Source organism: Panthera pardus, unplaced genomic scaffold, assembly GCF_024362965.1.
Source record: "Panthera pardus isolate Hobbes unplaced genomic scaffold, ASM2436296v1 HiC_scaffold_21, whole genome shotgun sequence".
Classification (NCBI taxonomy): domain Eukaryota; kingdom Metazoa; phylum Chordata; class Mammalia; order Carnivora; family Felidae; genus Panthera; species Panthera pardus.
Genome location: NW_026526777.1, coordinates 27,290 through 88,237, shown reverse-complemented (window position 1 = coordinate 88,237; position 60,948 = coordinate 27,290). Strand labels below are relative to the sequence as shown.

The window sequence follows — 60,948 nt, the reverse complement described above, 5'->3', positions numbered from 1 at the left end:
GGAGTGATCCCTGAGGCCCTGCCTTGCTGGTGGTGGTGATGGGGCTGGGGGAATGGTGATCTCCCAGTCTCTTCTCCACGGACAGGACCCAGTGGACTCCGTTTGAGTCATCCTTACTGTGCTGCCGGCCCAGATGGGATGGCCCTTCTCTCTCCTCCAACTACCCTGACCTGGAGCTTGGCTAGGATTAAAAGTCCCACTCCATGCGCTCTGGTGCGGGGGAAGCACCTCAATGAGGCGATATGTGGTCCTGGCTGGCTTTGTCTGTGTCACCGCACTTCAGGGAGGACCGACTTCTCCTACTGCGGACTGGGAGCCACCCTCGCCACGAGCCCCTGGGGTGGTGGACATGGGCAGACTTTGTCTTTTCCCACAGCACTCCAGGGAAATGGCCACCTTGTCCTCCTGCAGACTGCGCCCTTGGCCCAGTCGCTGCACCCAGGGGTGGTGGACAAAGGCAGGTTCTGTACTATCACACAGCCCTCCAGGGAGGGAACCACTTTCTTCAACTGTGGACTGAGCCCCTGACCTGCCACCGCACCCAGGGCTGTCTCCCATCCTCCCCAGGTGCGTAAACAGGGAGCGGGCTCCAGTCCGAAGAAAGCCCCGCAGTTAGAGATTGGATCCCTCTCAGTCTCAGTCCGAGGTCTTTCTCCTGTCCAGATATGGTCCTACACTTCCCTAGCCACTCTTTCTTTTCCCTTTGTCTCTCTGCAGAAGGGGGTCCTTCCCCTCTCTGCCCAGGAAGCCTTTTTTTTTTTTTAATCTCCCCCAGTTCACAGTTACCCACCTATCTTTTTTCCAGCTTTCCCATTTTCTTCCTAGTAGATTCAGTCTCTTTTCCTCCCAGGCTCTGGCTTTCAAAGTCCGTTGGCTTCTACACTTCTTTGTTTGAGAGATGCAGGAAGTATGGATTCCCCCTACTTCTCTGCCATGTTGGCCCTCACCCTCAAAGACTTTAAACAGCGAGGTCTTGGGTGGGGTCGACTGATTCTTCCCAAATGGCCTCAGCTCTTCTAACTGATTAAAAGGAGACACAGCTTAGGTATCACAATAGAGAAAATAATCCCCCAAACCCTCTTCATGGTGTGAAGCTTCATCTGGCAGTCATGATATGGGGAACAAAGGCAGAGAGAAATGTAGATAAAATTAAATTTCCCTATAACCTGCAGCCCATTGACATATACTTGAGGCATACAGAATAGAACATTTCTCCTATCTTCATGTTAATGTTTTGCTAGAGGGAAAAGTAACCTTAGCTTGACAGTAGCTAGGCCTCCAGGATACTGTGTCTTCTTCAACATAAGAAAATCCTTGGGAAACTTCTCTTGTCTTTACCTCCCCCAACTCCCAAGTATATGATCAGTCTCTCCTCACAATCCTGGGGTAGCTCTTTCTGCCCACGGGTCCTGTCCCCGTGCTTTAATAAAACCACCTTTTTACACTGAGGATATCTCAAGAATTCTTTCTTGGCTGTTTGTTCTGAACCCCAACACTTCAAATCACATCATTTGGAGACCATGAAGGGACTCATTCTTCTCATCTGGACTCTGAGCCTCGGTGCAAACTTGGTAAGTATTTTCTCTTTCTTTACTTTCATTCCAGAGGATTTTGACAAATACAGGTTTTTTTTTTTTGATAACTTTAAAATTGATAAGAATTTCCAGAACTAACTAAAAAGCTGCATTCAAACTGAACAAAAATTAGTAACATGGAACTAAATACATTAAGGAGGAGGATTATAGTTTCTATGACTCTTGTTTGAAACATTGCTGGTTCTCTAATGTTTGCTCTTCCAGATTAAGGATTTTTCTCTTAAGATACCCATGATATACAGTAATAGAATGAAGAATTCCTCTGTGAGAAAATTGGAACATTTAACTTTTCTCTCTACCTGAACCCTCTGAAATTCAGAAACCCTCAGTGAGTGTTCTTTCTTCCATGGCAATCATAGTTATTTGCATGAGTTCAATAAGAATCTGTTCTCCTTGTAACAGGACACTGATGAGGGAGCATAAGGCCAGTTGAGGGCAAAGTACCCCCCCCCCCCCCCCACCCAGGTGTGGTTGTGTGATATTCCTCAGGCACTCCTGAATGCCCAAGAACAAAGGAAAGGAAAACAAACAAATGGTTGATTGATAGAGATCATAGTCATGCAGGACATGACCCTCCATCAGTTTACAAATATCTTAGTAAATTACAAGAAAAAGGCAATCTTATTGATAGCCTAATCTCCACAAACCTATAGACTCAGTTTCCTGAAGCCCCAACATCACCTTCCTCTCCATAGTGATATGGGGAACAAAGGCAAGAAGGAAATGTCAGGTGAAATTAAATTTCCTTATTACCTGCTACCCATTGACAAATACTTGTGGCAAATACAGAGTATAACTTTTCTCTAGAACCCCCTCTGGTCTTAATGTTAATGCCTTACTAGAGGGAAAACAACCTTAGCCTGACCATAGCAAGGCTCCTGGCATCCTATGAGTCCTCTTTAGCATATAAAAGTCCTTCTGGAAGCCTCCCTTTTGGCCTTTCCCTCCCCAACTCCATAGTACAAAACCAGTCACTCTTCACAACCCCAGTGCAGCTCTTCATGCCCAGGGGTCCTGTCCCTGTACTTTAATAAAATCACCTTTTTGGACCAAAGATGTCTTCAAGAATTCTTTCTTGGCTGTTGGCTCTGGACCATCCCACCGTCACCCCAAAACGTCATTACTATATATAAGCTCCCCATCTGACCAATGGGGATATCTCTATGCTCTTATTCAGCAGGAAGCAGTTACAGAAGAGAAGACCTTCTACCTTCAGCAACCTTAGAGATTTCAGGGTCAAAATTGTTCAGAGGGGAGTGATGAGGGGAACAAAGGCAAAAAGAAATGTAGATAAAATTAAATTTCCTTATACCTTGCAGCTCACTGACAAATACTTGAAATAGGCAGAGTGTTATATTCCTCCAGGAAGTCCCTAACATCCTACTGTTAATGCTTTGCTAGAGGGAAAAACATTCTTTGCTAGAGAGAGCCCCATGGCTCCCAAAGTCCACTTTAAACCACATGAATTTGAAGTGGAGTTTGAGAGCAAATGACCAAGAAAGAATTTTTGAGACATTTTGGGTGCAAAAGGGTGTTTTTAAAAAATGTTTACTTAGTTACTTTTGAAAGAGAGGGAGAGAGAGAGAGAGAGAGAGAGAGAGAGAGAGAGAGAGAATCGTTTCAAGTAGGCTCCAGGCCTCAGCATCCTCTTCTGGGCACTGAGCGGCTGGGCCAGATGATCTCCCATGTTGTTTTTTCCCTGACTTCTGGTGGCTCTGTGACATCCAGGGAGATTCATGGAACTTCTGGGGAGAATGTCCTCATAGGCAACTGAGGACAGACCCAAGTGTGGGATTTCCAGAATCTTCTCTATCCCTCGTAGCCCTTAATCCTACTTAATCCGTAGCTTATTCCATACCCTGGCTTTCTGGACTTTGGTATCTTCAAGATGCTCAGAGGGGCACCAGGAGGGATCAGTCAATCCCTGCATGTGTGTGATAGCCCCCTTGTCCCAGCCCTGGGTCCCCCATTCGTCACTGTTCTGGTCTCACCGTGTCTAGACAGTTTGGCCCACAAGTCCCAAGGGCAAATGCCTCATTATCTTCTGGCTTCCCTTGCATCCGTGATCTTAATGACAACCAGGCTTGACTCCAGTGGGCTCTGGAGGACTCCTCTGGCTGTGCCTCAAAAGGTGTTCAGAATAATGGGGATCCTGAGGCTGGGAGCCAGGGAATATTGCAAACATGCAGGATTGACTGAGCTCTTTGGTGCCTTCCTGGGAGCCCATGGCAGACCTGAGCCCAGAGACCTGGGAGTCTCACAGAACAGGGTGGGTGAAGGCTTCCCATTGGGAGGTGACTGTTGGTCTATAGCAACTCCACACTGATGGGGCTCTGCTCTCTGTTTTATATTATACTCAGGAACACAGAGCTCTGGGAAAACTAGGGCATTTTTGTGTCTCTTTTTGGCAGTGTTTTGATGGGGAGTGTTAGTCCTGGTCTAAGTGCTGACAGATGTAAGGGCTGACTGCAATCTTGCCCAGCACCTTGAACTCAGGGTCCATCAGACTCTACTCCGCACAGTCCTCTGCCCACACGTCCCATCTCAGGCTTCCTAATCCCCAGAACTCCCCCCTCTCCTCAAAACTGCATTTCCTTCTCTGAACTCTACCTGGACCAAAGGAATACCCATTCTACTCAGCTCCACTCAGTCCTACCCTCAGACTATCCTGGCCTGTATCAGTCCCCACACTCTCACACATTGGAGGGTAAAGCTGGGTGATCATCTTCCTTCCTGTAGTTTGTTGCAAAACAAAGAAGAGAAACAGTGACGCAAGAAGATGTTGAGGGTCATTCAACCTACCTCACAAGCACCTGAAATTCAGATGTCATGGACAAATACAGCTTGGAGAAGATGGTGAAAAAGGATTTTTCCACCTTCCCATCAGCCTGTGTGAGGAGGCGTCTAATGTGGGCTGGCTGGGAATTGGGCTGGAGTGGGCAGGACCCACGACCCTGTTTGTCTCAGGACCCCGGCTCACCAACAGAGTCAGGTTGCTAAGCATCCCCACCTACCCCAGTATCCAGTAGGGCCTTCTCCTCCACTCCAACAGGTGTTAGCATTCAAGATGGGAGTCAGATGACCGGTTTCCCGTGCAGCAATGACATTTACTTATTATTGATTATTTCCCACTTATCCATGGGGGATATGGCCCAAGACCCATGGTGGATGCCTGAAAACGTAGATATACTATAATACCCTATATGTGACTATGATTTTCCCCTATACATACCTATGATAAAGCTTAGTTTATAAACTAGGCATTATACTACTAATTTATAAACTAGTAAGAGATTAACAACAATAACATTGAAATAGAACAATTATAACAATATGCTGTAATAAAAGTTATGTGAATGTGGTTGACGGCAGGTAATTAAAAACAGGGAAAGTGAAACCACAGATAAAGCAGTTTGTACATTGTTACAAATATGCTCTCATCACCTACTTATTGGGCCTCAGTTACCTTAGATGTAAAATGGGGACAATAGTACTTACTTCCCAGGGTCGCTATGAGCGTTACATGAGGTCAGGTAGGTGACCTTACGTACCTGCAAATTGGAAAGAGGAATGGAGATGTTAAAGATCATTATTACATAGTCGCTGGTCTATGGTGATTTGTGGATCAGGGAAAGTTTTCTTGGCCTGAAGTGTCTCTTCTGTCTGCAACAAAATTTTTTCCCTTTAGACTCGCCTCTTTGGGCTCAGCTGCTGCTTCTGGTAGCTTCTTTTCATGTACCTCTAAGAGTAGAAGCAACACAATGGAAATCATAATACCATGTGAGATTTACCCCTAAAACTCTAAAGAGCTTTTGATTTTCCTGGCATTCCTTCTCAGGTGAGCTGAACTGGTAAAACCCACAGTCCTCCCTCCTGAGTAGGAAACCCTAGTTCTTCCCTACTGTGGGTTCCTTTGGTGCACATCTTTACCCTCTCATGTCTACCACACTCACACAGAACACTTCACTTCTGACTTCTGGTCACCAAATGTGTGGAGTTTTTACCCCACACCAAGCAAATTTCTGTGACGCCAGCTGGTGTCTTACACTTTAACTCAATTCTGACACTACCAACCTGGAGACAGCATCAGATCCCATGGGCAAAGGGCTCAGTCCCACCGGACTGGCCCCACCTCCACTTCAGATGCCAATACAAGAAGTAGGCACCCAGGTTACTCACAACTTCTGTCCAACAAATTGGACTTTCCCCTGAGCTCTTACACCTTTGGATTTGAATAATTTGCTACAGGAGCTCACAAAACTCAGGGAAACACCTACCCTTGCCAGTTTATTAAGGAAATGGTAAGGAATACAGATGAACAACCAGATGGAGAGATGTGTAGGGCGAGGTATGTGGGAAGGGGCATGGAGCTCCCATGCTTTGTCCAGGCACACCCCTCTGTTTACTCACCTGGAAGCTTATGAACCCCATATTGTTTTGGATTTTATGGAGGCTTTCTCACATAGGCATGGTGGATTATTAACTCAATTTCCAGACCCTCTCTGGAGGATGGGGATGGGGGGTGAAAATTTCAAGCTTCTAATCAGGGCTTGGTCTTTCTGGTGACCAGTCCCCACCTGGGAGTCCTCCAAGCACCCACCCAGAATTGCCTCATTAGAACAATAGACACTCCTGTCACCCAGGAAATTACAAGGGTTTCAGGAGCTTTGTGCCAAGCACTGGGGGAGGGGGGGCAGAAACCAATGATATATTTTCTATTATCTCCCAGCTCCAAAGAACACAGACCTCTGAATTATTCACTCTGGTGGATGGGTGTGGGGTGTCAATGGGATAGAGTAAAAATTGATTTGTTCCCTTTTTATGTGTGTTTTTTTATTTAGTTTTTAAAAATTTTTATTTTTTAAAGTTTTTTTTTAAAATGTCCATTCTGAGTGAGAGAGACAGAGAGCAAGTGGAGGAGGGGCAGAGAGAGAGGGAGACACAGAATTCAAAGCAGGATCCAGGTTCTGAGCTGTCAGCACAGAGCCTGACACCGGGCTCGAACCCATGAACCGTGAGATCATGACCTGAGCTGAAGTTGGATGCTTAACTGATTGAGCCACCCAGGAGCCCCTAACATTTTTTATTTTTAAAAAAGTTTTATATATTAAATAATCTCTACCCTCACGTGGGGCTTGTCCCCGGGATCAAAAGTCACATGCTTTTCTGAGCTAGCCAGTCACCCCTGAAATTTTAATTTAATTTGAATTCTCATATAGCTGACATACAATGTTATACTAGTTTCAGGTGTACAATATAGTGATCCAATACTCCCACATCACCTGCTGCTCATCATGACAAGTGCATCCTTAACCCTCATCACTTATTTCCCCTGTCTCCCTACCTCTGTTCCTCCCTGGTAACCATCAGTGTATTCTCTATAGTTGAAAGTCTGTTTCTTGGTTTGCCTCTCTCTTTTTTTCCCCTTTGCCCATTTGTTTTGTTTCTTAAATTCCACATATGGATGAAATCATATAGTATTTATCTTTTTCTGACTGATTTATTTCATTTAGCATTATGATCTCTGGCTCCATCCATGTCATTGCAGATGGCAAAATTTCATTCTTTGTTATGGCTGAATAATACTCCTTACATGTATATACTACATCTTCTTTATCCATTCATCAACTGATGGACACTTGGACTGCTTCCATAACTTGGCTACTGTAAATAATGCTGCTACAAACTTAGGGATGCATGTGTCCCTTTGAATTAGTGTTTTCGTATACTTTGGGTAAATACCCATTAGAAAGTTTACTGGATCATATTGTTGTTCTATTTGTAACTTTTTGAGGAACCTACATACTGTTTTCCACAGTGGCTGCACCAGTTTGCATTCCCACCAACAGTGCTTGAGGGTTTTTTTCTCTCCAAATCCTTGCCAACACGTTGTTTCTTGTGTTTTTGATTTTGTAGTTTTGATTTGTATTTTCCTGATGAGTGATGTTTAACCTTTTTTCATGTGTCTGTTGGCCATCTGTATGTCTTCCTTGGAGAAATGTCTATTTATTTCTTCTGCCCATTTTAAAATTGGATTATTTGTTTTTTTGGGCGTTGAGTTGTGTAAGTTCATTATATATTTCAGATAATAACCCTTTATCAGATATGTCATTTGCAAATACCTCCTCCAATTCAGTAGTTGCCTTTTAAATTCTGTTTGTCTGTTTATTTATTTATTTTTAATGTTTATTTACTTTTGGGAGAGAGAGAGAGAGAGAGACAGAGCTTGAGCAGGGGAGGGGCAGAGAGAGAGGGAGACATAGAATCCAAAGCAGGCTCCAGGCTCCGGGCACTTAACCAACTGAGCCACCCAGGCGCCCCTGGTTTTTGATTTAAGTCCCCAAACTGAAGGCCAGCTGCCTTGTCCTTCAAGTGCTTTTGCTCAGGCTGACAATAAAATTCTGTGCCACAGCCCCTTTGCTTTTAGCTCATCTACTGACAGAGTCCAGATGCAAATGCCGTCTAACCAATCATTCTTCTCTTTCTCTCTTCCATCTTGAAACTTTGTACCCAGGGATAGTAAGAGAAAGGTAGCACTGCCTGCTGCTTTCTGTTAAAACCATTACAGTTCAGTGACTTTTTCATACGGAGGTCTAGGCAGATCAGGTCCCTGATGTTATGTCCCTTTCATTATGGAGGCTTGGACACAATCCCACCCTTGATATCAGCCCCTGAGTGCAGACCTGAGGTCTCCCAAGATTCTGGTTCTGCTCTGACTGGAGCTCGGTCCATCTGTTGTGGACCAGAGACTTGAGCATCTCGTTTAGTGGGTGGCGGGATGCCAAGCTGGGTGGGACTGGCAGGTGTGTTGCTCTTGTTTCTGTGCCCTCTGTGCCCCCCCCCTCCCCCATGGTAGCTGTTGTTATAAACCTCAACATCTAGTACTGTGACTTCTCCAACTCTTGTTCTTCGTAATTGTGATATTCTGAGCCTTTTGTATCCCCTATACTTTTTAGAATTACCTTGTCAATTTCTCCAAAATCCTGACTAGGATTTTGACAGAGATTGTGCTGAATCTATGGAAAGTTTTGAGAGAACTGACAGCTTTGCAATAACAGAGTCTTCTGGTCCATGAACATGGAGTATCTTTTAACAGCTCCTCATCCCATTTAGAGTAAACTCCAAATTTGTGAAGTCTTCCTTGGTCTGGCCTCTGCTTCCCTCACAGAGTTAAGCTAATCTCCTATCTCTCTCTCTCTGCTCTTCATTTACATTATTCTGGCTGTCTTCTTTCTGTCTCTTGAACATATCTGGCTGGCTATCATGTGTGGGTGCCTTTGTATCAGCAATATTCTCTAACTGCAGGACTTTTCACCCAGCTGGATTCTGTTATTCAGAGACAAGATAATGTGGTTAATGTACCACATGGTGATGATCGTTAACAAAACTGTATTGTAGACTTGCCATCTGCTGGGAGGATAAATCTTAAATCTTCCCAAACACACACACACACACACACACACACACACACACACACATGCGCACGCGCGCGCACACACACACACACACACAGTGGTAGTAATGTGAGGTGACAGATATGTTAATTAGCTCAATTATGTGATCATTTTACAATGTATGCATATATCAAACCTTCAAATTGTATACCTTAAATATATGCAATTTTTATATGTTAATGATATCTCAATAGAGCTGTTTAAAAAAGAGAAGAGAACAGGTGCTGTGGAGCTAGACAGTCTAGGTTTGAATTATGCCTCTGCATTTAGTATCTAAGTCACTTTGAGCTTGTTCCTTAACTTGTTCCTTGGGCTCCTTATCAGCAATTGTTATTCAGGTAAGATGAATGGGTAGGTGTGAAGTCTTTGCTAAGCACAGAGGAAGCTTATCTTCTCAGTTTCCAGAAGGCTCCCCATCCTACAGAAGCAGCCCCGGCACTCCCCATACTATGATACTATTCTAATTTTTTATATGGCAAAAAATTAAGTTGTCCAGAAAATGCAATAATACCACACTTTGTTTCTTTTTCATTTTAAACATTCTCCCTAAAGATTCTAAAGCATCTAGTAACCAGTCTTCAAGCATAGACCATCACTACTGGTTCCAGATATCAATCAGTGAGGCCATTGACTATGATATCAGTTGGCTCTAATCATAAAGATAAAACACATCTGTAAAATAGGAAGGAGAACTGGTAAAAATCCCAGATGGAGCCTCAACATTTAACTATTATAACCTGATTCTTCATCTTCGGTGTCAAAGTGGCCATGTTTCTTTACTTTTTAAAGTAATTGTTTGAATCCTGCTCCCCCCCACCCCAACCTAATGTTCTCTTGAGGTCTTGGGCTGCAGAGCCACTTTCCAGTGAGTCTTTCTCAAGCTAACTAGAGTCCTTTGCTGCAGTAGCTTGTGGCTGCTACAAGGTGTCGCTTTCAATGGCTGGTCTTCACAATGGGACCGAGGTGAGGGCTAGGACTGTGCTCTGGTTACCGTAGGGATGTGGCTTTGGCACTAAACTTGTGGTTCTTTTCTAGATACGTTACCTTTACATTTTGTGTAGGTGTCTGCTTCTACCTCCAGACTATAATCTTCTATAAGGCAGGGCATCATTCTTTCATTAGATTGAAAAGTATTTGACAGTTAATAACTGTATATACTTAAGGTGTATAATTTGATGATTATACTTAATACATTGTGTATTATGATCAAGCTAATTAACATATTAGTCACCTCATATAATTATATTTTTTTATGTAGTGAGAATGCTTATGATCTACTCTCATCAAATTACAAGTATACAATAAATTATTAACCTTAGCCACTTTGTTTTACATTAGATCTTCAGTATTTATTCATTTTGCATAACCAAAACTCTGTATCCCTTGACCAACATTTCCCCATTTCACCCTACCGCTAGCCCTTGGTAACCACCTTTCTACTGTTTTTCTGAGCTCAATGTCACTACATCTAGTGAGATCATGCAGCATCGCTTTGTCTTTATCTGTCTTGTTTCACTTAGCATAATGTCTACCAGGTTTACTCATATTGAAAATGGCAGGCTTTCCTTTTTATGGCTAAATAATACTCCATTGTACATACATGCCACAATTTCTTTATCCATTTATCCTTAAGTGGAAAGTTAGGTTGTTTCCATATCTTGGCTATTATTAAATAACATTGAAAAGAATATGGGAGTACAGATTATCTCCTTGAGGTCTTGATTTCATTAAAAAAATTTTTTTTAATGTTTATTTATCTTTGAGAGAGAGACACACACACAGAGCACAAGCAGGGGAGGGGCAGAGAGACAGAGGGAGATACAGAATCCGAAGCAGGCTCCAGGGTCTGAGCTGTCAACACAGAGCCCAACACGGGGCTTGAACCCACAAGCTGTGAGATCATGACCTGAGGTGAAGTCGGACACTCAACTGACTGAGCCACCCAGGCGCTTCTGATTTCATTTCTTTTGGATGTATACTCAGAAGTGAGATTGCTGGATCATAAGGTAATTCTATTGCCAATTTTCTTTTTGTTCTTGAAAGGTATTTTATATTAGTATTATTTTTTAAATATTCCTTTTTTTAGGGGCGCCTGGGTGGCTCAGTGAGTTAAGCGACTGACTCTTGGTTTCAGTTTTATTTTTAACTTTTTGAGGAACCTCCATACTGTTTTCCAGAGTGGCTGCACCAGTTTGCATTCCCACCAGCAGTGCAAGAGGGCTCCCCTTTCTCCACATCCTCGCCAACATCTGTTGTTTCCTGTGTTGTTAATTTTAGCCATTCTGACAGGTGTGAGGTGGTAACTCAGTGTGATTTTGATTTGTATTTCCCTGATGGTGAGAGATGTTGAGCATCTTTTCATGTATCTGTTAGCCATCTGGAAGTCTTCTTTGGAAAAATGTCTGCTCATGTCTTCTGCCCATTTCTTAACTGGATTATTTGTTTTTTGGTGTTGAGTTTGATAAATTCTTTACAGATTTTGGATATTAACCCTTTATCAGATATGTCATTTGAAATTATCTTCTCCCATTCTGTAGGCTGCCTTTTAGTTTTGTTGATTGTTTCCTTCACTGTGCAGAAGCTTTTTACCTTAATGAGGTCCCCATAGTTCATGTTTGCTTTTGCTTCCCTAGCCTTTGGCAATGTGTCTAGTAAGAAGTTGTTACAGTTGAGGTCAAAGAGGTTGCTGCTTGTGTTCTTCTCCAGGATTTTGATGGTTTTCTGGCTCACATTTAGGTCTTTCATCCATTTTAAGTTTATTTTTGAGTATGGTGTAAGAAAGTGGTCCAGGTTTGTTTTTCTGCATGTCGCTGTCCAGTTTCCCCAACACCATTTGTTGAAGAGACTATCTTTTTTCCATTGGATATTCTTTCCTGCTTTGTCAAAGATTAGTTGACCATACAGTTGTGGGTCCATTTCTGGGTTTTCTATTCTGTTCCATTGATCTGTGTGTCTGTTTTTGTGCCAGTACCATACTGTCTTGATGACTACAGTTTTATAATATAGCTTGAAGTCTAGAATCATGATGTCTCCATCTTTGCTTTTCTTTTTCAGGATTGCTTTGGCTATTCAGTTTATTTTGTGTTCCATACAAATTTTAGGACTGTTCTAGCTCTGTGAAAAATGCTGGTGGTATTTTGATAGAGATTGCATTAAATGTGTAGATTGCTTTGGGTGGTATTGACATTTTAACAATGTTTGTTCTACCAATCCATGAACATGGAATGTTTTCCCATTTCTTTGTTCCCTCTTCAGTTTCTTTCATAAGTGTTCTATAGTTTTCAGACTATAGATCTTTTACCTCTTTAGTTATGTTTATTCCTAGATATCTTATTGTTTTTGGTGCAACTGTAAATGGGATTGATTCCTTGATTTCTTTTTCTGGTGCTTCATTATTGGTGTATAGAAATGCAACAGATTTCCGTAGATTGATTTTATATCCTGTGACTTTGCTGAATTCATGTATTAGTTCTGGCAATTTTTTGTGGAGTCTTTGGGTTATCGACATAGAATATCATGTCGTCTGCAAATAGTGAAAGCTTGACTTCTTCCTTGCTGATTTGGATGCTTTTTTTTTTCTTTTCGCTGTTTGATTTCTGAGGCTAAGACTTCCAGTGAGATTTTAAATAGAAATGGTGAGAGTGGACATTCCTGTCTTGTTCATGACCATAGAGGAAAAGCTCTCAGTTTTCCTCTTGAGGATGATACTAGCTGTGGGTCTTTCATATATGGATTTTATGATGTTCAGGTATGTTCCATCTATACCTACTTTGTTGAGGATTTTTATCAAGAGTTGATGCTGTATTTTGTCAAATGCTTTTTCTACATCTATTGAGAGAATCATATGGTTCTTATCCTTTCTTTTATTAATGTGGTGTATCATGTTGATGGATTTGCAACTATCAAACCACCCCTGGAGGCCGGGAATAAATCCCACTGGATTGTGGTGAATAGTTCTTTTAAAGTACTGTTGGTTTCAATTTGTTAGTATCTTGTTGAAAATTTTTGCATCCATGTTCATCAGGGATATTGGCCTATAAATTTTTTTTAGTGGGGTCTTTGGTTTTGGAATCAAGGTAATGCTGGCCTCGTAGAAGGAGTTTGGAAGTTTCTATTTTTTCTATTTTTTGGAACATTTTATTATTTTTTTGGGAACATTTCTATTTTTTCTATTTATTTGGAACATTCTATTTTTTGGAACATTTCTATTTTTTGGAACACTTTGAGAAAAGTAGGTATTAACTTTTCTTAAATATCTGGTAGAATTCCCTGGGGAAGCCATCTGGTCCTGGGCTTTTGTTTGCTGGGAGATTTTTAATTACTGATTCAATTTCTTTGCTGTTTAGGGTCTGTTCAAATTTTCTATTTTTTCCTGCTTCAGTTTTTAGTAGTTTGTATGTTTCTAGGAATTTATCCATTTCTTCCAGATTGCCTACTTTGTTGACATGTAATTTTTCATAATATTCTCTTATAATTGATTGTATTTCCGTGGTGTTGGTTGTGATCTCTTCTCTTTGATTCATGATTTTATTTATTGGGTCCTTTCTCTTTTCTTTTTGATGAGTCTGGCTAGGGGCTTATCAATTTTATGAATTATTTCAAAGAACCAGCTCTTAGTTTTGTTGATCTGTTTTACTGTGTTTTTTTTGTTTGTTTATTTCTATATCATTTATTTCTGCTCTAATCTTTATTCTTTTCCTTCTTCTGCTGGCTTTAGGCTTTATTTGCTCTTCCTTTTCTAGCTCCTTAAGGTGTAAGGTTAGGTTGTGTATTTGAGACTTTTTTTTTGCTTCTTGAGATAGACCTGTATTGCAATATACTTCCCTCTTAGGACTGCCTTTGTTGCATCTCAAGTGTTTTGGACTGTCGTGTTTTCATTTTCATTTGCTTCCATGCATGTTTAAAAGTTCTTTAATTTCCTGGTTAACCCATTCATTTTTTAGTAGGGTATTCTTTAATCTCTATGTATTTGTGGTATTTCCAATTTTTTTCTTGGGGTTGACTTCAACTTTCATAGTGTTGCGGTCTGAAAATATGCATGGAATGATCTCCATCTTTTTGTACTTGTTGAAGGCTGATTTGTGACCCAATATGATCCATTCTGGAGAATGTTCCATGTGCAGTTGAAAAGAATGTGTGCTTTAGGATGAAATGTTCTGAATATATCTGTTAAGTCCATCTGGCACAGTGTGTCATTCAAAGCCATCGTTACCTTTTTGATTTTCTGCTTAGATGATCTGTCCATTGCTATTAAGTGTGGTGTTAAAGCCCTCTACCATTATTGTATTATTATCAATGGGTTTCTTTATGTTTGTTATTAATTGATATATATTTGGGTGCTTTCAAGTTGTGGGCATAAATATTTATAATTGTTAGGTCCTGATGGATAGATCCTTTAATTATACAATGCCCTTCTTCATCTCTTGTTTCAGTCTTTGTTTTAAAATATAGTTTGTCTGATTTAACTATGGCTACTCTGGATTTCTTTTGGAGTTCGTTAGCATGATAGATGGTTTTCCATCCCCTCACTTTCTTTAAAAAAATTTTTTTTAAATGTTTTTATTTATTTTTGAGACAGAGAGAAACAGAGCATGAGCAGGGGAGGGGCAGAGAGAGGGAGACACAGAATCTGAAGCAGGCTCCAGGCTCTGAGCTGTCAGCACAGAGCCTGACATGGGGCTCGAACCCACAGACCATGAGATCATGTGAGATCATGACCTGAGCTGAAGTCGGACGCCTAACCAACTGAGCCACCCAGGTGCCCCTAAAATTTTTTTTTTAACATTTATTCATTTTTGAGAGACAGAGACAGAATGCGAGTGGGGGAGGGGCAGAGAGAGAGGGAGACACAGAATCTGAAGCAGGCTCCAAGATATGGGCTCCGGGCCGTCAGTACAGAGCCCGATGTGGGGCTTGAACCCATAAACCACGAGATCATGACCTAAGCCAAAGTTGGGCGCCACCCAGGCGCCCCCCCCATCCTCTCATTTTCAATCTGCAGGTGTCTTTAGGTCAAAAATATGTATCTTGTAGGCAGCATATAGATGAGTTTTGTTTTTTCTTTTTTAAATCCATTCTGATGCCCTAAGTCTTTTGACTGGAGCTAAATGATTGGACTAAATAGTCCATTTACATTCACAGTGATTATTGATAGATATGAATTTACTGCTATTGTGTTACCTATAAAGTTGGTATTTCTGGTGATGTTCTCTGTTACTTTCTAGTCTTTGTTGCTTTTTGGTCCCCTCCCCTCCCCCCTCCCCGAAGAGTTCCTTTTAATATTTCTTGCAGGGCTGGTTTAGTGGTCATGAACTGCTTTAGTTTTTGTTTTTCCTGGAAACTCTTTATTTCTATCTCTCCTTCTATTCTGATGATAGCCTTGCTGGATAAAGTATTCTTGGCTGCATATATTCCCCATTCATCATGAATATATCATGCCACTCCCTTCTGGCCTGCTAAGTTTCAGTGCATAGATCTGCTGCAAACCTTATCTCTTTTCTCTTATAGGTTAAGGACTTTTTTTCCCTTGCTGCTTTCAGATTATTTTGTTTTACCTTTTTAACGTTTATTTATTTGAGGGAGAGAGAGAGAGAGAGAGAGAGAGAGAGAGAGAGAGAGAGAGATGCAGAGAGATGCAGAGAAAGAGAGGGAAACACAGAATCCAAAACAGGCTCCAGGCTCTGAGCTGCCAGCACAGAGCCTGATATGCGGCTTGAACCAAAGAACCATGAGATCATGACCTGAGCCAAAGTCGGACAACTAACCGACTGAGCCACCCAGGTGGCCCGCAGATTCTTTCCCTGTCTGTGTATATTGTGAATTTGACTATGATATGTCTTGGTGATGGCCGGCTTTTGCTGAATTTGATGGGAGTTCTCTGTGCTTCTTGGATTTTGATGTCTGTTTCCTTCCCCAGATTAAGGAAGTTTTCAGCTACAATTTGCTTAAATAAACCTGCTCCTTTTCCTTTCTCTTCTTCTGGGACTCCTATTATATGAATGGTATTATGCTTTAAGAAGTCACTGAGTTCCTTAAGACTACATTCTCAATCCTATACCTCTATCCCTCCCCCTTTTCATTATTTTTTCATAATTTTATCTTCTATATCACTGATTTGTTCCTCTGCTTTCTCCATCCTCATTGTCATTGCATCCACTTGGTTTTAGGGTTTTTTATTTCTGCCTGACTTGTTTTTAGTTCTTTTATCTGCAGTAAGGGATTCTCTGGTGTCTTCTATGCTTTTCTCAAGCCCAGTAATATCCTTATGATTATTGTTGTAAATTCCGGTTCAGACATCTTACTTGATTAATGCATCTGTATTGATTAAATCCCTAGCTGTAACTTGTTCCTGTTCTTTCTTTTGGGTTAAATTCCTCTATCTTGTCATTTTGTATGGGTCACTATTTTTTTGGGTGTGTGACTGTTAGGAGAGTCTGTCGTAATCTTGCTCCTGAGAGTAATGGCTTTATTAAGAAGAGGTACACTATATGTATATATGTATATATATACATATATACATATATATATACACACACATATATGTATATAAATAAATAAAAAATTTAAAAATGAAAAATGAAAAACAAATAAAAAAATTAGCTTTTTCTGTATCCCATAAGACAAAGCCAAAGGGGGGGGGGACAAAGGAAGCTATATCTTATTTCCTCTAGAGCTGAAGCTTTGTAACCCTCTATGATCAGCAGACTTGGTGCAGGTGAGAGTTTTGTGCTGGTCTTCTGGGGTGGAGCCTCCTGTGCTGATTCTCAGGCAGACTTGCCCTAGTGGAGATGCACCCTGCAGGGTGCAGGGAGGTGGGATTGGTGTAAGTGGTCTTGCCTCCACTGGCCGGTGCTATTTTGGTCACTGAAGTTGGTTAGTGTTGATGGTCCAAGGGTGGGGGTGGAAATGGTATCACCCTTCTCTCTCATCCCTGGAGCAGGGAACTGACGCCTGCCACTCCTCAGGAAGCCCTCAGAGAAGAGCAAACAATCACCCCTCCTGTGTCCCCAGCTTCTGTCACATTCCTGCCTTCACCCTGCCTGCATCTGAGCCATCCACCTGCCAGGCAGCACAGCACTCCTGTGTTTTATCTTAGGCTCATGACTGGGTTTCAAAACTCCAAATCCTAGAAATCCATGTGGCATGAGCCTGCGTTGATCCTCTGTGGAAGGTGTCCCTGTGCTGTGACTGGTGCTTGTCCCAGAAAACAGTAGTGGAACCATGCAGTGGGTTGGAATTTATGGTGAAGTGCAGCAAAACGCTGGCACTAAGGCTCATCACCCTTAGCTGGTGTCCCCATTCCTATGTTAATGAATGGGGCAGTTCAGTGGTGCCAAACAGGTCTTTTGTCCCTAGAGAGGCCATGACAACTCTCCCAAATGTACTCCAAGAAGGAAAACTCTTTCTCCCTGTGTGACCCAGAGGATCCTTAGAACTTGCTGCCCACCCCCTGAATCTTCGCTCTCCTTCCCCACCAGAGCACCGCTAAGCCCACCAGGGGTGACCCTGGCCATGGCGAACCTCTAAAACTTCAGACTTTGTGCTCTCTTGCTTCTACAATTGTGCAGTTTAGCTAAAAGATTCAGCTCCTCGCTCTTTCCCAGTCAATGGTTTTGGGGAAGAGTTTTCCTTATGCAATCTCCTGCACATGTTTTCACTGTCTGTATTTCTTTCTCTCTCCATGATCAGGGCTCCCTCTCCTCTGAAGCACCCACAGCTCTTCTGTCCCCCAAATCAACTCTCTGCAGCTCCTACCTTACATGATGTGTCATTTTTTTTTTAACTTTAGCTGTGTGCAGTTTGTTTTCTCAGACTTCAGATACATTTCTTGGGTGCTCAGAATGATTTGTCATTTATCTAGCTGTGTTCAAGGGATGAGGCAAATGTAGTGTCTCCCTATTCCTCCACCATTTTAACCTCCTATTTCTAATTTTTTGAGGAACCTCCATACTTTTTTCCCTAATGCGTGTACCAATTTACATTCCCACCAACAGTATACAAGGATTCACTTTTCTCCACATCCTTGCTAACATTTGCTATTTATTGTCTTTCTGAATATACTCATTGTAACAAGTATGAAATTGTATATCATTTTGTCTTTTAATTTTTTTAAAAAAAGTTTATTTAGGGGCGCCTGGGTGGCTCAGTCAGTTAAGTGGCTGACTTCGGCTCAGGTCATGATCTTGCGGTCCGTGAGTTCGAGCCCCGCGTCGGGCTCTGTGCTGGTAGCTTGGAGCCTGGAGCCTGCTCCTGTTTCTGTGTCTCCCTCTCTCTCTCTGCCCCTTCCCCATTCGCACTCTGTCTCTGTCTACCTTTCAAAAATGTATAAATGTTAAAAAAAAGTTAAAAAAAAAGTTTATTTATTTTGAGAGAGTGCAGAAGGGGCAGAGAGAGGGAGAGAGAGAGAATCTCGAGCAGGCTCTGCACTGTCAGTTCAGAGCCTGATGCGGGGCTTGAACTCATGAACCGTGAGATCACGACCTGAGCTGAAATCGAGTCAGACGCTCAACCAACTGAGCCACCCAGGCTCCCTATCATTGTGGTTTTGATTTACATTTCCCTGATGATTAGTGAAGCTGAACACTTTTTCATATATCTGTTGGTTATTTGTATGTCTTCCTTTGAGAAATGTCTATTCAGATTCTTTGCCCATTAAAAATATTTTTTGTTATTGAGTTGTATGACTTCCTTATATATTCTGGATATCAAATATATAGTTTGCAAATATTTTCTCCCATTCTGTTGGTTGCCTTTTAACTTGTTGATTGCTTTCTTTGCTGTGCAGAGCTTTTAATTTAATGTAATCTCATTTGTCTATTTTTGTTTTTGTTGGCTGTGCTTTTGGTCTCCACATCCAAAAAATTATTGCCCAGACCAATGTCAAGAAACTTTTCTTCTATGTTTTTCTTTAGTAGTTTTATGGTTTCAGGTCTTCTATTCAAGTCTTTACTCCATTTTGAGTTGATTTTTGTGTATGGTATGAGACCAGGGGCCACCTTCATTCTTCTGCATCCAGTTTTCCCAGCACCATTTCTTGAAGAGACTATCCTTTACTTATTTCAGCACTCTTAGCAAAGATCAATTGATCTTATATGTGTGGATTTATTCCGGGTTCTCTATTCTGTTCTACTGGTCTATATTTTTGTTTTATGTCAATACCATACTGTTTTGATTACCATAGTTTTGTAATGAATTGTGAAATCAGCAAGTGTGATGCCCCTAGCTTTGTTTTTTTTGCCCAAGATTTCTTTGGCTATTCAGTCTTTTGTAGTTCCATATGAATTTTAGGATTATTTTCTATTTCTGTAAAAAATGCCATAGGGATTTTGATAAGGATTTCATTGAATTTATGGATAACTGCAGATAGTATGGACACTTTAACATTAATTATCCCAACATATGGACATAGGATGTCTTTCCACTTATCTGTGTCCTTTTAAATTTGCTTCATCAATATTTTCATAATTTTCAACTCTTTGAGTAAGTTATTTCCTAAGCATTTTATTCTTTTTCTTGCTATTGTAAATGAGATTGTTTTCTTAATTTCTCTTTTGGATAGTTTGTTGTTGTGTACATAACACATTGATTTTTGTATGTTTATTCTGTATTCTGCAACCTTATTGAATTTATTATTTATAACAGGTTTATTGTTGTTTAGTTTTTAGAGTTTTCTATGTATGATCATGTCATCTGCAAACAGAGATAATTTTCTTTCTTTCTTTCTTTCTTTCTTTCTTTCTTTCTTTCTTTCTTTTTTTGTCTAGTTTCTTTACTAGGACTTCCAGCACCAGCAAGAGTATGTGTCTTTGTCTTGTGCTATATCCTGGAGGGAAATCTCAGTTTTTCTCCCCCACTGATGATGAAGTTAACTGTAAGCTTTTCATATATGGTGTTAAGATCCTTTTGCACCTGTTTTGTTGAGCTTTAATCATGAAGTGGTGCTGAACTTTGTCAGTTTCCTTTTCTGCATCTATCCAGATAATTATGCATTTTTTCTTTCATTTTGTTAACGTGTTATAACACCTTGATTGATTTGCGTATGTTGAACTATCCTCACATCCTTGGGATAAATCCCACTTAGTCATGGTGCATGATCCTTTTAATGTGCTGTTGAATTCAGTTTGCTAGGATTTTATTAAGGATTTTTACATGTATGTTCATTAAGAATATTTGCCTATAGTTTTTCTTTAGTGTCTTTGCCTAGTTTTGGTATCAGGTGATGTTGGCTTCATTAAATGAGTTTGGAAGTGTTCCTTCCTCTTCTATTTTTTTTGAAAGAGTTTAAGAAGCATTGGTATGAATTTGAATGTTTGGTATAATTCACTCATGAAGCCATAGGTCCTGGGTTTTTCTTCTTTGTTTTCCTAGTCAAAATAGGGAGCTCATCACTAAATTTGCAAAAAATGCTTAAGACAGTTCTTCAAATTGAAATGAAAACTCACTAAACAGAAATATGATAGCATTGGAAAGCATAAATCTCACAGGTAAAGGTAAATATATGGACAGATATAGGTTAATGTAATACTGTGAAAGTGTCTAGTGACTTTTATATTAGGGTGGGGAAGGTTGTTGGGGTACTCCTGTTCTCCTTCCCTCCCCCCCACAACAGAAGGAAGTCATGGGTCTCCATATGGGTGTACTTGGTGCAGGAGTGACACCTGTGTCTAGGCATGGGTGTGGGGAGGCAGCTACGGAGCTGGGAACTTGGGGCTTGTATTTGGGAGGTGAGTGGCAGCTCTGGTCTGTAGGAGGTGGGGTACAGTGCAGAGCAGCAACTCTGGCAGGGGAAGGGAGTATAAATTCATTTCTGTCCCCCTTCTCCCCAGCACCTAACACACATGGCAAAATTCTGAAGAAATATCATTATTAAGGAAGAGTTGATTGAAATGTATAAATCTAAAGTAATTTAAACGTCTACTAATAATGGATTAAAAAAACGAATTTTGATACATGCAAACAAATGATCACTATATACTCATTAAAAATCAGTCCAGTATTGATTAAGTGGGTGAGAAGATGCCCTCAGTCTAGCATTGAGTGAAAAGACTAGTTATAGCACAGTTGTGGAAGGAGGTCATCACTGTGCATTGGGATGGTCTGGGGAGTCATTGTGTCCCAGCTTGAGTGAAAGGCAAGGTGAAGAGGGGTGCAATATGACCCCTCCCTCCAAACAAGCTATGGGTTAAAAATGGAATCCCTTTTGATACAGGTATGCTGTTTCAAAGGGACATATGCACCCCAATGTTTATAGCAGCACTATCAACAATAACCAAAGTATGGAAAGAGCCCAAATGTCTACTGATGCATGAATGGATAAAGAAGATGTGGTATATATACACAATGGAGTATTACTTGGCAATCAAAAAGAATGAAATCTTGCCATTTGCAACTATATAGATGGAACTAGAGGATATTATGCTAAGCAAAATTAGTCAGTCAGAGAAAGACAAATATCATATGACTTCACTCATATGAGGACTTTAAGAAACAAAACAGATGAACATAAGTGAAGGGAAACAAAAATAATATAAAAACAGGGAGGGGGACAAAACAGAAGAGACTCATAAATATGGAGAACAAACTGAGGGTTGATGGAGGGGTTGTGGGAGGGCGGATGGGCTAAATGGGTAAGGAGCATTAAGGAATCTACTCCTGAAATCATTGTTGCACTATATGCTAACTAACTTGGATGTAAATTTAAAAAAGAAATTAAATTAAAAAAACGATAAAAATGGAATCCTTTTTGAGTGACAAATCATTATCCAGTGAATGTCCAAGGATATATTGGCATGCCAAATTTGTTAGTTAGGTGGTTTCAAGGTTTTTATTTTTATTTTGTTTCTTGGTTGCAGATAATGCAGTGGTAAACCTTTTACTATCTATTGCTTTTTAATATCTGTTTAATTACTTTCTTGGGATAAATTCTCAGGACAGTGATGGCTAAAATATATATTTTTAACATTTATTCATTTTTGAGAGTGAGAGAGACAGAGCATGAGTAGGAGAGGGGCAGAGAGAGAGGGAGACACGGAATCTGAAACAGGCTCCAGGCTCTGAGCTGTCAGAACAGGGCCCAGCGCGGGGCTTGAACTCACAGACTGCAAGATCATGACCTGAGCTGAAGTTGGACGCTCAACCGACTAAGCCACCCAGGCACCCCAGTGATGGCTAAAATAAAAGTATTCAATAAAAGCTCTATGATTCTAGGTTGACATTTCCATATCATTTTACATTTTAGAAATTTGAGCCCTGTTTTTACTTTGGAAACATGAAAGTGTTTTGGTGAACCACTATTTACTGGAGAAATCACTATGTTGTATAGATGAAGTCTCACCCTGCAATCTGAAAAAGATTTTGGCTTACATCTTTCCCTATCCTCTCTCAAACCTTCTGTGATGTGGGGCTTAATCTCTGGTTCAATCGCCTGTCCTTTGGCCCCCCTTTCTGGGAGGTGTATTCACACCCGCGGGGCTGAGATGGGCTGAAAGAAGGTGTGCCCTGGGCCAAGGGAATTCACCTGTCCCTCAAGGGCCCAGGTGGCACTTATATGGAGCCCCCTTAGGGTAAGTTTACTTCCACATTGTGGTTATTTCTTACAATAAAACTGTTCCTACCATTTCTTTCTCACTTCCCACCCATCACCCAATCACTGAAAATCCTCTCAGCTTCTTTCTGTGCACAGGATGCAGTGCAGGCCTGGTTTGGCACACAGGCCCCTTTGTGTTGCCTCTGTCTTGCCTCTCCAGCCTTGTTTTGTCCCTGTGCTCATTATCTGCCCTGTGGACTCTGAGCAGCCTCTGAGCAGCCTCCAGCCTCTCTCTTTCACACCCCTAAGCCTTTGTTTTTGCTGTTTCCTCTGTCCCAGAGACTGCTTCTCCATGCAATTGAATCTTTTCTTCAAGTCCCAATTCAAAATCAGCTCTGTATTGAATCTTCCTCAACTCTTCTCCAGGCAGAAAGTGTCTCTTCCTGGGGGCACCATTCATGCCACCAGGCCTGTATTGTTCACAGTGGATCATGCCAGTGTGAGACTCTGTCCCCTCCACTCACCCCCACCCTGTGGCTTGGCCCCATGTCATACTCACATTACCTAACAAGGTCCAGGCACACTGTGGCCACTCAAGAAATATTTGTTGGATGAATTAATATGCTTAATGACTGTGGAGTCCGGTGACTCAGTAATTGAGGGAGGACACCTGAGGAAGATGTATTTAAGTTGTGGTTTGACCCCACCCAAGCCCAGGAGCCAGAAGGATGGGCTCTGAGGTATGGACATTGTGACTTGTGATTCTGAGATGCTTCAGATCAGGCTCTGAAGGAAGGTGTGTCCCTGAAACTGGTTGACTTAATTGTAGGAAGCAAGTGTCATGTGATATCATCTCAGGAATGCAATTAAGGCTCAGTCGTGCTGTTGAAGAACCTGTGAAGAGTCATGACACTGGCTGCCATAATTAGAAGCACCAAGGATGGGCAGAATATAGGACTTGGTGGTTGGGCCCCTGTTCACACAAATGCATCCTGCCTGAGCGCTGGGGAATCTCTGGGATAAACCAGAGACCAGCACTGTGGATTCAGAGCAACCCTGTCCCAACTGCACAGGTCAGCACTTCTCCCAAGAGAGTAGTGGAGGTGGGGTGGATGGTTCTGGGTCTGTGCAGGTCCGAGAAAGCAGAAATGGATGGCTTACCTGTTTTGGAGAATGTGTACAGTTGATGGATATCCCAACAGGGTAATTGTGGTCCCCCAATTGGTTTGAATCTTGTTCCAGGTGGATCAGTTGTGTGATTTTGGGAAATTTACTTAACATCTCTGGATTTCACTTCTTCCTCAGGAAAATGGGGGAAATGATGCCTGCTTCATTAGGATTACATGGATACTCTGTATAAAAGGCTCTATCTAGTGTTTGGCTGGCTTCATAAGAGTCAGAACCAGCAGTTGTTGATTCTTACCTGCACAGAATCTGGAGGGGACCACTGAGCTGATGGGATAACCTGCCTCCTGAAAACAGGGGTCTCATCTTTGTAGGATGTGTGGAGGGGGAGATTGTGGGTACCTCATCTGTGTGTAAAGCACCGGGGTCGGTGCTGTGGGGTGACAAGGGGTGGCTGTGGGTGCCCTTGCTTGCCCCATTGCTGGCCAACCCAACTCAGGGCAGAAGAGACCATGTGGATGACTAGTAGACCCCTTTAGAGGGTCATGCAGCAAGGCGGTGGTCAGAACAAAGGTGGGCATCCTTGTGTTGTCTCTACATTCAACCGAGAAAGGAAAACAATAATACCTGAGCAGGGCTGGGCGTTCTGGGTGGTATAATTTTAATATTTCATTTGTGCTATGAAGTAGTCTAGTACTGTCTTGCACCAAAGAGTCTAGATTCTTTTCACTTTTGATTTTGGGTGACTCCTAAGTTGAGAGTAGGGTCTAGGGGCAGAGAACACGCTCCTGTCTTCAGGAAGCCCACTGTCTCAAGGAAAGGACAGACCCCTGTCCTGAGTGCTCACAGCACAACTTCCTTTGAGGCAGGAACTCTGAGCCACATTTGCAAAAGGGATCAGCTGGAGTGAAAGGAGGTGGACAGAATGAGAGGGCAGAAGATTCTTGGAGGAAGTGCCTGTCTGTCATGGGGCCGCTCTCTCCTCAGCTTCTCCACTGTCCCCAGGGCCTCCAGCACTACATCTCCAGTTCTCCCTGTCCTGGCCACGGCCCAGCCACCATGACAGGCACACCAGTGGAGGAATCCCTCTTCCAAATCATCCACTGCTACCACCAGTATGCAGCCCGGGAGGGAGACGTGGAGACCCTGTCCCTGGAGGAGTTGAAGGCTCTGCTTATGGACAATGTACCCCGCTTCATGGAGAGCCTGGTGTGTGGGGTCTGGGGTCAGGTGGGGATGAAGTATAGGGTTGGTTGTGGGGTTGGAAGCGAGTAGTGAGGGTGTAGATACATGGAGTTACCTCCCAAGAGAATTCCTACTTAGGGGAGGAGGAGGAGGGAGTTGGGAGGGCAGGATCTGCCAGCTTTATTTCCCTTCCCTCCCTCTCCTGAAACTTCCTGCCTGGCCCCACTTCAGCCCTAATCCCTGAGACTTAGTCCCAACCCAACCTGTTTATTCCTCTGCTCATCCTGTTTCCTGAGAGAATAGGTGCTGATCTTTCCTCTGCCTGAAGCCCCATTCAGTCAGAGATCCTGCCCCGAACCTGCCCTTTTAGCCTCAGCCCCTTCTGGGTACTGGCACAAACCTCCCCTGTCCCTGTGCTTGGGGGAGGACAGTTTGGGCAGAAGCCAGGTGGGGGTAGGGAATGTAATCTCCCCTTCCAGCTGCTGTCTGAAGGGCTAACAGAGGCTCTCGGACCAGCCTGGGGCTCAGAAACCCTCTCAGGCCTGCTCGTCTTCTCCATTATCAGAGTCTGTGATTACCAAGTGTCTTGGGGGCTGCAAGGCTGGCAGGAGTGTCTGTGGGGTAATGTCCTCTGCCCTCAGCGCCATGCCTGGAGGGGTCTCTGGACTGTCACCTCCAGTGGACTTCAGGTCCATGCCCTGAAGGGCACTACATTCCAAAAGCAACGGTCCTTTGTTCACTGCGCGTCTCCCCCTTACCTACCTTTGGGAAACATCAGAGGAGAGTCCTGCCCTCAGTTTACTGGAGTGTAGCTGTGAGGGTCACAGAGGGGACTAGGGTGACTTTCTTTCCAGGGCCAACTGTCTGTAGCCCATGGGGCTGGGTCCGATGCTCACAGCACCCCCGCCCCTGCCCCGCCCCAGGTTAAGGGCCCCCAGGGACAGACATTAGACCAGGGGGGCTGAGGTGAAGGAAGCCAGGGAAAGCCTGCCCTAGCAGGAAGCCTTCAGTTTTGGGATCAACCAATTTTGTGGAGATAAGATTAGGTGAATTAGATGGTGGTGGGCGGCAGGGGAAACAGAGGGTATGGAGCTCCCCATGGAGATGAGGGCCACCCTCCGGGCCCCCAGCTGCTGACAGATGCAACAGGTTTCTTCCCTGTAGGCTTTCCAAGGACTCCACTCTGAGTCTCCACACCCACCAGCCAAACCCTGCTGGAACATGCTCCACAGGCCCTGCCCAGGACTCTGTTCTCGTCCCTGTCTTCTCACCGCACTGCACACTGACCCTGGCCTTCTTTCTCGCTGCCCCTTCAACCCCACGTGCATATGTTCCTCCCCTATTCTGTCTCCAATCTTCATCCCTCAGGGCCACCTGCTCTGGGACATGCTGGACACCTCAGGGCCCATGATGTTCTTTCCCCTTATTCTGCACTTTCTGCAGGGGACACAGGCTAAGTGTCATAAATAAGTCCTAAGTCCTAAGCAGACGCCACAGCATGCACACATCTGATCCCACCCCCTGGTGGCCCTGCGATAGTGCTGGAGGTGCAGACACGAGGGGCAGGAGGAGGAGCTGCCTGGAGGAGCTCCCAGTGTGAAGCAGGGGCACAGCCTTCCATCCCAAAGCTCCTGGACTGGTGGCCTCTGCAGGGAGGCTGCCAGGGCAGCTGGGCAGACAAGTCAGGAGGTGCCAGGCCGCTCAGCTTTGCCCAGCAGCCAGGCGGTCAGCCAGCCAGTGGTGCCCAGGCTGCACTGTCAACCCACACAGCCCTGGGGCCAGCTAGCTGAGGTGCCCGCCATGTCTCCGCCTCTTAGCCTGACTCCATAGCATAGGGTGCCCTGGCCTCTGCCCGAGTGATGGGCTGTTTGCTACAAGCCTCTTGTGGCTCGGCCATGCCATGGTGCCACGCAGGCAGTGGAGGCACGGCCCTTTGCTGTGGGCCATGTGCCTGGGTTGATGGGTGACCCTCTGCCCCTCCTCAGGGCCGGAAGGAGCCCTACTACATCTCAGAGTTGTTCCGGGCTGCAGACAAGAACAAGGACAACCAGATCTGCTTTGATGAGTTCCTCTTCGTCCTGGGCCGTCTGGTGAGGGACTACCACCTGCACTACCACCGGCAGCAGTGTGCCCACTACTGCGCCCAGCACAGCCTCTACTAGCAGATGTGTGGCCACCTCCACTGCAGGGGCCTGTCCGGGAGCGGATGGAGAGCTCTGCCCAGTGAGTCTGTGTGTACCCACATGTGTGTGCAACCAACAGCTGTGAGGGAAGAGAATAAAGCAACCCCATAAATGTGTCCTGGAATTCTTTAGTTCATGGATTTGGGCATCTGCTGTGCGTCCTACATCGGGGACCATCCATTTAGGGTGAGAGATACAGCCCCAGTCTCCAGGAGCCCCTGTCTGAGGGGGGAGGCATGGCCCTAGTCCCCTGGAGCCCCTGTCTGTGTGGGGAGACATGGCCCTGACCTCCAGGAGCCCCTGTCTGAGGGGGGAGGCATGGCCCGACCTCCAGGAGCCGTTGTCTGAGAGGGGAGGCATGGCCCTGACCTTCAGGAGCCCCTGTCTGAAGGGGAAGGCACAGCCCAGCCTCCAGGAGCCCCTGTCTGAGCGGGGAGACACGGCCCGGCCTCCAGGACTCCTTGTCTGAGGGGGAGGTCCGGCCTGACCTCCTGGAGCCCCTGTCTGAGGGGGGAGGCATGGCCCCAGTCCCCTGGAGCCCCTGTCTGAGTGGGGAGGCATGGCCCTGACCTCCAGGAGCTCCTGTCTGAGTGGGGGAGGCATGGCCCCAGTCTCCTGGAGCCCCTGTCTGAGGGAGCAGGCAGGGCGCTAGTTCCCTGGAGCCCCTGTCTGAGCGGGGAGGCCCAGCCCGGCCTCCAGGAGTCCCTGTCTGAGGGGGGGCATCCATTCTCTTGGGGAGCTGCCTCTCTGGCAAGGAAGCCAGGCCTCACTGGTGATGTTTTGACCACTCATTCTCTGCATGTACATGATGGGACAGGGAGCAGGGGGGCCGACGCACACTGGACAAGGACCCACCTCGAGGGCCTAGAGGAGAGCCCCCAGGAATGAGTGTTTAAAAGTGGAGTGGCTTGGGCCTGAGAAGGGAGGATGATGCAGGTAATTGACGTCAAGGCCAGTCAGCGAGGAAAGATTGTGAGGTGGGTTTTGCACACACTGAGTCAGAGACTGGGACAAGGGCAAAGGGCAACACTCCAATCTGTTATGGTGAAGAGTGAAAAGTGGAACCTGGGCTCCCATCAATCAGGAAAGACTTCCTGGAGAAGAGAAGGGTTGGGTCTGGTTTTACTAATAAAGGCTGATGCGGGCGTTACTCTACTTGGGGCTATTGTGACTCACCATCCAAGTCCTCTGTGGTCTCTCACCCCTCCCAGCAGGGATCTGCCCCCCACCCCTTGTCTCTGTGTTTATTTTTCTCTCTCTCCCTGGGAGCCCAGGAATCTGATGAAGAGCATCTCCTTTATGCAGAGTCTTCTCTGCCTTTAGGCCTTGCTGGGGCCCATCTTGGTGGGCTTCTTCTCAGAGGATGGTCTGCAAATCCATGTCCTGAGTGTATTGTGATGAAAAAGATGTGTTTTCAACAAACGATGGCGGGGGTGGGGGGGAGAGGGGGCCAGCATTTACCGGACTTGGTTTGGTTCTCTCCAGCAGCTGGGTCTGTGTGCCACAAGGGGGCAGTGCCCTATGGGCTGAGCTGGGGCCTTCGTTTTTGACCAATCAAGCTCTGAAGCAGGGTGTTGTTCCCAATGTGCCCTGGGCCTTGCCGGCACTGACAACACTTTGCCCCAGCTGTCTCCCTCTGGACCTTCCTGGGGACTCCATGGGGCCTGCACTGCCCAGTGCAGGTGAGTGTCCTGCTGCACCTTGGGAGTGTTTTACCTTCTGTGTCCTCTGCCAGTGAGTGGATGCATGTGTTGGAGGAGGAATGCAGGAACGGGGCCTGTGGATGGACTCTGATGCCTGCGTCTGTGCTGCCTCCTGTGGGCCTCTTAGTCATGACCAGAGGCATGGATGACCAGGCTACCAACCTCCTCCAGGCCCAGGGGATGATTCTTCCTGCCTGTCTCTTCTGAGACTGCTGAGTTCCACAGATCTTTGGGTGCTAAGGGGCAGCTCAGCCTAGACCTCCTGCCCTTTCCTGGGGTGTGGAGAGGTGTTTCTGCACTGGCTCTGCTGGTGTGGCTTCATTTCCTCAGCCTTGGGCCCAGGCCTGGTTGGACTCTTGGGACACATACCTAGGACCTAGTTCTTTCCTGTAAGTAGGAGCAGGTTCCGCTCCCCTGGGTTGCCCCACATCTGTCGGTCTGATTATAGGCCCTGCCTTTTCCCCTGATGTGCTTACCCAATTCTTGACACCCCTCCTGCCAGGTCACTCAGCCTGGTTCCTGTTCCCCCTGAAGCTCCTTAGGCTGTCTATCCGGGGGCTGGGGAGCATCTCAAGGGCAGTTTCATGGCCTGACTGGTGCAAGCTCCCCGGACAAGCACACGATGCCAGAAGGGGGTCATGGCTCACGTCTGCCTTGGGTCTCCCCCACTGGACCTGGGGCCTGGTTTTCCTAATTCCTGGATGAAGAAAGCTGTCTCCACTGGGACTGGCTTCAAGGGAGGCATCTCTTCAGGGCTCAGGGGCCTGGGATGACATCATCAGCCTCACCCTCACCTCCACTGGGAGAGGTCAGTGTGAGCTCCATTCCAGGCTTGTGAATGGATCCTAAGAAGAGTCTCAGAAAAGCCACTTTTTTTTGGTTCTAATGTGTGCTTTTTGGCACATAAGCAGAACACATGTCCATAGGAAGAAACTTGAGTAACTCCCTGTGCCTCAGTTTCCTCATCTGTCACATAGGGATAATTGTACCTGTAATGTCCACTTTGCAGGGTTATCAAATGAGGCAGTGATACAAAAATACTTTGAAAATATATTGTGCTATTTGGGGTAAGTAAGGTGCTATTATGCCAGGCCATATAGGAGAGGCTTGGTGAACAACAGGTATAGATAAGTGCTTGATCATTGATTGAAAAGTTGTCATTATATGTGTCAGAAACAGCTCTATTTTTCTGTCACAAGGTTGACTAACCTCTTGCCAAGGAAGTTAGATTGCATTTGGTTGATGTATTTATATTCTGCCATGTTATAAAAGTGATCTAAGCTGGTGGGATGTGATAAAGGGAATTTCAGCATCATATAAGGGATAGATCAAAGTTCAATTGTGCATTCGCTTATCACCTCAATAAGTATTAGTTGAGCACCTAGTTTGTACCAGGCTCCAGGGATGTATGTGATTTCTGCTCAAAGGGGATCCTGGTCCCAAAGAAAAGACAGAAAAGAAACAGATGAGTCATAACACAGTGGGGAAAATGCCATGATGTATGAAGATTTGGGTAGCATGGAGGAGAGAAGAATTAACTCAGTGTTGGTAGGGGTGTGGGGAGGAGGGTCAGAGATAGATGCAGAGCACACAGTGCCTGGCTGGATCAGGAAGAAAAAGAAGGACTTGACTGGCAAAGAGCATTCCAGGCAGAGGCAGGAAGTGCATGATGTCACATCATGTCACCCAAGTAATCCGATGCACTGAATGTTGTATCTCTCAGTGGGCCTCAGGTCCTCATCTGTAGAATGGGGATTATGACAGTACAAACTTCATAGTTTATAGTGAGAAATGGATTGATGTAGGTAAAGCACGTACAACAGTTCCTGGCACGTGGTAACAGCCCAATAAATGTTTTTTTTTTTTTTTTTTTTTTTGCTATTATTTGTTCTTATTATTGATTGCTTGCTGTTAGTATGTATTCCAGTCCCTGTGCTGGGTCCTATGGAGGCAGAGATGGATGGTCCATTCTGGGTCCTTGAGGGCTCACAGCCCAGCTGAGGAGTCAGGCACTCGTGAGAGCAGTCGTCCCAGTGTGTACCCACCCAGTGCTAGCTCTGCAGTGCGCTAAGTACGTCACACATCCTTTGTGTAAACTGTTTATTAAAATATAATATATATTAACAAAGTCCACAGGGGCGCCTGGGTGGCTCAGCCCATGAACGTTCGACTCTTGATTTCGGCTCAGGTCATGATCTCACGGTTTGGGAGTTTGAGCCTGGCGTTGGGCTCTGTGCTAACAGCACAGAGCGTGCATGGGATTCTCTCTCTCCCTCTCTCTCTCTGCCCCTCCCCTGCTCCTGCTTTCTTTCTCTCTATCTCTCAAAATAAATAAATAAACTTTAAAAAGTCTGCAAATCATAAATATTTTTCATTTGTTATTAGTCCTCACAACACTATAAGGTAGATTTCATTAATTTTTTAGGAGGAAGCATTTAAACATTTTTAAGTTTTTAATTGTGGCTATATATATATATAAAATTTACCATCTACGTGTATTGTTCAGTTGTGTTAAATATGTGCTCATTGTTGTGCAACCAATCTTCAGAACTCTGTCTTTCTTAAAAGTTTATTTATTTATTTATTTATTTGAGAGTGAGAGAGAGAACCAGCACGAGAGAGGAAGAGAGAGATGGAGAGAGAATCCCAAGCAGGTTCCACACTGTCAGCACGGAGCCCAATGTGGGGCTTGAACCCACAAACTGTGAGAACATGACCTGAACTGAAATCAGGAGTTGAACGCTTAACTGACTGAGACACCCAGGTGCCCCGGACTCTTTTTATATTGCAGCTGAAACCCTAACCCAATAAACGCTAACTCTTCATTATTCCTCCCTGAGGCCCTGGCAGCCACCATTCCGTTTTCTGTCTCTATGAATTTGACTACTCTAGAGACCTCATATAGGTGGAATCAAACAGCATTTGTCTTTTTGTGTCTGGTCTATTTCATGCAGCATCATGTCTCCAAGGTTCATCCATGTTGTAGCATGTGTGAGAATTACCTTCCTTTTTAGAGGCTGATAATACTCCATTTTAAGTATATACTACATTTTATTTATTCACTCATCCTTGGATGGACACCGGCTTGTTTCTACTTTTTGGCAATTGTAAATAATGCTGCTGTGATCATGGATGTATAAATATCTATTTGAAACCCTGATTTCAATTATTTTGGGTATAGACCCAGAAGTGGAATTACTGGATCACATAGTAATTCTGTCTTTAACTTTTTGAGGAGCCATCGCACTGTTCTCCACAGCAGCTGCACTATTTTACATTCCCACCAACAGTGCACAAGGGTCTCAAATTCTCCACACCCTCACGATCACTTGGGTCTGAGGTGGTACCTCACTGTGGCTTTGTATATCTTCCTTGGAGAAATGTCTTCTAGTCCTTTGCCCATCTTTCAGTCAGGGTAATTTTGTTGTTGAATTGTAGAAGTTCTTTAGATATTTTGGATATTAACCCCTTGTCAGATAAATGATTTGCAAATATTTTCCCCCATTCCGTAGGCTGCAGGTAGACTCTATTTTTAATCTCTTCCTAATAATTGAGGTAACTAAGTCACAGAGAGTGTAATTAACCCAAAGTTACACAGCTATAAAGTTAACAATATAATGGAGCCCAAAGAGGTATGGAAACATGAAGGAGAGGGTGCTAATCTCATCTACTTCCCCCAGGAGGTGATGATGACCTGGAGAGGCACAATGTAAATATCTGTTGAATGCATGAAGGAAGCAGAGAGATTTCCCAGCAGAGTCATGTTCTTGTCAGGTCATGTTCTGGTGCATGATTCTCTGGGCCATGACATTTCTGCACTGGGAAACTCTGAGTGAACCGCCTCACCTTCCTGGCCGTCTACTTCCGTGTCTGTAGACTGGGTGGGTTGTGTGCACCACCTTCCTGATAGGCATTTTCCAAGGCTCTTTGTGCTTTGTGTTTTGTAACAAAAGAGATGTACCACAAATCTTCAGTGTTGGAAGCCAGTTAATCTGAGTGGCATCTTGTTGTGGAAGGGGGGTGTTGTTTCTCCTGAAATCCTGGGGGAATTGGCCACCTTCTCTTCTCCCCTTGGACACAAAGGTCTTCTGGCTTCTCAAAGAATCCCTTCTCCCCCACCTGACCCCCACAGAGTTGGGTTCCTCTTCAGCCCAGGCTGCTGGGGTCAGAGGCACACAATCACCCCAGAGAGGGCTGAAGGGTCCCTGCTCTGTTTATGAAGTGACTCAGTGCCTCCCACATGCAGAGGGACCCCAAGCCAGCCTCCGTGTCCCAGAGCACAGTGCACCCTCAGCTCCCAGAGCAAGAGAGCTTGGAAGGGCTGTGGGCAGCTGGAGAGAGCCTGAGAGAGCAGCGCACGTCCCACAGAGTCCAACCACGCACAAACAGCAGCAATCATAGAAACGGTCCAGCCTTCACTGCTAAAATCCAGCAGCTAAGACAAGTGTTCTTAACCTCTTAGGGGTCTTGGGCCCTTTCAAGAATCTGATGAAAGCCATGGAGAAATGTGCTTATTGATGCAAACACTCAAAATTTTGCTTTCAGCTCCAATTATATTTCAGAGATGCACAGACAGGCCACAATGCACAAGATTAGCAGCAGCAACAGCGAGGGGGACTCAGGAGTGGGCATCCTGGTTGGCCAAGCCAGAGGATACCAGGGGCCCACCAAAGGAGTCCTCACCATGGCCTCTTCTTGTTTCTCCTGCTGGGCACTAGTGCCTAGCAAGTGCCTTCCTCTTTCCACTACCCACCGCCCCCACCTCCACCTCTCATCAGAAACTTTCATTCTGTGCAGTGATTGCCCCATTTACCTGATTGGGAAACCAGAGGCTGTGGCAACCCAGGAAGGGAGCAGCTGCCTCTGCATGGCCCTGGCAGCTGGCCAAATCCTGGCTGCTATAAAAGGGAGCCGACACTCAGCCCTGCATGTCTTCTGTCAACTCTGTTTCAGGGAGACCTGGTAAGTAGGACTGCTTCGGTTGGCTCCATGCTTTGAGGCTGGGCCCCCACAGGAGAGAGGGCTGGAAGTGAAGCTGCCTTTTCTATGAGAGGGGAGAGAAATATCAGGGAGGTCTGGAGCTCGATCCAGAGCTCCTGGAGGAAGTTGGTGAGATAGGGATAGAGACGGAACAGTCCTCTGGCACTCTTGGTTGGGTGAGGGCACAGGGAGAGCTGGCATGCACTGTGTGTGGACCCTCCCCCTCCCACAGCCCTTCCTTCCCATCAGCACAGCCATCCACTGGGTTACCTAAATGGTGCAGACCAGGACAAAGCCAACAGCTGGGGGTAATGAGTGTCCCCCTAGTCTTCACTCTGCTGGAGACAGAGGCACCCTCCCCACCCTGGGATTCCCCATGTGTTCTGTGTTCCAGGTGGGGCAGATCCTTGGGCACCATGCTGACGGAACTGGAGACTGCTATAAACTCCCTCATTGACGTTTACCACAAATACTCCTTGGAGAAGGGGAATTACCATGCCCTCTACAGGGATGATTTGAAGAAGTTGTTAGAGACAGAGTGTCCTCGGTACATGAAGGTGAGGAGGGGCTGGGTGTGGTCAGGGTTCTGCCTGGCTGATGAAGCCCTAGGCACTGGTCCTCCACACCACCCTATGTAGACAGCTGTACCTCAGCTCTTGCCAAAGTCTTTACACTCTGTCCGCTTTCTCCTTCTTCTTTACAGAAAAAGGATGCAGACACCTGGTTCAAAGAGTTGGATGTCAATAGTGATGGTGCAATTAACTTTGAAGAGTTCCTCATACTGGTGATAAAGGTGGGTGTGGCAACCCATGAAGATATCCACCGAGAGTAGCAGAGCCCTGGGCCCTGGGGCTGGGCCCTGGACCTGTCCTTGCAAAATAATAAAGTAGTTGATACCTCAGGCCTCTTTTGGTGTCTTGCCTTTCTCTTGTGGGATGAGGTTCCTAGTGGGTGGAGGGAGGGCTGGAAAACCCAAAGGAACTAAACCAAACCTCTATTGTCCCCACTCCCCGTCTCTTACAAACCTTCAGTGCTTTCCACTCATCTGGTTTCCTCCCCATGTTCTCCCCAAACTATTCTCATCTCATCTAATCCCATGGTCCAGAGAAATTGGTTCTAGGACTCAAGGATTCTGAAAAGCCCATGATACTTGTAGCTGATGATTTTCTTAATTGTTCCCAAATGGGTAATATGGGAATAGAGTGATGTAGGGAAAACTCATCCTGCTTTCCAAACTAAAATTTAATATTGAGAAAAATATCTTAGATGTGACTCTTGAGAAATTAGGGAGGTAGTAGAAGTGTGTGTGTGTGTGTGTGTGAGAGAGAGAGAGAGAGAGAGAGAGAGAGAGAGACTGATTCTGTGTGTGGTGTGATGGTAGGTGGTTGTTCAGGGTCCTACATTAAGTAACACTAACAGTTCTCTTGTCCCACACTTGCAATTTCTCCTTGGAAATTTTTGAAGCTTTCCTTCTTGTTCTGCTCCCAGCCTCCCAATGTGATGAAATAATAAAGAAATGGACAAATAGGCCAATGTATTCCTAAAACTCAACTCAAAGAATAGGGTGCTGCCCTGGAGGGGGGGCGGTGAATGCTCTGCTGATCAGAGAATATCTACAATAACCTCCCAACCATCACTCTGGATTTTCCAAGGGTCTGGTAAAATGGGAAGGCCAGCAATGAATGGGTGCCTTTCACCAGAACCCAACCCCAAGCTGAATTTCCAGGCTATGCCTTGGGAAATTTTCTTCTGTGTCCACTTAGGTGATGGGGGAGTAGTGTTAGTGATGGAGAAGGGGGTAAGGTGCTGCCATGAGAATCTGTAACTCAGAGTTCTTAACTTGGTCTACTATGCATCTCTGAAATATAATTGGAGCTGAAAGCAAAATTTTGAGTGTTTGCATCAATAAGCACATTTCTCCATGGCTTTCATCAGATTCTTGAAAGGGCCCAAGACCCCTAAGAGGTTAAGAACACTTGTCTTAGCTGCTGGATTTTAGCAGTGAAGGCTGGACCGTTTCTATGATTGCTGCTGTTTGTGCGTGGTTGGACTCTGTGGGACGTGCGCTGCTCTCTCAGGCTCTCTCCAGCTGCCCACAGCCCTTCCAAGCTCTCTTGCTCTGGGAGCTGAGGGTGCACTGTGCTCTGGGACACGGAGGCTGGCTTGGGGTCCCTCTGCATGTGGGAGGCACTGAGTCACTTCATAAACAGAGCAGGGACCCTTCAGCCCTCTCTGGGGTGATTGTGTGCCTCTGACCCCAGCAGCCTGGGCTGAAGAGGAACCCAACTCTGTGGGGGTCAGGTGGGGGAGAAGGGATTCTTTGAGAAGCCAGAAGACCTTTGTGTCCAAGGGGAGAAGAGAAGGTGGCCAATTCCCCCAGGATTTCAGGAGGAACAACACCCCCCTTCCACAACAAGATGCCACTCAGATTAACTGGCTTCTAATGCTGAAGATTATTTACTGCAGATCACTGGGCTTTTTGTTTGTAGTAAACTTTAATCACATAACAACACAAATGAGTAGGAAAAGGTCAGCTTAAACTTGTATCCATCAACCAAAGCTTTAATTACTAGTCAGCTTTATTATCAGCTAACATATTGGTGAAAATGGTTGGCGGCCAGGAGAAAATTAATACTGGGGCTTAAGGAGACCTTGTGTACTGCTGGTGGGAATGCAAACTGGTGCAGCCACTATGGAAACAGTATGGAAGTTCCTCTAAAGTTAGAAATAGAGATACCATGCGATCCAGTGATTCCACTACTGAGTATTTACCCAAAGAAAACTAAAACACTAATTCAAATGCATCCTTATGTTTATTGCAGCATTATTTACAATAGCCACAGTATGGAAGCAGCTCAAGTGTCCATCAATAGATGAATGGATAAAGGCGATGTGGCATACACACACACACACACACACACACACAATGGAGTATTATTCAGCCATGAAAAAGAATGAGATTGTGCCATTTGCAGCAATATGGATGGATCTAGAGGGTATAATAAGTGAAATAAGTCAGACACAGAAATATATCATATGATTTCATTTATATGTGGATTCCAAAAAGCAAAACAAATGAATACACAAGAAAAAGAAAGAAACAGACCCATAAATACAGAGAACAAACTTGTGGTTGCCAGATGGGGATGGGCACAATAGGTGAAGGGGAGGGGACATTCAGGCTGCTAGTTATGGAATGAATAAGTAATGGTAATAAAAGCATGGGGGAATACAGTCCATAGTATTATAGTAACATTGTATGGTGACAGATGGTGGCTACAGTTGTGAGCACAGCACAAATACAGAGATGTTGAATCACTACGTTGTACACCTGACACTAAAGTGACATTGTGTGTCAACTATACTTCAATGAAAAATTGATTACAAATAATAAAAGATTGGAATCCGAATGGGATGAAGGGATATATCATTGCACACTAAGATGGGTTTCTGCTGGGTAAGTGGGAAAGAGGGCTCAGGGACAAGGTTGCTTCCTTCTCAGGTCCTTGAAGGACAGCTTTATCCAACCCCAAAGCAAGTGGTTCTGCCTTGTCAGGAGTGCGAATGCCCTCTCTGCATTGCAGAAATGGAGATGATGTAGTTCTGAGAGGTACTTTAAAGGTGAATTGCTGGCACTCTCAACAATAGCCAAATTATGGAAAGAGCCTAAATGTCCATCAACTGATGAATGGATAAAGAAATTGTGGTTTATATACACAATGGAATACTACGTGGCAATGAGAAAAAATGAAATATGGCCTTTTGTAGCAACGTGGATGGAACTGGAGAGTGTGATGCTAAGTGAAATAAGCCATACAGAGAAAGACAGATACCATATGGTTTCACTCTTATGTGGATCCTGAGAAACGTAACAGAAACCCATGGGGGAGGGGAAGGAAAAAAAAAAAAAAGAGGTTAGAGTGGGAGAGAGCCAAAGCATAAGAGACTGTTAAAAACTGAGAACTGAGGGTTGATGGGGGGTGGGAGGGAGGGCAGGGTGGGTGATGGGTATTGAGGAGGGCACCTTTTGGGATGAGCACTGGGTGTTGTATGGAAACCAATTTGACAGTAAATTTCATATATTAAAAAAAAAAAAAGAAAAAAAAAAAGAAAAAAAAAAGGTGAATTGCTGGCCCAAACATGGCCCAGGCAAAAGAAGATGGGAAAGGTTTACAGGGTTCACCAAGCTCTACACCAAGATTCACTCAGCATTTAGGAAACATAATGGGAGAGTGCACAAAATGGGAGAGAAATTCGATTTGCCTCATGATCATCCACATTGATGGTGGCAGTGGTGTGCATGTGTGTGCCTGAGTCAGGGTGGGGAAGACATATCCCAGTGCCTTTAATTCGCTGTTAATGGATTGTTAGAATCTCTGTTAATGGATTCCTTGGGCAGAAATTTACCATTATTAATCATTTGCATTTATCTGAAAGCCCAACGAGTCTGCTTTTCTAAGCCAGCTTGGTGAGAGCATGGGGAAGGTGGCCCAGAGTGCCCTTTGGAGTTTCACCATAAGTGATGGGCCACTGGTTGTGAAGAATCACATTGACACAGAGCTGTCAACAGTTGATACCTGAGCTCATGGTTGGGCAGGGGAGGTGGCCCAGCTGGCACTGGCATCCTGGAGAAAGAGGTGGAGGTTATGGAGGCAGTCCTGGGAAGCTTATGACTAATAAGCAAATTGTGCCCATGACAGGAATCACTGGACAGAGTCAGACAGGGCTTGTAGCCCAGAGAAAGGTGGTTTGGTTTCCTGTTTCCCCAGTGGCAAAAGAAGAACAAGGTAGTGGGAAGTTGAGAAATAAGTTGTTTAGCAGGAAACCTCATGCAATGTTTGAGTCCACCAAGGAGACCTTGGCTCACCTATTGAGGCAGATCCGGCCGCTGAGATTTCCGGGCTATAAGGGTGACCTGTCTGAAATCTGCTTCTCTACTCATGTTCTCCACCCAAGGCTCCTGACTTTAGCCAAATTCCTCATGTTTGTGACAAAATTCCTAAAGGGAGTGGAGAGGATCTGGAATTGGGCAATTGGTTATCTAGCATCTGAACAAAAGAGATTATTCCAATGGAAAAGATTTCCCCATGCCTCCCTCCACTTGGGAGGGTCCAGATACTAGCCTTTTCTCTGGCCCCCTGATCTGGGGAATTCAGTCTAAATTAAAATGGGGTGAAGAGGGCATGGAAAGCTGCCAACACTTACTGGGTTCCTGTTGGGTGTCAGTGTGAAGGGAAAAAGTCATCTTGAACCTGGAAAAGACAAAATGGTGGTTGCTGAAATCTTTGATCTTGTGCTAGAGTCTCTCTGAATAGAAGCAAGATCTTAATCCTTGTTAATCTTCCATCAACTGACACTTTTGGAAAATGTAACATGGTCAGCACAGTATATTTGCTTAATGGATAAAGCTTGACGTGGTGCTATGATTTCATAGTCTAGTAGAGATGTTAAGCCCCTGTCATGGTTTTTCACCCCATTGAAAGTTGAGTCCTCTATCTAACTGAAGAGTCTTACTTAGGCATTCCTTTCCTGACTGTATATAATCTCCAATACTCTTCAAATCAGCTTTTAAAACTCTTTGCTGATTCTCTCATTAATGAATTAAAACAAGAATTTTGACATGCACCTGATATATTTGCTGATAGTTGTGGTTTTCAGCCCTAGACTTTATGATAGTTTATTTCATTCATGTCTTGTAACGACGTCTTGAGAAGTAATTACTAGTTCCATTTTACATATGAGGAGATTCAGAGAAGTTAAGAACATGACAAAACTTATTAACTTGGCAAGTGGCAGAGCTTGGATCCCTGACTGTCTGCAGGGAAGAAACACTGGTTAAGACCCAGAAATGCTCTTTTCTAGTGGGCTTCCACCCTGAGATTGCAGAAGGCCAGCCCTTCCTCTGCTCTCTGGCCTCTTTGCTGCCAGGTCTCTGCTATCCAGGGTTGACACAGCAGGTGTCAGAATGAGCTTTTCACTTGGGCCCCTCTCCTTTGTCCAGGATATCACCAGGCATGCCTCAGGGCCTGAATTACCTGTTTTTTTAAATTTTTAAGTTTTAAATTTTTTTATTTTCTGGCGTCAGCAATCCTCCAGACATCAACAATAGAATAAGAGGATTAGCATCTTGATCTCCCGAAGCATTTAGGGGTTGTTCCACTGACAATTCTCCCTTCCTCCTGGGTTGGGTAGCCTTTTCCCCAGTCTTAGGGGCTGTGGAAGTTCCCATGTGACTAATTCTCTGATTTGCAAAATCACAGTCTGGACTGGCTGCTCAGGTCAGGGTGTAGACTTTCAGCAACTCTTTCCAATGATCTGTAGCCATCCTCCTTTCAGTGGACAGGAGCCTTTTCTTCTTTCTCCTTAATAGGCCTGTTTAACAGCAGAAATCATGGAGTTATCCTGCAGCCAATACAGGATAAAATAACCAATACCAATACAGAGGCTCCTCATTGACCTAGTCCCAGCAAAGACTCCATCCATTTCAGCTTCCTCAGCATCTTGTTTAGCTATGGCACATTTTTTTAACCCTGTGCTTTCTAGAGCAAAATATCTAACCAAAATAGTATGCTCTGGGTTTCTTTTCTGCTTTGGTTCTAGAATCCTCCATGATTAAGTGCATCTATTAAGACTGAATCGTTAATATCATACTTAATGGAAAAATATTAGACATTTCTCTCTTTTTAAAAATGTTTACTTTTTTATTTTGGGAGAGAGAGAGAGAGAGAGAGAGAGCGAGAGCGAGCATGTGCATGAGTGTGTGTGAGCAGGGGAGGGGCAGGGAGAGGGAGAAAGAGAATTCTGCTGTCAACACAGAGCCCAACCAGGGGCTTGATCTCAAAAACGGTGAGATCATGACCTGAGTCAAAATCAAGAGTTGGATGTTTAACTGACTGAGCCACCCATGCACCCCTAGACATTTTTCTTTAATGCCAGGAATAATACAGGATGCCCCATTACCACTGTATTGAATAATTGTATTGGAGGCCTTAGCCAGCATTATAAGACAAGAAAACATAAATGAGAAGCAATGTGAACTCTGGAGGCACTGGAGGCATGAAGTAAATGAATACCTTGCAGAGCACTCCTGCTTATGCATTTCATTGCCTCCTTCATTTCTCCTTCTGAATAACGTTACTCTTACAGAACTTTAATCATGTGCTCCAGCCAAGTTGGGCTTAGTTCTTCTCCTGAGCCCATCAGTGTCATTACTGGAAAACACACTCACTTGCTGGTATGTTTTTGTTTTCTCTGCAGGCTAAAGAGCCTTTTCCCCAGCCTGCATTTGGAACTCCCAGGCTAGGAGCAGCATAGGTGGTGCCATACTCTAGAGCTCTGGAGACATTCTTACTCTTGAGTCCCCTCCTCTGGGAAAAGGTTCAGAAATTTAGAAATTCACAGTCTGAGGTTGTGACCTCAAAATTCATTTCTGATGCACCTCCTCTTTCTGTTATCTAACCTGGGTCTCACAGAGAATTAACTTTTCAACAAATTCAGAAAATGCTTTGCTTGTCTTCTTTTTCCTCCAGAGTATTTTGCCAAGCACTCTGTGCTGTCCAAGGGTTTGAAGGTGTCTTGTAGGACTCCTTTAATCTCAGCCCACCCCAGCACAGACATTTGATAGTCAATGTCACATTCATCTCCATAAACCAAACTTTTGACACAATTGCAGCTACTGTCTAAAAAAGCTGTTGGCTCCAATTCCAGGGGAGTCAATTGACCCATGAGACAGGTGGGAGTCTTCCAAGGAACTGCCACAGGTATGACTTGATGAATCAATGACAGTGGTGTATTTTTAATTTTCCCACTTAGTTGCTCATGCTCCCACAACCCCCCTTTATAAAAAAAAATGTTTATTTGGCTATTTTGAGAGGGAGAGACAGAGCTAGCAAGGAGGGGCAGAGACCAAATGAGAGGGAGAGAATCCTAAGCAGGCTCCACACTGACAGCACAGAGCCTTATGCAAGGCTCAATCCCACAAGCTGTGAGATCATTGAAATCGAGAATTGGAGGCTTAACTGACCAAGCCACCCAGAAACCCCTCCCACATCCCCTTTTAGGAGGATGCCTGGCATCTCCTTTTTGAACCAAGTGCTCACTCAGACCCATGGGGCTCTGGGATCAATTCTGCCCTCATGACTGGTGGACAGACAGCAGCAGCCTCTTTTGAGGTTGCCTCTTTTTGCTTTAAGAGCTGGTGTAGGTCAGTTTGCACAATTCCATAGATGATATTTCTTTATCACCCTTCTGGGAAACCCTCTATAAAGCCCAGGCTTGGTGGTGCTCTTTGCTGGCAAACAAATTCTGTTCCTATTCTGATGATTCAGCATTGTTACCCAAAGCACACAGGAAGTTTGGAAGAGTTTCCTTCAGCAGCTCTTACTGTCCCTGTGTCTCCTTTGTCCCTGGCATTCCTCTCTCCCTTTCCCTCATGGTAATTTGACTTCAGGAAACTTTTCCAGCCTTAGGATCTGGATGGGGTAAATATCTTACCCCATATGTCTTGCCTCATATCTCCAGGAGATTCCACTCCCTACCCCCAATTGACCAAAGACACTGCTGGAGGTGTGCACTGGAGGTTAGAGGCCAGGCATCCCAACACCATTGCCCAACAGAGCAAAAGAAAACTGCTTCAAGATAGCTCTTTGCCTTGCCTATTCTGAAAAAATGTGCTGCAATTTTCTCATAAAAAAAATTCCCAGCTGGTCAAGCATCTGCTTATATCTGCTAATAGAGGGTCTGTTTTGAATCCTCCTTGTCATAAAATGTCTTTGCAGTCTTGTTGTAACCCAAACCCAAAGCCAAAAAGCAGTTTAAAAAAAAAACATTTTTTGAACGTTTATTTATTTTTGAGACAGAGAGAGACAGAGCATGAATGGGGGAGCGTCAGAGGGAGAGGGAGACACAGAATCTGAAACAGGCTCCAGGCTCTGAGCTGTCAGCACAGAGCCTGACGTGGGGCTCGAACTCACGGACTGTGAGATCACGACCTGAGCTGAAGTCGGAAGCTTAACTGACTGAGCCACCCAGGCGCCCCACAAAAAGCAGTTTTATTGACATATTGTTCACATAACCACAGAATTCATCAATTTAAAGTGTTATGTGGCCCTTTTAAGAGAATAACCAGTTCCTTCCAAAATCTGTTCCCTAAGAGCAAGAAATGGAGTGCCTTGGGGTTCCTGGATGGCTCAGTTGGAATAGCATGCGACTCTTGATCTCACGGTTGTGAGTTTGAGCCCCACATTGGGTGTAGAGACTACTAAAAAAAAATAAGCTTAAAAAATGGTGTGCCTTACTGAAAACCAGTTCATAGTGAGGGTGTATTCTCCTGGGGACCCCAAGGAACTCTGCAAGGTTTCCTGCCATCTCCTGCAGGGCAGCAATTGCTTGTATTTACATACAACCCCCAACACCTGCCCTGTCTGGGCTCCCACTCAGTCTGGAGGAGTCTCTGATGGGCCCAGCTGCCTGGGGAGGGCCTGAATGACTCCTGGCACAGGCTTTGAGCTAGGAGTATGGTGACTGGGACTCACACACGGTGCAAGTCTTCACCTACACCATCTCATCCGCAGGGTTATGGACTTCCCCAGTTCTGGGGCTCTCACAGGCTGGGAAGAGATGCCCCTTGATCCCTGCTAAGGAAACCTTTTTTCTTTTCCTTGTTCTTTGCAGTAGGATACAGGCTGGGGGAGTGGACACCTCCACTGACTTCCTTTGGGGTGGCCATGTGACCTGAGTTTTCATCACCTTCCTCTAGTGTTTGTTTCTGCAGCTGGGTGCAGGAGTAGGTCCTCATATTAACTAAGCTTACTCCTTGTGTGCGGGGGAGCTCCACACACTCATCTTCTGTGCACATGAGCTTTAGTCTCTGGAATGCTAAAGAAAGAATGGGCTCATGGCACCAGAAAATGGCCACCTTCCCCACAGGTAAAGTGAAAGGGTGGTTGTTTTTGTTTTTTCAAGGCCCTTAGAGCTTGTCTCATAAACAGCTCCTTCCTGGACCTTCAGAGCTTTAGACGTTCCAACTGGATTGATCTTCTGAGTGGAATGCAAGCCCCAGCTTGGTGCCCTGGCCTGAGCAGGAGCCTTAGCCACTTTCTTACATGAAGTGTGTCTCTCCTCTTTTCCCTCTTGCAACGGACCAGAGTCTTCTCCTCCCCTTCTGGGATTAGCCTCAGGGACTTCGGTAAACTGGAATCCCTCAGTGCTGAGTACTTTGTGAAAAGTTGGCCCCACCATGACTGGGCCTGGTCCAGCCTGCCTTGTGCCCCATTAGGCTTTCTCCACATGAAGCCCATGAAGGTCCTGTGAGGTGACTTATGACCTCTTTCATTTCTCCTTTTCTCTGATGTCTGCCACTCTTACAATTTTCAGCCTTGTCCCCAATCCTGTCTAGAACTCCTGCTCCTGGGGCAGTAATGTCAAGACCTGTCAAACACACTCCTTCCTGGCACCTCACTGGCCCCAACACCTGCCCTGGGGATTTACTCGGAGTCACAAGGTGGCTTCATTCCTGGCAGTCCCGCCCACCCCACCCAGGCACTGTGGGACAGCCCCTCTCTTCTCCAGGAAGAGATTCAGCAGCTTAAGAAATTTGGTCTAAGGTGCAGAAACTAAAAAATAACTCTTAAATATTTAAAAAAATGTGTATTTATTTTTGAGAGAGAGAGAAAAAGAGTGTGAGTGAGGGAGGGGCAGAGAGAGAGTGGGAGACACAGAATCTGGAGCAGGCTCCAGGCTCTGAGCAGTCAGCACAGAGCCTGACGTGGGGCTCAAATCCACAAACCGTGAGATGATGACCTGAGCTGAAGTCAGATGCTTAACCAACTGAACCACCCAGGTGCCCCTAAAAAATCATGTTTGAAGCACACCTGACCACTCTTGCTAGCTCATCTTGGGCTCTCAGATAATTAACTTCTGTAGCAAAACAACAATTCTTTATTTCCCTCCTCTGCTTTCTGGAATATTTTGCCAGTCAATAGATGCTTGTCCAGAGGACTAAAAGCATCCTATAGATTCACAGGTGCTTGTGTTTTATTTTGTTTTTTTTAATGAATTTAGATGGTTTATATAGTCTTTTGTATGTCTCAAAATGATGTGGAATGTAATAGCAAAGAAAGGGAAAGAAAACCAAATAAAAGTAAGCATCCAGGAGGAGCTCTTCCAGCAGCCTCATCTGCTTTGAGCAGTGTCCTTGAAGGAAGCAGTGCCATTGTTGTTCAATGGATGTCAAGTTATAGTTACCCAAGATAAAGAATCTCTAGACACCTGCTGGCCCACAGTTAACTACAGGACATTGTGTACTTGAACATTTCTTAAGAGGGTAGATCTAATGTTAAGTGTTTTACCATGAAAACCAAAAAAAAAAACCAAAAAACAAAAAACAAAAAACAAACCCAAAACAAAACAAAAACCCAAACACCCAAGAAACAAAGAGACTCAAGGAAACTTTTGGAGGTGATAGATATGTCTCTTACCTTGATTGTGGTCATGGTGTCATGGGTGTGTGCATATATCTGACCTCATCAAACTTTACACATTAAGCATGTGCAGTTTTGGGGGTATCAAGTATAACTTAGTAAAGGTGTAAAAAATAGAACTAATTTCACCTGAAAAAGAAAAAAAAAAAAAAAAGAAAGGCAGAATGGACCTTAGATAGACGCCATTACTTGATTTCCTACCAGGATCACAACCTTGTCCCAACATAAGCCATTGAATTCTGGAGGAGCAAGGAAACTGTGATGCTGAGTAAGCTGAATTGGATCCCAAATTACAATTGTGACATAATCCAACCTTCAGGATAAAAATACAACCACATGTGTCTCCAGCTCCTGTCTAGTTTCTCCTCTTGTGGCTTCCCCTACCCTTGAAAGTCCAAACATCCTAGGGGTATCCTTATTTCGTTGTTGGAACAGCTCTGCTTCCACATGCTGAGGGGACAGGAAGCTGGGGTCTCACTCAGTTGTCCCTGTACAGCAGATTCTCAGGGCTGTAAGGTGTGGCTGCTGAAGCCAGTAGTGTAGTTTTAGGGAGGAGCCTGGTACTGCAGTGGTGGCCTGGGCCCATATCCACGCCTCAGTGGGGCCATGAGGGGCCCTGGAGCTCTGCTCCTTTCAGTTCATGTTGCCATGGTAACCGGGCTAACACAAAGCATGCAGGGGAGTCTGTGGTCACCAGACTTAAAGAGACTGCATTTTGGAGGCTTTGATAACCTCTCTTTCTCCTTTGATACTTTGGCTGTGGTCATCCTTGTCCAACCTGATACCTCTTTCTAACTGCTAATTTTGGAGATTGTGACAAGAAGATGGGGCAAGGTATGGAGGTATTGGTGTCTCACTTCCTGAAAACCTGGGGATTCTTTTTGAAAATTGACCCAGTGATTAGCTTTGCATCTTAGGACCACTTAGGGAGAAGTCTCCCTCTCCTTAGCCTCCTTCCCCCATCGATGTAAAATATCTTCTCTACGTTGACATTCTGCTTGTCAAAACAGGATAAATCTGGAAACTTACTTGTTCAAACAACAACGAAAACACTAATTTGAAAAGATATATGCCACCCTATGTTTATTGCAGTATTATTTACAATAGGCAAATATAGAAGCAACCTAAGTTTCCAGTGATAGATGAATGGATATTAATAATAAGATGTGATATATATTTACAATGAATATTATTCAGCTATAAAAAAGAATGAAATCTTGCCATTTGTGACAACAGTGATGGACCTAGAGGGTCTTAGGCCAAATGAAATAAGTCAAAGACAAATACCACAAGATTTCACTTGTATGTGAAATCTAAAAAACAAAGCAAGTGAACAAACAAACAAAAACAGTCTTATAAATACAGAGAAGAAACTGGTGTTACTAGAGTGGGGGTGGGGGTGGGGTGGGGGAAATAAGGGAAATAAGAGGTACAAACTTCCAGTTATAAAATAAATAAGTCTGGGCCCTTGGGTGGCTCAGTTGGTTAAGTGTCCAACTTCGGCTCAGGTCATGATCTCACAGTTCGTCAGTTTGAGCCCCATGTCAGGCTCTCTGTTGACAGCTCAGAGCCTGGAGCCTGCTTCGGATTCTGTGTCTCCCTCTCTCCCTGCGCCTCCCCCACTCATGCTCTGTCTCTCTCTTTCTCTCAAAAATAAGTAAACATTAAAAAAATAAAAAAAGATAAGTCACAGGAATGAAAAGTACAGCATAGGGAATGTTGTCACTAATATTGTAACAATGTCATATGGTCATAGATGGTAACTATGCTGACTGTGTTGAACACCGAGTAATGTATAGAATTTTGGGATCACTGTGTTGTACATCTGAAATGGTATATGACAGATACACTTCAATTAAAATTAAAAATTTGCAAACCCCACTCCTGATATCCAATAGACAGCTGTGCAAAAGTATGAAGAGACAAATACCCAAAGTAGAAGTGTAAGGAAAAATGTTGTTTAATAAAAATAATTTCAAATTAAAAACAAAAAATAAGCAATGCTTCTGCTTCTCTGGCACTCTTGCCTCTGTCCCCGTCTTACCAGGGAGACTGCCCTGACTGTGACTCCCTCCTCCCCTGATTCCCCCTTGCCTGCCCAGCCAGTGGCTAGCAGATGCCAAGGTGAGGGAAGTGTTTGCCAGGTTCCCTTCTTTCCTTGCCATCGCTCAGGGGATGGAGCCCATGTGAGGCTCTCTCCCATCTCCAGAGATGGAATCTCTTTAGGCCCAGTGTCTCGCCCCATCCCCACCCTTTATTTTTGTTATTTTTAATTTTTGAGAGGGAGAGAGGGAGAGAGGGAGAGAGGGAGAGAGAGGGAGAATCCCAAGCAGGCTCCACGCTCAGCACAGAGCCTGATGTGGGGCTTGATCCCATGACCTTGGGATCATGACTTGAGCCAAACTCAAGAGTCAGATGCTCAACCAACTGGGCCATCCAGGTGCTCTGACTTCATTTCCCCTCTCAGAGATGGTAGCCGCATGGAAAGTGCCTCATGAGGGCAAGGCACTTCCATTTATTACTTCTACCCAAAGCCAGTCTCTGGGCTGACTTGGGCTCCAAACCCAGCTTGGTGACTGCCATCCTGCTCCTTCTGGTCACCCCACCTTAAGCTCTGGGTGTGCTTCTTCCAACTTCTTGGGTGTGACTACAAGAGCCATTTGGGTAGTTTTAAGTTTTGATATCATTTTAATTTTGTATAATTTATTTTCATAATTCTAAATTCACAGAAAAATTGCAAGTATATTATAAGAAACCCCCATACACACTTTCCTCAGATTTACCAGGTTGATTCACTGTTTCTTTATATCACAAAATTTGAAATTGTCATGATGTGTTTTACAGGATGTTTCCATCAGAGCACTTCAAGTGTAGGTCAAAGAGTTCAAATTCATGTTTTCACTATTAGTTAAAATTTTCTCCCATTGTGCTAGGTTTTCCAACATTGTCAAAGCATTTTGACTGACTTTACAGAGGGAGTTGCAAAAGTGAGTTTGTATCAATCTGGCCTAATATTTTTTTTGAAAAGTTTATTTCCTGTGTATTATGCTATTGCTTTTTGTACATAAGTGACTCTAGATGAAGCAGTATTTGTAAAAAATTAATAGACTCAACTTTTTAGGGGAAGTTTTATGTTTACAGCAAAGTTGAGCAGGAAGTGCAGAGTTCCCATACACTCTCTCAACCCCCTCCTCCTCCAGTTCCTCCAGTTAACATCTTGCATTTGTGTTAGATTTCTTACAATTGAGGAGCCAACGGGTGACACATTATTATTAACTAAAGTGCATAGTTGACCTTAGGGTTCATTCTGTGTACATTCTATGGGGTCGGACAGATGTATGACGACATGTTTGTACAATCGTATTATCATCTGCCTCAAACTATGCACAGAATAGTTTCCATGTTGTTCATCCTCCTTGGCTGCCCTGAGCATCAGCCTTCCTGTTCAGTCCTGCCCTTGAGGAGTTCCTGTTGAGTTGGCCAAGTCAGACACAGTCTTGGGGGGCCCCTGGGGCCCCAAAGCCAGCACCAGGACACTTACCACAGAGCCAGAGGAAACATAACAGGGGCTTGGTCTTTTCCCCTTGGGGTTAATACTACCTTTTCACTGGGGCCCAGGTGGGAGGAGGGAGGAAGGTAAGACAGGTGAATTATTCTACATGCCAAGAACTGTGCCAAGTGCCTACTGTGTGTTGACTCCCTTGCCTTCCCTCAGGCATTGCTGGTGGCACAGATCTGGGCCTGTGCTTAGGCAGGTGGTAGGGAGGCTTCCTTGGAGTGGGGCTGGAGTGCAGACTGCTGTTGGGTATCTTTGTCCTTCCCACAGCCCCAGTGGCTGGGCCCTCAGAAGGCTGGATTGCACTGGATGATCCACATCCAAGTTAGGTAGGTACAAGGGAAAACAAATGTAAAGATCACACTTTACACTTTTGAAGCACTTTCTCACACATTTCCCTAGTTGAATCTTGTAACAACTCTGGCAATGGAAGAGGCAGTGAGATGGTTATGCAAATGAAGACACAGGCCTACAGAAGTCAAGAGCTCACACAGAGCTGTTCCCCAACACCTTTCCATAGCTTCCCATTGTGGCCTGCAAAGCAGCCCATCCCAGTGTGGAATCTGGGTCTCTAATCTTGGAGTGACTGGCCCTTAACAACTGCCACACTGCCCCAGACTCCTCAACCACCTCCCACCCTTGGCTCCATCTGCAGTGAACTCCCTGTGTTATTATTTAGGAAGGTGTCTGAACCCACTTGTTTCCAAAGTCCAGGAGAGCAGCCACAGAAATTGTGCTCCTCTGTCCCTGAATCCAGCTTGGCACTTTCCACACAGTGATTTGGGGGTGGGGGTGGGGTGCAGGGAGGAAAGAATTTTTGAAAGAGCTAATCAAGAATTGACTGTTGGGGTACCTGGGTGGATCAGTGGGTTAAGTGTCTGACTCTTTTCAGCTCAGGTCACGATCTTGCTGTTCATGGGGTTTTGTGCTGACAGTGCAGAGCCTGCTTGGGATTCTTTCTCTCTCTTTCTCTGTTCCTCCCCCACTTGTGCTCTCTCTCAAAATAGATAAATAAATTTTGGGGCACCTGGGTGGTGCAGTTGGTTAAGCCTCTGACTCTTGTTCTCGGCTCAGGTCATGATCTCATGGTTGGTGAGCTGGAGCCCTACATCAGGCTCTGCGCTGATGATGTGGAGACTGCTTGGAATTCTGTCTTTCCTTCTCCGTACCCCTCCCTCACTTGTTCTCTTTCTCTCTCTCTGTCTCTAAATAAACTTAAAAAACTTTTAAAATAAATAAATAAATAAATAAATAAATTTTCAGAAAAAATTTGACTGTATTAGGCAAAAAACTGGAAGAAAAAGATCAGGGCCTTATATTTAAGATTGTGTAAATCTACCCCAAATTATATTTTTACCAAAAGTATGAGAATGTATCATATTTTTATAACAAAAAATCATACTCTGATTTAGGGGAAAAATCACATCAATGACAAAGGTTTTGAAAGCAGACAAATTTGGGTTTGACACCTCCCCTCTCTAAACTCATTTTCTTCATCTGCAGAATGGGTGAGGACTTGGATAAAGCAGTATCTGGAATGACCAAAATGTGCTTACTTTTTAAAACATAGAGACTTAAGTTTTTAAGAACAGTTTTTTATTTATGGAAAAATTGAGAAGATACTGTAGACAGTTTTCAAATACCTGCACACAGTTCCCTGTGATTAATATCTTATAATACTATGATACATTTGTAACAATTGATGAACCTTTATTGATACATTATTATTAACTAAGTTCCATACTGTATTAAGATTCCCTTAGTTTTAAGCCAGTGCCCTTTCTCTGCTCCAGGACTACATGTTCACTTGATTGTTTTTTATTATCATTATTGTTTTTGTTGTAATAGGAACTCAGCAAACACCTCTCCCCAGTCCTTCCCTTTCCAATCAGGTACCATCCAGGCAGCAAAACATGTTCCCATGGACTTTGACTAGGAAGCAGGTGATAGAGCTGAACCTGAAGGCTGGATACCAGAGCTGAGGCCCTGTGGGTGGGTGGGATTGGAGTGAGGGTTCTGTGTCAGTCTGGGCAGGAGGGGCTTCTGCCACGGGAGCAATCTGGGCTGTTGGTGTTGCAGTCAAAGCCACAGGCTTGAAGCTTCTGTTGAGCAACAAAGCCTTGTCTAGTAATTGCCTCAAGATGAATCAGAGAGATTTCTTCACTTGAGGTTGAAGGTGAGGGCTGGAGTGCCTTATAAAAACCTCCCCGGCTCCGTACTCCTCACCAGTGCGGTCTGCTTGCTACATTTCTACTCTCCTGCACGTTGAAGGGTAAGTGTCCGGTCCTTGGCTGTCCTTCAAGGGACTCACAGGGTAGTGACTGCATGCTGTTGGAAGCCACAGCCTTTTGCCTGCCAGAGCCCCTCTGGGCTGACTGCATTTTGGACCCAAAGAGACCAGGCCTTGCTGTGCTAGGTAGACTCAGTTTCCGAACTTAGAGATGGTGAAGGCAGAAGGGGCTGGTGAATGTCTGTAAGAGACCTGTGGCCAAAGTGCCATCCCCTGGGGAAAGGGAACAGCTCGGCCAACCCCCAAACCCTTCCCAGGTGTGCTTGGATGAACACCACCCTCTGAGTTATACTCTTGAGGAGCTATGCAACTGGATGATTCTCTTAGACTTTAGATGGCATTATATGCGCCCCCCTCTGCTAGCCTATCTACAAATGAAAAATTCCACAGATCAAACAGAGCAGAGACAACACAAAGCAGGTGAGGGGAAAGTCATCCCTAGTCTAAACCAGAAAGAGAGCAGAGAGGGATGTGAGGTGGGGTGGGAGAGGAATTGCCTTAGACCTCTCTTGTTTCCTGAAGGTTGGGAAGATGACTAAGCTGGAAGAACACTTGGAGGGGATCATTAATGTCTTCCACCGGTACTCAAGCCGGGTGGGGGATCCTGACACCCTTTCCAAGGGTGAGCTGAAGCAGCTGATCACAAGGGAACTTACAAACTCCCTCCAGGTAGGTGATACTCTTCTCATCCAAACTTGCCCACTGAAGGGGTGGAGTTGGCTGAGGATGCTCTCTTGGGCTGTGGGACAGGGGATCCACCTCCCTCTCCCCATAACTCACTCTGTCACCTCAGGCTCTATTCACCTCTCTTTCTGGGATTGTTTCCTTACCTGTGGGGATTAGTGAGCTACAGACACCTTCCAGGTTGGGACCTGTGTGGCTCTATGTTGGCTCACGGCAGCTGCTTCCCTCCATCTTCTATTTTGTTACGTTGGATTCTCCAACACAGTTTTGGTGAATGAATTAATGTCTCTGGACCCCCTGAGCTGAGCTCTGAGGGATGAGTGGCCCAGAGAAAGAGGAGGAAGAGTCTGAGCTTACTGTCTCTGATGTTCCCTTCTAGAATACGAAAGATCAAGCTACCATTGACAAGATATTCCAAGATCTGGATGCTGATAAAGATGGACAGGTCACCTTTGATGAATTTGTAGTCCTGGTGTCTCGCGTGCTACAGACCGCCCATGTCAATATCCACAAAGAGTAGAAAGCTCTGAGGGGCTTTTCTCCAGCAACGTCCCCAAGAAGACCTTTCCTTCTAATCACCAAAGCCCAGCCTCACATAGTGAGATGAGAATTAATAAATGTATTCTTGAAAAGTTCTTAACAGTGTGCACTTTCTTTCTTTCCATGCTCACGGTCTCCAAACTGGATCACACCTCGTCCCTGTGATTCTGACAGACCTCTTTTGGACCCTTGAGACGCCCTTATCTGTTTGTTCATTTGTTCATTCATTCAACAAATATTCACTGAATATCTAGCCAGAGACCAAAGACACAAAACCCTGTCCACCTGGGGTTTGTGTTCTATTGGAGAGGGATATAAAACAAACAAATAGACAAAAAAATAAAAGTACACCATACGATACAGTGGTAGGTAGTGATAAGGGATATGAAGAAAGCTAAAGAAGGAAATAAGGTTGGGGTGGAAGGAGAAGGAGGGGTATGCTGGCTTGATAGGAGTGCATTTGGGCAGATATCCCAGAAAGGAAGGGGAGCAGCTTGAAAATATCTGGGCCAAGAGCTCCTGGTACAGGGAGGCCAAGGCCCTGAGGTGGACACATGCTCGATCTGCTCAAAAGCCAGCACGAAAGGCAATGTGCAGGAACTGGGATGAGGAGTGGCATGTGGTGTGTGCTGGCCGGAAGCAGGGAGCAGGGCCCACAGACCGTAGTGCGGACTTGGTATCTTAAGTGTGCTAAGGAGCCACTGGGTAGTTTTGAGCAAGGGAGTGAGATGATTTCATTTACACTTCAAAAGGTTCATTCTGGCTGCCTTTGTGGAGAAGGAACTGTAGGGGTCAGATCAGAGAGGAAGCAAGGAGAACAGTGAGAAGTGATTCTCTGGAGTAGTGCTGGCCAGTAGGAATACATTGTGGGCCAAGGTTGTGATTTTAAGTTTACCTGTGGTCACATTTAAAAAGGTGAAAATAAAGAGGAAATTAATTTTAACAATGAATTTTGAAAACCCAATACAACAAAAAAAGTATCACCTCGACAGAAGTTATTGAGATATTTTTCATTCTTTTCTTTTTTTTCCCTAAGCCTTTGAAATCCAGCAGGCCTCATGCTGGCAATCACTGCTCCTGTGGCCAATGGTCACATGTAGCTCATGGTGATCATGTTGGAAGTGCAGCCTTAGCCCATTTGAAAGATGAGGTGAAAGATGCACTAAGGTGAAAGGCATGCTGGTGGTGCGGGGTAGTCAGACTCTGCAAACATTTGAAGGTTGGAAATGAGAAATCAAGGGTTACTCCAAAGGTTTTTCCCTGAGACATGTGCTGGATGCTGAGGGTACAGAGATGAGAGACAAAGTCTTTGTCAGGGGAGAACCTGAGCAACAGAAATACCCACATGGTGTCATATTTGTTTCAACAGAAGTAAGCACAGGGTGTTGTGGAGAACAGGAGAGTGGTCCAGCCTTGGGTGTTGGGGTCAGTTAGCGATCGTGAGGAGGATCCTTGGACACGATATTTGTGGTAGGATTTTGGAAGGAGGAAAATGATGCAGAAATTACATGAACCTTTCCTTGCTTCTCTCAAGGGGTTGGGTAGGGGGCAGGAAGGTGTTGGGAGCACAAGGGACACAAGATTATGGAGAAGAGGGTTAGCTTTATCCAACACAGGGCAATGTGAGGGAACGCTTCCCTGGGCCGGGGTCCCTCCTTAGTGTGGTCCAAGGCCAGGTTCTAGGACTAGGCCGCTCTCCATCTGTGCTCTTCTCTCCTGTTGTGATTCTGCATCCACTGCTGTGATTGTTGTTAAATGTCCATCTCCTCCAGAGGACTAGGGTGTTTGAGAGCAGGTGCTGTAGCACTGTGCCTGGTACATGGTAGGGTTTTATGAATATCTCTTACATGAATGAACGTATTGAAATCAGTATGGTTATTGGTTTGATTCCTTCTAAATGGTCCCAGAAGAAAGAAGAAGGAGCATGGCCCCTAAGGGACAGGGTCAGTGTTCCCTGGTGGGAAGTGCATTCAGTCTGATTCAGAAGTAATTGGGGGTGTCTCTGCCCTAAATCTCTGTCTTGTGCCAAGTCTGGTCTGGGGAAGATGGGGTGCCCCTTTGGATCACACTCCATTCAGTTGGATGTCAGAATACGTACATGTTGTGGGATAAATGTTTGTGTGCCCCTCAGTGTGATGGTATTTGGAGATGGAGCCTTTGGGAAGTTACTAGATTTAGACCAGGTCATGAGGGTGGGGCTCTCATGTAAGGATTAGTGCCCTTCTAAGAAAAGGGGAAGGCAGTGTGAACACACAGCAGAAGGTGCGGTCTGCAAGCCAGGAGGAGAGCCCATGACCAACCATGTTGGCTTCTAGCCTGATGAATGGTGAGAAATAAGTGTCTGTTGTTGAAGCCACCAGTCTATAGCATTTCTCCCTAGCAGCCTGAGCAGAATAAGACACCACAGATGCAGCATCCAGGGCACAGCCTTGGGCTCTGGCAGACCCTCCAGCTCCTCCTGGCTCTTCAGCCAGAAGAACAGGCCAGAGGGGTAGACTTTGTGACAAAATTTGAGAAAGATAAGGTCATTTCTGGAACACAGGCATGACAGATATGTGAAGCAAGAATGGGAGCTTTCTGTTGGGGGAGGGGGTGGGTCTGTCTTTCAGTTCATTCAGTGGAAAGCCCTGTGGAGGTGATGCAAAGGAAGCTGGGATTGAGGACAGCATCTAGGAAATGACGAGTCCTGACCACTGAGGCTGAGGTTGGAGGTTTGCAGGGGCACCTCCCTGAGGAAACTGCTGCTTCTGTGGAATGTGGATCTGTGGTACAGCTGAGGCAGGGTGAAGTGGGTTTGGCAGAACAGGAAGGGACTTGGGACCCAGAGAAGGGGGTCTTGGAAGGGCCCAAGCCTGGAAGGGTTCCATCACTAAATGAGAATGGGGAGACATTCGAGGAAGGCCCTTACTCACTGGGTGACCCCAGTGGGCAAAGCACCTTGCCTCTCTGGACCACTGTTTTCTTCATTTTTGGAGAATTCAAAGGAGTTCAAGAAATTCATTTTAAAGAGTTTAGACTAGGTAAACACTCAAGTGTCATCCAGTTTTAATGTTTTGGATACTTTGATTGGATGGAGGAGAACTTTGAGTGGGATCTAGAAGGGTCAGAAGGAAGGGAGTTCTTGGTCACTAAAGGGTAGTGGCCAAGAGTGAAAGGGTTGGGGTTATAGTTCTGGGTTCAGACCCTAGTTTTACCACTTACTGTGAGACCTTGAACAAGTCACTCAAAATCTCTAAGTCCCAGTTTCTCCATCAGTAAAGTGGGGATAACACTGGTCCCTCTCTTCCAGAGTTGGTGTGAGGACCAGACACTGTGTGGAGCACTCAGTGCAGCTCCTGATGCCAAGCAAGCATCCAACAGCCATTAGCATTAACAGGAAGATACTAACTCTTGTAGAAAGTAATAGCTGGTCAGCCACTTGCTGCTGCAGCCACAACGGATGCCGTTTATTTTAAGCCCAAGCAAAGATTGAAGTTATTTTTAGGATAAAGTTGACAAGTGTTGGACAAGTAACCAAGGGCAGTTAAGCACTGAAGGCCTGGAAACAAGACCAGGCTGTTGTTCCCCAAACCAGAGCACATCTGGGATGGAGAGTCCTAGCAGAATATGGTAGAAAACAACAACCAACCAATGAGAACAAACCCCAGCATATTTGCTGTTGTGGAAATATTCACCAGCCATGATTGTTTCAAAATAGCCAACTGAATTGCCACTTGAACTTAAATCCTATTTAGAGATATTTTTAGGGCCCTCACACTTGGTAAAAATTCATCAGCCAGAGGCACCTGAGAGCAGTGAAAGGCACCCTCTGCCTGGAATCAAATGTGCCTGGTTAACCTCCCAGCTCCACTGCTCCTTGGCTTTGTGAGTTTAAGTAGCCTCCCTTGTGTGAGCCTCAGCCTTCCCTCCTGAAAAGTGCAATTTGGACTAGATGAAAATGCAGCAGACTTGTCCCCTGACAATGGCAGGCATCATGAAACAAATGGACGGACATGAGGACTGTTAGAACCATAGGACCACAGAGACTGGACCTGTCGTCTCCAGCATGGAGACATCAACTCCTGCCCACCACTCTGAGTCCTGGTCTCCAGCCATTCCAGAATGTTCTCCAGTTTCCCCATGAACTTACAGACTTCTCAGATTCTGCACCCACTGTACTATTGTCCTCTTTTTCTGAAGTGCCCTCTCGTCCCTTTAAGATGCATCAGATCTCTGCACCAGATCACTGAGATTTAGATCTCTTGCTTACCCACTAAGACCCAACCCAAATGTCACACCCACTGGGGAGCTCAGCCTTTCACATCCCTCACATGTTTCCACTTTCCCATCCAGAGTAGATTTCATGGGAACTCTGGGGTTTGCCTGCCCATCATGATTGGTCTGACAGAGTGCCTGGCCAAAGGTGTTATTATTCTATGGGGGACACCAACGCCACTGTTTTGGGTGCAACACCTTGCCCTTTGGAAAGATATCTCAGCCGTGCTGCTGGCACACTGCAAGGCAAGGCAAGCCAAAGTGCGTGTCGGGACTTTGGAAGTCAGGAAAAGATCCGAAGTCAATGAGATGGCTTCCAGGAGCCCCCCGGTGTGAGAATGACTAGGACTCATCATTTTAACTTTGCCAAGATAAAAAGTCATCCAAGTCAAAAGAAAGCAAACTAGACTATGCTTCTCTCATTTCTCTGATTACCTAACGCAGTGCTGGGCACGCAGAAGCCCAACTCTTGCCCTTCCAACACTCACCTGGGCATTAATCTGCTGAAGCTTTCCTCAGCCTTCCTTCTCTCTCTCCCCACCTCCACCCAAGCTGAGAAGGCAGACAAAAGGTAGCTCCGCTGTGCTCCCAGGGTGCCTTGTGGTTATCACCCACCTGCACTTTTCTTTTGCCTATACCATGATATTGAAAATTTCTATTTGGGTGTTTGTTGCTCCCATCAGACCAAGGGCTCCTCGAGGGCAGGGACCTAATGTAGTATTTGGTATGGGGATCAGGCTCAGTGCAAAAGCCTCCTACCTGGTCCTGTGCTTCTAGTCTAGACCCCATCCCCCCCTCCACACACAAATTGCATCGTGTCACTCACCTGATTAAAACATGCTGGAAGCTTTCCAGTCCTTGTCATCTGGTCTCATTTCCATCATTGCTGCCCCAGAGAGGCCCTGCCCGGTTCTCCGCCCCACGCAGCGCTCCATCACATCTCCCTCTTTCATTTTCCTTGTGGAGCTTATCACCCCTGAAATGATCTATTATTTATTTCTTGGCTTGTTTACTGTCTGACTCTTTCCTAGATGTAAACTCACCAGCGCAGGAACTCATCTGCTCTGACCACCAGGCACCTGGGACGGTGTCCACAAGTGGTTGCTCCTTAATGCCTGGCTGATGAATCAATGAATAATCGATGAATGTTGGTTTAGTGGAATCAAGTCAGTGTTTTCTAGTGTTCTCATTTCTGAGGGAATGAGCAGCTGATCCAAAATGCAAGTGAGATGCTTTTGGTTGTGGTGGGGAGGACGGGACTTCCTGGCAGATGGGCCTCATCTCAGAGGGATTTGGAGGTCTTACTGTGGGGTCAACTCCTCTCCCTGGTCCTCAGCATTATTTGAAGGCTGTTGCCATGACCCCACTCCTCCCCCCTGCTTCTCTTTTTCAGGCTCAAGACCCTCAGCTCCTTGTGATTTTCTATTTCCACTATTAGCAGGTGCCTCCGAAGCTGAGTGTGTTCTGCTTTGAAGGTGTCATCCCTGGCTAGAAATGACCTTGAATTACTCTTAAAGGCATTGCCATTCCTGGAAACACCCCAGCTACTTGGCACTACACTTCACCACTGAGACCAGGAGGGCAGAAAGCAGCATTTGAGGAAAAGACTCAGAGAGAGAACGTAGACTGGTTGGAGAAGGAGAGTGCAGCCCCAAGAAGAGGAGGACAGGAAGGATGGATTGGAACTGGGCCCCATGCTGTTGCTTCAGGCTTTGGCCACAATCCCCTTTATCACTGATCTGCATATGACAATTCTGGTACATGGGTAAAAACAGGAGAGCTCACAGCAGAAGGGGAAAATGTGGGGGCGTCCACAGGGAGGGGCCAGCTGGCCCTCCCTAGTGCTCACATTCCCTGTCTCCTGTATGTGGGGGATCTCTGCAGACAGGGGTTGGGGTTCCATCAGACAATGGAGTCAACTGGAGCCTTGGGGTATGGGGATTGTCCAGGCCCGAGCCCCAAGAGGCATCAGGACTTGAGCAACCATGTGTTTCAGCTCTGCTGTCACTTTGGTAATTGGAATGTCAAAATCCATGACACAGGGCTCTCTACAGCAACTTCGGGGAGGGGGTGGGTGGAATTCTGGAGTTTACCTCAGAGCAGAGTTTGTGTCAGGGTTGTGTAAGATTGCCTCACCAGGCTGCTGAAAGCTGAGGCCTTTCTTCCTGGTAAGGTCTTGGGAAACAGCACAGAATCATCTTCTTTATCCTGTAGGGCTTGGGGGACATGTCTGTCCTGGCTGAGCTGGGACCTGGGAACTCGAAATCCCTGCTGGATTCATCTTCTCTGAGAAGTTCCATCTTGGGTTCTCTTTAACTCCCACTGGACTATCCAGCAGCCTCCCCACCGGCTTGGGGCCTGCCTGCTCATTACCACCCCAAATCCATCCCATAAGCCACAGAGAGACTTTAAAGTATGGTTAAATCACATCCCTTTCTAAAACCCTCCCTTCTCTTGCTGACAGTGCAAGCTCCAGGCCTAGAACCTGGCCTGCTCCCCTATGCCTCTCCCACCTCCCCTCTCCCACCCCCAGGGCTCTTCGTTCCTGATCAGACTCCACATCTACCCACTTCCAGGCCTTCACACACACATCCTCCTTGTTCTGAGCACCCACACGTTTGTTCAGGGTTGTCTGCAGCCTTGACGGAGTTCTCACATTTGCCCTCCAGCTCCCACTGAAGGACAGCATGCTCACCTCATAGCCCTACCAAACTTTATCCTCTGGCCTTTTATTTCCCATATTAAAATCCTTCAAGGAGCTATCTTATTTGTCCTATAGGCCTGGGGGCTTCTTAATCACAGGCAAGGCTTTATTTCCCATGTCTCCCCCCGCCCCCCGTCAATGTGTGTTGAGTGAATGAATGAATGGACAAACAGGTGAATGGTAAGAGAACTCACCTCTTCCCCCAAATCTAAAACATACCACGCCACCCAGGCCCCAGAATACATTCAGAGCACTATTAAGCATCTGGGCAGCTTAAGGTGCTTCTCTTTCTCATCCCTCCCAGAAAAACACCCAGAAGTTCAGGTTCTACTGCTAAGGAGAGCAACTCCCTCTTACAGGAACCAGGGGGCAGGCATCTCATGACAGGCTCTCTGTTCTTTAGTCACCATGAGGTGGGGAAACCCCAAAAGTTCTCATTTCCCAAAAGGACTCCTTAATCACAGAGGTGTGATTCTCATGTGGGGTGGGAATCTGAACCTTGGCCTGAGGCAGGAAGCTGGTTGCTCTCTTCTCAACAGGACTAGCTTTTCAATTTTTAATTTTTAGTTGAAGTCTAGTTGATGTATAATATTCTATTAGTTTCAGGCATACAACATAGTGCTGTTACCCAGTGCTCATCATGGTGAGTGTACTTACCGTGGGTCAACACACAACACTGTGCTATAGTTTTTATCCCTGTGACTTATTTATTTTGCGAATTACCAGAAATTCGCACCTCTTATTTCTCTTCGCCTGTTTTGCCCATCCCCCTGACTCATTCTCCCCTCTGGCAACCTCAAATTTGTTCTCTGTATTTGAGTCTGTTTATGGTTTTTTTTGGGTTTTATTTGTTTGTTTTGTTTTTTAGATTCCATATATATATGAAATCATATGGTATTTGTCTTTGTCTGACTTATTTCACTTAGCATAATTCCCTGGGTTCATCCATGTTGTTACGAATGGCAAGATTTCATTCATTTTTATGGCTAATATTCAATCTTGTGTACACAACACATCTTTATCCATTCAACTACTGATGGACACTTGGGCTGCTTCCATACCTTGTCTATTGTAAATAATGCTGCAATAAACATAGGGGTGAGTATATCTTTTCGAATTAGTGTTTTTGTATTTTTCAGGTAAATATGCAGAAGTGGAATCACTTCTATTTTTAATTTTTAAGGGAATTCCGTACTGTTCTTCACAATGGCTGCACTGATCTACATTCCCATCAACAGCTCACAAAGGTCCCTTTTCTTCACATCCTCACCAACATTCTTATTTTTTTTTCTTCTTGATAATAGCCATTCTGACAGATGAGGTGGTATCTAATTGTGGTTTTTATTTGCATTTCCCCAATAATGAGTGATGTTGAGCATTTTTTCATGGCCATCTGTTGGCCACCTGTATGTCTTCTTTGGAAAAATTTCTGTTCAGGTCCTTGCCCCATTTTTTAATTCAACTGTTTGTTTGTTTTTGGTGTTGAGTTGTATAAGTTATGTAATATATTTTAGATATTAATCCTTTATCAGATATATAATTTGCAAATATCTTCTATCATTCAGTAGGTTGCCTTTGTTTTGTTGGTTGTTTCCTTCACTGTGCAAAACCTTTTTAGTTTGATGAATTCTCGATAGCTTATTTTTGTTTTTGTTTCCCTTGCCTGGGGAGACATATCCAGAAAAATATT

At 45.0% G+C, this 60,948-nt stretch overlaps 3 protein-coding genes across 4 annotated transcripts; all 3 read left to right on the top strand.

The window, feature by feature from the left end:
- Positions 1–23,508: 23,508 nt before the first annotated feature.
- LOC109256233 (protein S100-A15A) lies at positions 23,509–27,183 on the top strand. Of its 2 annotated transcripts, none has more exons than XM_053909503.1 (3): positions 23,509–23,647; positions 24,687–24,908; positions 26,870–27,183. In XM_053909503.1, exons 2-3 carry the CDS (start codon positions 24,759–24,761, stop codon positions 27,044–27,046), a joined length of 327 nt encoding a protein of 108 aa, XP_053765478.1. In that variant the 5' UTR covers positions 23,509–23,647; positions 24,687–24,758; the 3' UTR covers positions 27,047–27,183. The 2 variants fall into 2 exon arrangements, with proteins under 2 accessions (XP_053765478.1, XP_019286813.1); XM_019431268.2 differs by having other exon boundaries at positions 23,510–23,647; positions 24,705–24,908.
- A 6,421-nt stretch (positions 27,184–33,604) lies between these two features.
- S100A8 (S100 calcium binding protein A8) lies at positions 33,605–34,651 on the top strand. Its single transcript, XM_019431219.2, has 3 exons — positions 33,605–33,732; positions 34,145–34,307; positions 34,454–34,651. The coding sequence occupies exons 1-3, from the start codon at positions 33,638–33,640 to the stop codon at positions 34,580–34,582; spliced, it is 387 nt and encodes a 128-aa protein (XP_019286764.1). The 5' UTR covers positions 33,605–33,637; the 3' UTR covers positions 34,583–34,651.
- Positions 34,652–50,932: 16,281 nt separating this feature from the next.
- On the top strand, positions 50,933–52,395 carry LOC109256375 (protein S100-A12-like). The gene is made up of 3 exons (XM_019431603.2): positions 50,933–51,058; positions 51,599–51,745; positions 52,140–52,395. The coding sequence occupies exons 2-3, from the start codon at positions 51,608–51,610 to the stop codon at positions 52,278–52,280; spliced, it is 279 nt and encodes a 92-aa protein (XP_019287148.1). The 5' UTR covers positions 50,933–51,058; positions 51,599–51,607; the 3' UTR covers positions 52,281–52,395.
- Positions 52,396–60,948: the final 8,553 nt, after the last annotated feature.

Coding starts and splice junctions, on each gene's coding strand:
- LOC109256375 (XM_019431603.2), top strand. CDS start 51,608: ATGACTAAGCTGGAAGAACACTTGGAGGGGATCATTAATGTCTTCCAC. Junction 51,746..52,139: donor AACTTACAAACTCCCTCCAG/GTAGGTGATACT, acceptor GTTCCCTTCTAG/AATACGAAAGATCAAGCTAC.
- LOC109256233 (XM_053909503.1), top strand. CDS start 24,759: ATGACAGGCACACCAGTGGAGGAATCCCTCTTCCAAATCATCCACTGC. Junction 24,909..26,869: donor CCCGCTTCATGGAGAGCCTG/GTGTGTGGGGTC, acceptor GCCCCTCCTCAG/GGCCGGAAGGAGCCCTACTA.
- S100A8 (XM_019431219.2), top strand. CDS start 33,638: ATGGCCCTGGCAGCTGGCCAAATCCTGGCTGCTATAAAAGGGAGCCGA. Junction 33,733..34,144: donor CTCTGTTTCAGGGAGACCTG/GTAAGTAGGACT, acceptor TCTGTGTTCCAG/GTGGGGCAGATCCTTGGGCA. Junction 34,308..34,453: donor AGTGTCCTCGGTACATGAAG/GTGAGGAGGGGC, acceptor TCTTCTTTACAG/AAAAAGGATGCAGACACCTG.